The 72,089-nt window shown below is 44.2% G+C and overlaps 1 protein-coding gene across 1 annotated transcript; it reads right to left on the bottom strand.

Moving 5' to 3' along the window:
• Positions 1 to 26,825: 26,825 nt before the first annotated feature.
• Positions 26,826 to 56,303, bottom strand: UBE2QL1 (ubiquitin conjugating enzyme E2 Q family like 1). The gene is made up of 2 exons (XM_019491137.2): positions 55,332 to 56,303; positions 26,826 to 28,175 (listed from the first exon to the last, which is right to left on the bottom strand). Exons 1-2 carry the CDS (start codon positions 56,028 to 56,030, stop codon positions 28,044 to 28,046), a joined length of 831 nt encoding a protein of 276 aa, XP_019346682.2. The 5' UTR covers positions 56,031 to 56,303; the 3' UTR covers positions 26,826 to 28,043.
• Between the last annotated feature and the right edge of the window lie 15,786 nt (positions 56,304 to 72,089).

Here is a 72,089-nt window from a genome sequence, read left to right as displayed (position 1 = left end):
GTCAGCTGCAGAAAGAGGGCTCTATGTGATTGCAACGTGTGGCTTGGTGGTTAAAGCACTGTACTGGGAAGTAGGAATAATATAGACTTAATCCCCATGTAAGTGAGGGAGAGCCTATAGTCTTGTTTTCCCACTGTCCCAACCATTGATACACGGTTACAAGTACCCCAACCACTGATACATAAGCAGCTTTGTTGGGACTTCCATGACCAAAAAATGCCAGGTAGAGGACAAAATCTAGAATCCTAGAGTAAAATGCCACTCCATGCTAAAACATGGAAGGGGGGTCCTCCAGCACTCAGCTGGCAGGGTATTTTGTCAAAGAGCAAAACAGTGTCTCAAGCTGCCTGCAAGTGCCAAAAACTGCAATGATGTGGTTTGTATTTGATATTAGTCTCATAAAAGGAAATAGATTCTGCCTTTAATGTGTATGCAGACATTTGCAAGCAGTATTGAGAACAAAACTATTTGGAGATAAAATGATTTGCATTCTTTGTCCACATTTTTCCTTACTTTGTTTCTGTTGCATGTGTTTTAGTATCAGATTTTATCAGGCCATGTACACATGTCTACATTCAGATCAGAAACATTCCTTTCTTATCTTCTCTACTAGAGACACTTCCTCAATCTTTCTAGTGTGGCAGCAAAACATCTGGGTGTGTCATCTGGATTCTCCAGTGCTTGAGTAACAAGGCAGCAGCAGCAGCTCCATTCCTTTCTAAACACTTCAGAGCCTCTTCAGCAGCACAAAAGTCCCAAAATCTCTGCAGGCAGCAACAAATACCAGTCCCCAATGGCCTGTTCAGTATAGCTATGGAACATGGCTAGTAACTACCACGTCTCCTCTAAATTAATCTGTGTCTTTCTAAACTGTTCTGATCTGTATTCTGAGCCTGTGCAGAGATGTGTTGTTAGCCATGTTAGTCTGAAGTCAAGTAGAAGGCGGGATGGTTCTGCACCTTTGGACTTAGCAAAGTACATATATATAGAGCAAAGTACATATATATAGAGACATGGGGGACTTTATTAAAATCCATCCTTTTTTTGCTACTCTCTTTTTCCTTGGACTTTGAGGGAAACAAAAACAAAGAAAGAAAAAATCAAATGTGCCAAAAAACAGATTAGAGAAGCACTGCTCCACTGAGACACTCCCAAAGGCATAGTTAAACCCCTAATCACCCTCTGCCGGCTCCCAACTGTGGATTGCCAACTATCCGCTGCACAGTTGTTTAGTAGAGCTGGCCTGAGCAGTAGTGCCAGCCTTGAATGTCCTGAGTGGGTCAAACTCCAGACAATTTGGAGGCTGGCTTATGGCCTGTAAGATTTTAGGAATCATAAAATGTGAAGGGCTTTTGCTTGCTTTTTGATTTCAGAATATTTCAAAGTCATATTCTTTTCTCCCAGAAGAACTGACTACAATTCACTTTGTAATGCAACTTATGTCTTATAGCATCGCTCGAAGAGCAGGGCCTTTCAGAAAATGCCACAGGTTGTGCATTTGCAATTAGAAGCACAACAGTTGGCAACACCTTTAAGTGCACTAAGGTAAACTTGTGGGAGGGGAGGCATAATGTGGGGAGGGCAATTGAGGAACCAGCCCCAGGCATTGATTTAGAAGGGGTGCCAAAAGGGCAGCCCCCAGGGATCTCACCACAGCAGCAGCCTGTTTGGGGAGCTTGCACTGAGCATCCCTTGTGTGAGGAAGTAAGGGTTGGCTTCCCCCACAACCTGACACTGCCCAGGGCACCAAAATTTAAAGTTATAATTCTGACAAAAATATCTGAAACCTGTAGGTTCCTGCAGAGGGCTTCTTTCTCTCTTAAAAGTGGTAGCATATTCAATTATTCAAGCAGTGGTAAATCTCAGGCTGTATGTACAATCTTTTTTTTGAGAAATCGTACATGGCTCCTCAAACACCTTTGCTGATAGGTGTGGTAGCAGTGTCGTAGCGTTGTTGCAGCTGTAATGGTCCAGGGATTATGTGAGAAGTAAGCTTTGTTTGGAAATATTTTTTTCATTGGGCCAATACTATAGTGGGGGGAGATGTCAGAGACTGAGCATAAAATGCCCTTCCTAAGGTCAGAAAGGAAGCAGGTGCAGGCTAAACTAAAGACCATGTAGAACAATTACTTCTGTTTAACCAGCAGCATAATGACATAGCATAGATCCTCATACTTTATGAAAGGTCTCTGTTCTCGTTCCTTAGCTTTAGGTTTCTTCCATGACTACTCTTAGGGGAACAAATCTGAATGTTGCTGCTTCTCAGAGATGGTAGGGTAAAAAAGAAAGATAAAGGTGTCGCTCCACAGACAACTCATGGCCACGTACAGCCGCAGTGCGTTTCAGGTAGAGTTGTTCTGTCAGAAAAGTCATGTTGCCAATCTGGCAAGTGCTGTGTAGCCGCCGTATTGGAATCCAAGATGGCTGCCATGAATTCATGGTTTGGTCAATATTTCAGCCTCCTCTAAGGTTAGAAAATTAATTTCAATGATGAAACCAACATTGTATGAATCAAAAAGAACAATCAGAACAGTTGCATCATGGTAGCCATATTGGATTCCAAGATGGCTGCAACCAATTTACAGTTTTGTTCATTATTAGATACCCAAAAGGTTTGCAAAACTGCTACATCAACTCTGTTCTGTTTCAGATTACGTTGCCAGGAAAACCTCCAATGGAGATTCTCATCAAGAGACTTGTCCTTATTGTCCTTAAGCAAATGTTACAATGGAGCCAATAGCATCACTAAGTCTAATGAAGTGCAGGTGGTATGACTTGGAATCCACAAAAGGCATCATATGTCTTGAACAGTCAATGATAAGCCCAAATATACCTGCTGGAACTGCATGAATAAACGAGGCACTGTTCAACATAGGACAGTTGCTGAATTTGACACTTGTTATGGCAGCGTTCTCGACAGACTATCATGCTGTGTTGATCCTGCACTGCAACAGTTCAAAAGCCTCAGTTGGCACCATTCTTGCTGAAGATCTTTTACACACAAAGGACATATTGGGAAACTATTATGAAAGTCACACAAGGTAGAAGATGAAAGGGAAACCCTACCAACAACATCAAGTGAAGCATACACTAGGACATCAAACAGAGGATGTGCATATTCTGCCAGAAACATTCTAATAAGAAGAGATTGAGTCTAGCATTGTCATTTGAATCAGCCAATGCAATACACAAGCTGGCAGAGAAGAATGAAGTGTTGCGTTGCCGAATTAGTGTTGAAGATCTTCTATCTGCTGAAGCATGTTACCATTCTGAATGCAGGTGGGAGGAACAACAGAAGCAACAAGTTTCTGATTCCCATTCTCATGTGAAGATTGCACAAGAAAATATTCTTTTTTCTCCTGAAGCAAGAGCATAGCATCAAGTGTTTGATGAACTAGATGCTGGGTTTGCATGGAAAAGCCTGTATAGTCTGAAAGATGCTCTTGAAAGATACTGCTATTTAGTAGAAGAGGAAGGCAGTGCATGTCCTCTTACCATATTGAGGCAATTGAAGTAAAGGCTTCAGACTTAGTTAGATACTCTGAATGCATGTGACAAAGGAAGAGACATCATGAACACCATTAACCAGAAACGTCTTGCTGCAGATGCTACTGAGAGCTTCTCTGCAACCATATCCAAATCAAAACTGAAACTTTCAAGGATATAAAGTTAACTATAGGACAATGCAGCAAAATCAAACAGATTCAGAATGCAAAGGAGATTCAAAGATTCAGAATTCAGAATGCAAAGGCAACTTGCAGCAGTTGCAGCAGGTAGAAGGTTTGACATTCACTCTCTCCTACAGCATGGACTGTCTGGATACCCTCCATCATTTTTAAACCCTACAAATTTCTCAATATGGCCAACGAAGCAGCTTTGTCCTGGATCTTGATTAGAGATAAAGTGGTAACTGTTCTGCCTCATGCTACTTCTGAGAAATCAGCTATTATTATTGATAGCACAGCTCTTGAACAGAGAACAGGAAAACCAAAAACTGCACAAACATTTGAGGATTTGGCTGATTCCTTTGTGCAACAGGTGTTTGCCAACTATTTCAACATGTGTGATTGGGTCAACATTGTCTTTGATCAATATATATGATCATTCATAAAGGCAGGCACAAGAATATTAAGAATTCAAACTACTAGGATGATCTGTACTATCATTAGCATCAAATCTCTTCTGTTACCTGCATCAAGAAGTAGTTTCATATCCTTACCAGCAAACAAAGAAAACCTAGTTAATTTTCTAAGTGAGGAGCTTCTTAAGGAATCACACTGATGGTTCTGAAGTGCATGGATGCTCAGTGTTGGTAGTTTTGCTGATGAAAAGGCAGAGCACTCCAGCTCATGTGGCATTTCACAACTGCATTTGTAGCAAGAAGAGGTAAACACAAGAATGGTCTTACCTGGCAAACATGCAGTCCGTCAGGGATACTCCTCTCTAGTATTCTTCTGCGACGACATAGACATAATGAACTTTTTTCTATGGCATAATCTTATTGCTAAGGTTTAGATGAAGAGATGCAACCCAGTAAGATTAATTCCAGTTTATGACATTGTGTCAAAACTGCCTGAGCCAGTCCATGCATTTGTAATTGGATTCTACGGTGTCACTGATTGTGACACCACCAGCCAGTTCAGTGGTTATACTAAGAAAACTGCTTGGAAAGTGGTCATTCAACCTCCACATCTATTGGGAGGTCTAGGAAGTAGGCCTGATGTTGATAAGGATTTGCATAGTTGTAGAAAAGTTTCTTGTGTTGCTATATCAGCCATCAACATTTCTGAAAACCCTTCTGGATGTTGGGGTGAAATTATGCCATCAAGGAAAAGCTCTGGATGAACTTCCCCCTACATACGATGCCCTTGTGCACCATGTATGTAGAGCTAGTAAAGCCAGTTATCAGTCTCACTTGGTGAAGTGCACTTGAACCTAATCCACCATTGCCATCACCTGACCAGTGTTGTTGGCAAGCTGAAAATGTTTTTATAGAATCATAGAAAATGGGGGTTGGAAGGGACCTCAAGAGGTCATGTAGACCGACCTCCTGCTCAAAGCAAGACCATCCCCAACTGGATCATCCCAACCAAAGCTTTGTCTAGCCAGGTCTTAAAAACCTCCAAGGATGGAGATTCCACCACCTCTCTGGGTAACTTGTTCCTGTGCTTTACTATTATAAACATGCTTGAACCATTACCAGCAGAATAACTTTAGATAACAAGTGGCAAGTGCAAGATGGAAGGCTGGGACCAGCATGCTCGTGCAAGCAGGTTAACGTGTCATGTACTCCTGGTTGCGAGTGCTACGGGACAGCATGTTACAATCCATATACTGGGATTCAAAATGGATTCAAATGATAAAGAGATCTAAAAAACTACAGTTACCCATTGCATTAATATTATATATACCTGTGTATTACTGTTTCTATTACCATTGGATTAAATTATTACATGTTCCTATTGCCTTGAGCTGAACATGTCTGTGTGTTTCATTGCCATTATGTATTATTAATCTGATTTATCTGCATTCTGAAATAAAAAATTATATAATCTTATTCAATATAACTCGAACAAGTAGGCTAGCCTAAATTATAATGTAGTGATAGAATTTGTGACATTTTAGTAGTAGAGTACTGTTTATTGGGTTTTTAAATTACATTGAGTTGATACATATATGCTGATGTGTCAGTCAACTTGGAATCCAATATTGTTACCATGACAGAAATGTTACAGTTGATCTCCTTGGTTCAAAAATGTTAGTTTTGTGATCGGAATTAATTTTCTAACACTAGTAGGGGCTGAAATATTGACCAAAACATGAATGCATGGCAAACCTCTTGGATCCCAATATGGTGACTACATGCAGTACTTGCCAGATTGGCAACATGGCTTCTCTGACATGGGTAGACAAACTCTACCTGAAACACACTGGGAGCTTGTGCGTGTGATAGGAGTTTAGTCTCCTAAATTGAAATGGTGAGCTTTTAATTGTGATGCTTAAATACCCACCATTTCAATTTAGGGGCTTCCATCACTGTTACGGTGAGAGGCCCGATCCTTTTTTTTTTCCACAGAACCTGCCCATGTTTCCCGTGGCCTGGGGGTGAGCTACCAGCAGATCAAGTGTCCCCTGATCTGCAGCCCCAGTCCTTCCTTCCATGGTGGCGGTGCCCCCTGGGGTTGTCCAGGTGGACTGCTAGCAGGTGGGTGATGCCCCAGCTTGGACTTGGGGAATAGTTGGATCAGGTTGGGTGCTGCCTCCAAGCTGGGACATTGCCCACCCTGGCAGCCCGAGGGGCCACCGCCATTGTGTAGGGAAGGACCAGGACCCCTTGCAGCTCACAGCCCACTGGCAGCTTGCACCCCAGCCATGGGAGAGATGGGCATGCCCTGAGGGGAAAAAAAAAGGATCAGGCCCCTTGCCACTTTATTTTTTGTTTTGTTTTCTGTTTTTTTTTTTGGGGGGGGGGGTTGGCAGCCTGCTTGCAAGAGTTGCTGCCAGGCCATGTGGCCCCTGAGCTGTGGGGGGCCCAGTCCTTCCCTCTGAGCTGTCAGTGTCCCCTCCAGGGATGCCTGGGCAGGGTGATAGCTACACAGGTGCTGCCCCAACTTGCAGGCAGCACCCGCTGGATCCAACTCTTCCCTGAGTGCACCTGGGTCCCTGAGTCCACCCGGGGAGCAGCACCCAGTAGGCTTCCTGCATGTGGGCTCGGGGAAGAGTTGGATCCAGTGGGTGCTGCCTGTGAGCTGGGCACCCACGCAGTTAGCACCCCACCCAGATGGCCGCAGAGGGTGCTGCCACCATGGACAGAAAGACCAGGCCCCTCCACAGCTCAGGGGCTCTGTGGCCCAGTGGCAGCTTGTGCAGGCAGACTATGGCAAAAAACCCCAACCCAAAACCAGTAAGAGGCCTTAACCTTTTTCTTTTTTCTTTCTGAGGAGCCTGCCTGCCTCTGCCATGGCCAGGGAGAGAGCTGCCAGTGGTTGCTGAGCTACAGGGGGCTCTGGTCCTTCCCTCTGCAGTGGTGGTGCCCCCTGGGGCCACCAGGGTGGGCAACTAGCAGGTAGATGCTGCCCCAGCTCAGAGGCACTACCTAGCCCAATCCAGCTCTTCCCCAAGCCCGAGCTAGGGCAGCACCCACCCACTAGCAGCCCACCTGGGTGGCCTCGTGCGGCGCCACTGCTGTGGAAGGGAGGACCATGGCACCCCACAGCTCAGGGGCCACTCGACTTGCTTGCAGCTCACCCCTGGCTGCAGGAGAAGCGGACAGGCTCCGTGGGGAGAAATTTTTTTTTAAAAAAGGATTGGGCCCCTCGCCACTTCTGCCTTCAACTTCTCTCTCCCGTGGCGGCGGGGGGGCTCTGTCAATGTTACAAATAGCTACGTTGCAAACTGAACTACATGCAGATGTAGTTTAGTTTGCAATGTCACAAATGCATTTAAATCGTAGCCATTCCCCACCCCCCCCAATATTGTATACAGCATGATGCAATTAAACTGAAAAAACATCCAATTTTCTTCACATGTACAAGCACCCACTACAGTTGCCACTTGTGGCAATGGGTTCCCTAGGACAGCAAAATCTAGAGACCTTTTTTCATAGATTCATAGATGTTAGGGTCGGAAGGGACCTCAATAGATCATCGAGTCCGACCCCCTTATTGATTAATTTATACCCTACTGAGATGGTTGGTTGTTATTTTAAAAATACCTAACTACAATGACTGTTACATGTGAAGTTTATACAAACATGCAGCTTATGACAAGGAAAACTTATAGCAGGGAAGACAGAGAAGAGAGCACCTCTTGAAATTCCCAGTGGATCGCTGCAAAGCATCAGGGTAAGCCTCTTGAGCTTTATCACCGCAATAAATCTTAGAGAAGCAATCAGAAGCACAAACCATACTGCAGGACTCATTGTGCCACTCCATTATGTTCCTTCAACCTCAGCTGTTTCTGTGACCCTGGGTTTCTTAGTGGGCCCTCCTTTGACCTCAGCTTCTGGTTCACAGAAATAATGAATGTTTCCTTTGAGGTGGATTGAATGTTCCTCTGTATGTGTGCAGAGGAGGTGGTAGGTAAGACTGAAGCCAAGGTTTTCTGTGGTAACACTGGCCATATTTCAGCCTTTACCCTTATTGCTGGATTTTTTTCTTGCATTTGCAGAGTTGAAAGAGGAACGGATGCAAACAAGAGGTCCCCTTTCCCTCCTGTAGCTTTCCACATGGGCAGCCACAGCTCTAGTTGAGTGCAGGGAATACACTAAACTAGTGCCCCTTAGTGTGTGATACAGAGAAGGGAATGTTAGAGGGACAACTGCCTGCTTAGCACTTGCTTTGAAGCAGCAAGCGGAGTTAGCCAACTGCCAAGGGGAACATGATGGTTTCCTCTATGACACAGGGGGCTTAAAGCTCCTTGCCATTCAGGACCCATTATACCACTGTAGTCACACAAAAGAGCCTTATTGTTGGTGAACACTGTCCATAAACTACTCACAAGCTCTCTCTCATAGGAGTTTTGCAAGAAACTGTGGGATTCCAGGAGCACCACAACACAGGGGAGTCATACTGAATGCAGGTGCATTAACACACTTCCATCAGAGGCAGTGAAGAGTTGAATCACTGTAAAGGCTTTCAGGGAATCGGTGTCGGTTCTTGGGTGTCTTTGCAATGCTTTCCTGGCTTAAGTCTTGTCTACATGATGCAGCAGCTGCCATGATTGCTATGCCCTAAAAGCTGTGGAGGCAGAACCCTCTTGTGGGAACCCACTGTACGGTGACAGGAGTTTTTCTGCTACTTTTCTTGCACTATTTTTCCTGAATGAGAGAAGTTCTAAGACAGCTGTGGGGGTAGAAGAGGATTTCTATGTCCACCGGGGGGGCACGTTTTGCTGGAAGATCTACCTTGGGCCAGGTAGCAGAAGGGTCCTGTCTAATTTTTTTTTTTTCACATTCCCTAGTCTTTCCTGCCCAGAGCAGGGTGGCTGGCCCCGATGATCTCACAAGGTCCCTTTTAGCACCAAAACTAAATAGTATAGACCTGACCTCATCAGCAAAGTTAACCGCATTTTATTATGTATCAGCAGGTGCATGACAAATAAAACCAAGGAGGTGATACTTCCCCTCTATGTGGCATCGGTCAGACCACAGTTGGAGTACTGCATCCAGTTATGGGCACTGTTCTTCAAGAAGGATGTTGATAGACTTGGGAGGGTCCAGAGGAGGGCCACTCATATGGGACTTACAGGACAAGCCCTACGAGGAGGGACTGAGGGACCTGGACCTCTTCAGCCTCTGCAAGAGAAGGCTGAGAGGTGATCTTGTGGCTGCCTACAAATTCATTAGGGAAATGCAGCAAGGGATCAGAGATGCTCTGTTCACCAGGGCATCTGTTGGGGTAACAAGGAACAATGGTCACAAACTGACAGAGACCAGATTTAGGCTGGACATGAGGAAAAACTTCTTCATGATAAGGTGGGCTAAAATTTGGAATGGGCTTCCAAGGGAGGCAGTGCTCTCCCCTACCTTGGGGGTCTTTTAGAGAAGGCTGGATAGGCATCTGGCTGGGGTCATCTGATCACAGCACTCTTTGCTGCCCAGGGCAGGGGGTCAGACTCAATAATCTGTTGAGGTCCCTTCTGACCCTAACATCTATGAAACTATGACCTGAAACATCACCTGGCCTAACGAGGCATACGTTCTTAACTGCTATCTGCTTATTTGCAAATCTATAGCTCCTGTGATAAAAAAGACAAGTCTGCACTTTCTCAAAAGAACACCCTGAATTTGCATTGAATGTACATACTGCCTGTAGAGAGAAAATAGCACAGAAAGCACTGCTGAGAAAAAAGGGAAGCAGCAAGGCAAAAAGCAAATCACTTTCACTAAATAGGAAGATTGGAGAGGTTATTGAGGCCAAGCAGAAGTCCTGCAGAATTTGAGAATCTGACCCTAGGGAAGCCATGAAACAGAAGTGCAAATTACATTAGACAACGTGTAAGAGGGAAATGAGAAGATGTCTTACAGAGGTTAGTCAGGACCAGAGAGTACTTTGAAGACCTTCTGAGGGGACTTAACCAAGTTGAGTGAATGGACAACATTGTGGCAAATGAAGTTCAATGTAGAAAAGGCGAAGTAACAGACACTGGAAGGGATAGCATTGAACTATGGGTGCCCCTTCCAGGAAGATGTGGTGGCTATCTTTAAGGTAGCTTGCAATGGCTTTTGAAGTGTGTGTTTAAGCCTTCCTCTGCTAAAGGCTGCCTCACATTTGAGCTAGCCCAAGAATATGCAGTCACTCTGATAACACATTATGAACCCTGAATTAAAAGCATTAGTAAGGCCATATGTTTATAAGACTGATATGAATTGGCCTGTACATGCCTTGGGTGCAGGGGCTGTGCCTTTGTACTGTCTGAATGGCATCTCTCACAAGCACGCCTGACTGAGACTTTGAGCATTACCGCAATAAAAATGATAAATAATAATTAGGCAAGGCTGTCTCACATAATATAAGCCAAGAAAAGAATCCTGTCTTTTGGATCAGTTACTGGCTCTTCATGGTTGATTAAAGAGTCATATTGTGACTTCTGATGAAACCTAGAGGATTGAAATACTTTAAATTTGGGAAATAAAATGCAAGGTGAAATTTTATCTAACATATTTTTCTCTTTCCATTATATTACCCCTTGACAAATCCTGAAATATTACATTGCTCCAAAAAGAACAGTGAGAATTATGAGACACAGCACAGGGCATTATCTTTCTTTCCAAATGGGATTGAATCACACAAGCCATTTTTATGCATCCTTTCACCTCACTGCAAGGAAGTAAAAGTGGAAAACAGTGAGAGACCAGAAGGAGGGTTATAAAAGGCTGTTGCTCTGTCTGCATTGCCAGTGCATTTCACTGCTCAGCCCCTTTGCCAATTCATTCTGCTCACTTGCACCCTGCTGCCAAGTCAGTCTAACATGACGCCTGCGCTTCCCGTTCTGTTTCAATGTCCTCTTCTTCCACCAAACCACTCTATTCTGCCCCACAAGGACTCTACTTCTCCTTGTACCTCTGCAGTTTCTTATACCCCACTGCCTCTTGCTCTGTGCAAGAAGGAAAAAAATCAAAACCAAACAAGGGAGAAGAAGAATGCGATCCCCCTCTAGCAAATAAAATGAATCCTTTTATTTTAGAAAACATTTATTTATTTAATAAATAATGTTTATGAGAAGAGATGATGGCTTGCAAGATGTGTTTATGTACAGTTAATTAAGTCTTTTTGTGCTTTCCTGCCTTATATTCCTTGTTCCTAGTAGGTTGGGATGGGTACTAGCGTGTTTGCCTTTGAACAAGATGACCTGATGAAGAATGCCTTGCATTTTGAAGCTTTTCTAACTTTATCCCAAATATGCAGTTGATCCAATAAAAGGTATCATCCACAAAAATCTTGCCTTTCTTTGAATAGGAGGGTCATTCAAGCCCATCAATATCTGGATAACTACTGCCTCAACTGAACAGTGAAATGGCTACCTTGTGAGGTAAAATAACCTTTTTCTCCCATGTCTGCAGGCAGCTTTTAAGTACAGCACCGCAGAAACTTTTCACCCCTTCCCCCCTGTTTCTGTTCTGGGAAAAATGTAATCTTATTGAAACTGAAAAACAAACTTGTGAAGTTCTGCTGGCTTTGAGGACTGTTTTGGGTAACGTTTTAAAAACCAGAATATTTCCATTTACTTGAAATAAAATTGGGTATTGCGTCTAACTTCGTCACGAGGTTTCCATTTCATTGTGAATTTCACATCAGCGCGTTTTGTTTGGCATTTCCCTGTGGTCCGTTACACGTGTGTCTCCTTAGGTTGGCAAGGTGCCCATCATTTCTGATTGATCTGGTTAGAGCACAGTCTGCCCCCTCACCAGCGCCACCTGGTCATTGGAGTGGCACCAGCTGCCTGGGTCAAGCTAATTGCCTACAGGAGGCTGGGCTTAGTGTATAAACCAAGGCTCTTCATTTGGCCAGTGTTGCTCAGTGCCTCACACCTGCAGCTGCTCTGCTTAGTTCTGGCTTTGCACATTCATGCCTTGTTTCTGGTGTAGTAATACACTCCCCTTCCCCTGCTATGTGTTCTGGACTTCTGGCCTGGCCTAGACTATGATATTGGTATAGATTAGGAACATGACTCAATCCCTGGTTTTGCTCCTTTGTGCAGCCTTGACCCCTGATCTGGATTCTCTCCAGGCTCAGGTACTTGCTTAACCTTGCACTCCTCAAAGCTACTTATGCCACAACCCTTACAGGTTCAGTTTAGCCCCTTACCTGCTCTCCCTCTTGAGGGTGGAGTTGATTGTGTCTGCTCGATATCTGCCTGCAAGAAGAGGGAGCAGACTGCTTCTTGTAGCACCAGGAGATAGCCCCAGCAGAACAGCTGAGATGTGCTTTGCAACACATTTCTGTTTTGTGCTGCACTGCTTGCAGTTCTTCACAGAAAAGCCACAGGCCAGAGACAGTTGGCTCCCTCTGAATCCTTGCTTCGCTATTTCACCTCCAGTGATGACATGGCAGTAGGACATGCAGCAGCCAGGTTTGGGAAAAGGTTGTTGTCTCCATCACTGCTGGACTGGGTTTTGCTGAGGACTCTACAGGCCCGATTCCGATCCACCTTTCAGGAATGTGAGTAGACTTAAGATCCTCAGTGCAATTCTCTTTTGCCCTGCTTGAGCCCCTGAAAACCTGTTAACACAAGAGGTGGGTGGGTTCTCCTCCTAGCCTCTGCTTCCTACAACTTTGTCAGCCAAGGCATCAGCATCACTCACCTGTGAAGCATGTTCAAGAGAGGCAAGAAATAGGAATACACTTTTGTCCCCATGTGGAAGGTGAGGCCTTCAGATGCTTTGTGGTGGCTGTGGGTCTGGCAGTTCATTTTACATCTACCACAGTAAAAGGGTGGGCACTGTGGACCCCCATCTGCTTTTACTTCATGAGAGCTTGTTTGTCCAAAAATGTCCTCAGGGGATTTTAATATATGAGATTCCCCCATGGGCATGGGGTGAGAGTGGGGGAGGTATATGAAGAATTACCTTTTTATCCCCATTTATTTAACCTGGATTCCTCCCCACCCAACAAACTCTCTGAAAACAGCCACCTCTTTCATACCACATTTACTCACTAGGTATTGCTGCTGTATCTACTTTCCTGGGGCTGGTACCATTTCCCTAATGCTTCCCCAACTCCCCAAAAGCACTCAAAAGGAGTGAGGACACTAAGAGGAGGAGTAGATGTTCTTTGTTTGTCTCGCTCTGTACACCTTGTGCTATGTGAAGTAAAGAGATGCTCTCTCAGACTTAGGCACTGAGATCTTTGAGTCATAAACTGTCTTTTCCCCTCTGTTTGTACAGTGCTCAGCGTTGCCGCTTCCTGGTTTTTTGAATAAGTCCCCAAGGTGGTACCACAGTATAAATAAATGAATATGCTGCAATGAATAGAGCAAATAACCTAGCCTCTAACCCTGGATTCATCAAGGTCCATGGTTTACAAAGCTGAGCAGTTGCATGGTCCTATATGTTATCTCTGTCCTTCCTTTGCTCAGCTCAACTGGTTCTCTGTTGGTCTCATTTGGCATGTCCAAACTTAATCTGTCACCCTGCAAACCTACATGCATCCGATTAGTTCTCCTTACTCCACTGGAACCACTTATATGATCAGAGCCAAGCCCAGACAGGAGTGTTTGCAGGCTTGGGCCATAAGTCATAATGCTTTCTAGGCAGGGACCACGTCTAGGCAAGGACCACAAGTAAGCAACAGCAATCCCATTTAGTGGGATACTGCCTGCGGGAGCCAAGAAGAGATCATGTCTGCGGGAGCCCTAACATATGTCATTACTCAGGAAGGGGGTGATAAGGAGCCTGTTCTTCCCCTTCTGTATGAGAACAGAGGAATTAGATAAGCACTTAGCAAAATCTACCCTTGTAACTATTCTAAATGACAATTCCTGTGGTTTATTTGAAGTCTTCTTGCAATTAATTGTATCTTGATGCTGTCACATTTTACCACAGCTCACTTAACTGCAATTATATTAAAAGACAAGTTTCCCCTTTCATATTTTAATCCTTAGATTTCACACTTTTTTTTCCCCTTGAATACTAACAAAGTGACTTGTACAAAATGAAAAGCGGGCTCACACCTCACTGGCATTTCCAATTACATAGCTGGGAAAGATGCATTCACGCAGCTCTGGCTAACAAGACATTCCCAACTTCCCCTGAGGGATTACCCAAGTAATCACTAATCTGTAAGCATTTTATATTGGACAAGATTGTGCCTGTGAGGTGCAGCCTGGAGCACACCCAAACACACATACATGCACACATCAAATTGCCTACATGCTTAGATGACTGCCCTTTGACATAGCTCCTATAACTGGGACATGGGGCAAAATATTCAAAAGTACCCATGTTCAACTGGAAGTTGCTGTAACTTGGGCTTTTAAAGTCCTAAATCAGTAGAAGCTTTAGCTCCTTAATCACAGAGGTGTTTGTTAGGGCTGTGCCAGGCTTCGGACAGAGCTTTGGATCTAGAGAAGCTTCGGATGCTTCAGGGTCCAAAGCAGCACATCTGGGTCGAAGCACTGCCTCGTTCCGCTTCCTGAAGAGGCCTCGGAGATCTGGCCATAGGGTATAATGGGGAACAATAAAATATCTATAATTTTGTTGGTTTTTGTCTGATTTGGATAAAATTTTCAGGGGTGGTAGGCTCTGCAGAGAGAATGAAGCCTACCAAGCTTCAAGGAGATTGATGCAGGGGTTTTGGGGCAACTGTACCCTAAATTCTTGAAAGCAAAACTCCTGTCACATCTATGTGTTACAACATAGCGGGGTGAAAACAGCAGGGTTGGTGGCTTTTACTGAGGCCACACAGCCAGCCACGTTTCAAGAGGATGGGTGCAGGGGTTTGGGGGGAGCTGCCCCTTAAGCTGTGGACAAGCAAAGCTCATGACATGGGTGCTTGTGGGACTGACTGTGTCTGTCTTGGGACGGGGAGGGGAGAGACTGCTGCAGGCCTGGCTGCTAAGCTGCTGTGTTACCAGTTACCAATCAATCATGATTCACTCAGGGACCAGCTCAATACACAGGACCTAGCTACTACATAACGACTTAACGAGCATCAATTAGCACCTACAAAACCAGGCTAAGGAGAGGAAGGACTCAATACAGACAATCAACTGCCCCAAGACAGAGACAGTCTTGGCACAAGTTTTGCCTTTCAGCAGCTAGGGGTGCAGGGCCCCAGACTCTCCCTGCACCGATTTCCTCAACAGCTGGCAGGCATCGTGGCCGCAGCAGGGGCTGCCATCCCTGCAGCTTTCACCCTGCTGCGCCTTAACACACGCTGTTACCCATGGCACGAGTTTTGCCTGTCCACAGCTTGAGGTACAGTTCCCCCCAAACCCCTGCATCTATCTCCTTGAAACTTGGCAGGCTTTGTGGCCTCAGTAAGAGCCACCACCCCTGCAGTCTTGACCCCCCCTGTGTTGTAACACACAGCCATGACATGCATTTAGCTTTCAAGAATTTGGGGTAGAGTTGTCCCCAAACCCCTGCACAAATCTTCCTGGATCTTGGCAGGTTTCACGCTCTCAGCAGAGGCTAACATTCCTGCAAGTTTAATCCAAATAAGACAAAAAACAACAAAGTTATAGATATTTAATTGATTCCCCATTATACCCTATGGCCGGATCTCTGAGGCAGCTTTGGAGCCGCTTCGGCCGGATCGAAGCAGAAACCCGGTCCAGAGCTCTGGATCAGATCGTGGCCATCTGAAGTGGCCGGATCCGAAGCCGGATCGGATCACTGCTGGCTCGCACAGGCCTAGTGTTTGTGAAACCTTTACCCAAGTTCTGTCATCTATTGCCTTGTTCTGGTATCATGGAAGAAGACAGGAATGAGAATCTGGTCTCAGTGAAGCCAGAATCCTTGTCTTTAATGGAGCCAGGATTTCATCCAACAAATGCAAGGACAGAAATTAATAATTTTAAGCTCTGGATGGGATTTTCAAAAGTACACAAACATTGGCCTAACCCGGCCTCCACTGAAAGTTTCTGAACATCCCATGCTCTTTCCTCAAGTTCATTCAATACACATAATAAACATTTTGACTGGGATCTGGCCCCTCTCTGATTTGCTGTAGTGGGTACACAGTTTTCTTAGTCATGGAATTATGATTAGAATTGACTGACAACAAAAAGGTCAATTTTTTAATGAACAAGTTTGAGAAAAAAGAAGCGTCCCATTTTCATTGTACTAACAGAGGGGTCAAAAATACAAATTTAGAAAACTTTTGATGAGGGAAGATATCTGCTCTATGGGAAAAAAAATCGCACACTGTGTGTCCCAGTTTCCAAGCAGCTCTAATTAGAGCTTCACCATAGGGTAAGATGGAGCACATGGTTGCAGTTTTTGGAGGCATGCAACAAAACCTGTTTTTCCTGCCACACTTTCTCTGGGCCATAGACTGGCTAGCTCTGGAATGGAGGGTACATTGATATGGTGCCTTTCTTCATCACTGTCACCTCCTTCCTTCCAACACTTAAACATCTCTGCCCCTGGTGGGACTGGACTCTTGATGGGGGAGGGAGGGGAAGGAAGTAGAGATCTTCTTTCAGGGGAAAGAAGACTGAAGAAAGTCACCCTCCTGGAGGAGGTTGTCATCTGTTTGCCCCTTGTTTACACTGATGTAAATTCAATTACACAGATGTAAATATCCGAAACATGTCTGAGACTTGAAACAAAAGCCAGATCCAGCACTCATGTTAGGAGAATTCCACAGGGACGGCTGTTGGGTGGTCTGCTAGCTGGAAAGGGGCTTTAAGAGGGGACTAAGAAAGACATCTCCTAAAGTCTGATTCCTTCAGTGTGTATGATTTTGCAAGACAGGATTTTGTAGACTTGTAAATAAGCAAAATACCTGACTTTATCCCCAATTTCCCCTCCAAAGGGTAACGACATATAAGTCCCTCAATTCTGACTCTCCACTCAGGCCAAAAAGACCACCTTATAAATGTGGATGCCAGCAGCAGTATCCTTAGGCCCAGTCCCTGCCATAAAAAATGTGCTGGCAATTCCCCACAGTTTGAACAGAGCTGTGCCCCAGGAGGGGGCTTCTGCCAATTTAGCTACTGTCACTCAAGGTGTGCAGCCTGAGTGATCATCTGAGAAGTCCTTCCTGCTGGCATACTCCATGGCTCCACTAGAGGGCACTGAAGAAATAGCTGTTAGGGCTGTGCAAAATTTTGCCACCAGTTTTGTTTTGACCCCGTTTCGACCTGTTTTGAGGTCTAAACAGCAAAATTGAAATGAAGCAGCTATGGTCAAAACAGCCTCGAAATGAAATGAGGCATGTCAAAACGTTTCACTGTTTCAACGCTGTTTCGACGTTTTGCCCATAGGCTACAATGGGGAAGGTCAAAACAGCCTATAGCTTTGTCATTTCTGGCCCGATTTGGATAGAACTTGCAGAAATGGTAGCCCCTTCTGAAAGCATAAAGTGTGCCATGTTTCAAGGAGATAGGTGCAGGGGATTCAGAGAAACTGCACCCCAAAATTGTGAAAGCAAAACGTGTCATATGTATGTGTTAAGACACAAGGGGTTGAAAACTGCAGGGATGGTGGCCCCTATGGAGGCCACAAAGCCTGCCAAGTTTCAAAGAGATAAGTGCAGGGGTTTGGGGGGAACTGCACCTCAAGCTGTGGACAAGCCAAACTCGTGACATGGGTGACACTGTGTGTGTTAAGGCACAGCAGGGTGAAAGCTGCAGGCCTGCTAGGCCCTGCTGCGGCCACAAAGCCTGCCAGCTGTCGAGGAGATGGGTGCAGGGGTTCTGGGTTCTGGGGCTCTGCACCTCTAGCTGCTGACAGGCAAAACTCATGACATGGGTGCCTGTGCAACTGACTGTCTGTTTTAGGGCAGTTGATTATCTGTATTGATTATTTCCTCTCCTTAGTCCTGGTTTTGTAGGTGTTAATCCATGCTCGTTAAGTCATTACATAGTAGCTTAGTATGGAAGGACTGAGTCTTTTCTTCTCCAGACTAAATAACCTTAGTTCCTTCAGCCTTTCCTCATAAATCATGCTTCTCAGGCCTCGAATAATTTTTGTTGCTCTCTGCTGGACACTTTCCAATCTGTCTACATCCTTCTCGATGTGTGGGGACACCATGCTCCAGCTGAAGTCTCACCAGTGCTGAATGGAGTGGTGGAATCACTTCTCTTGTTTTGCAAGTGACAATCCTCTTAATACAACCCAGTATGATGCTGATTTTTGGGTTTCTTTGGTAGAGGGTTACAATTAGAGCACATGTTGATGTTCCAGAGCCATTCCCTCCCCCACTCCCAACCTAGCAGGTAGACTACAAGTCATGACACCCCACCATGGAAGGAGGTTTTCCCTTACTCTGTCACCCTCATGCAAAGATACAGGAGTGATGGCTGTTACCTTGGACCACGTGCATACCCCATACATGTGGCAGGGCACAGTGACCTGGTTCACACTGCATCTGCTTTAGGCAGCTAGTCTGCTGCTGGTCATCACTGTGGAAAGCAGAAGGGCTGTCATGTTCTTTACTGCTGCATTGTCTGCAACATAAACCAGCCTGTACTGGCCCTGCTCCTCATGGCTGCAGTGGTAAATGCCTAGCGCAGCTGCCCTGCCAGTGTTCAAATACATTCTTTCTTCATTTGTTCCCTTCTTACTGTAACTACTTGCGAGGATTGGGTCCTTAATGCCCCATGTCTATTTTTTTACATCACCATCACAATCAATGTGCATGCAGAGGAGGTTTTCCAATGTCAGGACAGTGGGATGCAACACACCACCTTCCCCCTGCTTCTGGGCACCGTGCACTGGGAAGGCAGGGGACCCACTGGGTTAGTCACTGGCTTCGTCCCAATGACTCCTGCTGCTCCAAACAGGACTAGGAGCTCTGTGGAGAATCATGGGTGGGGTGCTCAGAGCTGGGGCCTCTGGATTTATACCAACTGCTTCTGCTTCTGCCAGGCATGGGTGGGGGTGGGAATGGGCAGAGGACAGCCATGGCTCTCACCCCATGCTAAGTGGGATCTGTGGCTTCCCACTGAATGCAGGCAGCAAGCTCAAGCACATGGTGACAAGCTGCCAGGTGATCACCACTGCTAGCCATGAGGCCAAAAGAGTTTTTCTGAAGTAATTGTTTGTAGGACATCTGGAAAGAGCAGGTGGGAATAGCAGGGTGCCGAAAACAAAGGGCAATGGCTGCAGCAGCCAGGCACCGTCTCTCAAGACAGCACTGCAAGGGCATATTAGCCTGAGGGCAGGTCTATCATGCCAGCTGCCAGTGGCTAATTCAGGTGGTGTGTTTTGGTTGCATTGTTGAGAGGTATGAATGCAGTGTAGACATGCTCAACAGATACTTGCAGAGAGGGAAAGAATCTAGCTCTCAGGGGTGTTCTGCTATTTGATGCCATCATTATTGTGTCATCTTGCCCTTCAAAGTTTAAGGACCCTGTTGCCCAGAACACCACCTGGGAGTTCTGCATCACAGTTTCCTTCCCATTCTTCCTGGAAACTGTGCAGTAAAAATTTCCAACTTCATGCTGGGGGGAATGGGACAGCATGGGAAAGCCCATTGAACTCTGCAGAAAAACAAGAGTTACCTCCTTCCCCCTGCCCCCGCCAATCTCATTCCCTTGTCTACTTTAAGGCAATTTGCACTATTGTCACTATCTCGAGGTACCGACACAGGTACCTTAATGCAAAACATTAATGTAGACATGAATTACCAGTGCTGAATGGGGATCCTACCAGTGCCTCTTGGCCTGCAGTTAGATTACTGAGAACTGCACTGGTGAAAGCCCCACTTAAATTGGTGCAGCACACCTCCAGCATGTGTTTGTAGGAAAGAAACCACATTCTTGTATTGATAACAGTTTGGTTCTCCTTAGCATAGGCAGACTGCCAGTGCTGGAGCATGGAGATCACTGACTTCCATATGAAGGAGGAAGAAACCGTAGGCGTTAGTCCATGCTTCTTGGAGCAGCATCAACTCCAAGGTAGATTTTCTGCTGGAGATTCATTGACCACAAAGCAGAGAATACCGCACATATATGGTACTATCCAGTTGCAATCCCTTCCTTTCTCTACAATACCAACTGCACCATAAGCCAAATGAGGGTTTTTGCCACCTCTGGAGAAGGGAATACATGTATTAAAACTGCTCCTTATTTTCCTTGTTCTCTCTCTGTGCCCTACCAGCTTCATCTACCAGTACAAGGGAAGGAAAAATGCTTTTTAATGTCCCTGCATGTAAAGTTTGCATGTATACTTCACTTTTAGACTGAGCTCTGCCTTTGATTAAGGGTGACATTTTAATTTTTCCCCCAAAATAACATCTATTGTACTATGAAAAAGCTGCTTTCATCTGTTTCAATGATTTCATGCAGATGTACAAAAACACAATAGTTTAACATAATGAAGGTAACGTCTTTTAAAGAAGGCAGAGGTTGCATAATTATTATCTACATGAACCAGTTCATTGGAGTTGAATATATAATGACAAACATAATTTTGATAATTAAAGTTGTTATCCCCAGATACTTTTAATTGCAGAAGTGATTTCTCAGAACTGCATGATTCTAACATATATGCAGAAATTGTTTCTACTACTTTTATGTATAACTCAGATTCATTCCCAAAGAAATGTGGGATTGTATTATACCACTCTCCCATTCCTCTTTTACTTGTGAGCACTGAATCCACAGTTTTAGTTGTGTTAAAAAATTTCCAATGGAGAATCTTAGGTAAACAAGTCTACAAATCTTTTTAATGCAAATGGCAGCTGAAGGAAAAGTCTTTTAAATCACATAGACGCGTAATTAGATTTGGTTCAGTTACATTTCATTGATTTTTATAGAGAATACCCATGACATACTTCAAAGACTTCATTTAGCAAACCACGAATCATTTAAAACACCAAAATCATAGAGTTTAAAAAAATGGGAGAATAGTTGACAACAGAAGATAATGAGCATTAAAGTGGACTGGCAAGCTGAGTTGAAATGGAGTAGGACATTTTTTAGAGCGCTGAGACATTCCTGAATTCTCCCTTGGTGAAATATACCTGCTATGAATATGTTCTATCCTATATTAAAATGTACTTGACACCTCTGCTAATTGCATTTCAGGTACCTTTCTGGTTCCCTGGAATTCCTTCAATGACTTCTAGTAACATAAACCAAAGATATCACCATAAATAAATAAACAGATAGATCCCAGCTGCTGGCCATAATAGCACTAGTACTTTTTCATCCTTCTGCTGCTGCTGCTATTATCGTGCTATATTTTTTAAGTGAATCACATCAAAAGATGAAGCAAGCAGAGTTAAAAAACAACAAGCAGCCTCACTAAATGATACCGTTTCTCATTTTGCATTGCTAACTGCGTCATCAGCCAGTTGCCCAAGGCTCCACAGTGTGAGGAAGCACCAATGCTTTCACAGAGTGTGACACATCACTTGAGCACAGTGGGAAGAAAATTCAGGCTTGTAAAAAAAGTGAAAGTAAATGTCAAGCTGCAAAGGTCTTTTAGAAAATTAGCCTACAACTCAGGGGGTCAAGTTCAGAGGAGATCAACATGGAGGCACAATTTATCCGTGGGTATAAGTGCAGATTGGTGCAAACTGGGGCAAGCTGGTGTAATTAGAATGCCAAGGGGATCATGTAGCACCCCCCTGGAAGTGCCCCTGTTGCTGCTTTCAAGCTGCCGGGGACATGCATGAGAATGGCACTGGGGTTTCCCTCAGGGTGGCTTCAGTGCCTCATTTCTAGGATTGGTGCATATGGAGTGGGAGTAGGTGGGGGAGACTATAGTGATACACTCAGGAGTCTCAGCAGCATAGAGAAGCCTTTGGGTTCCACCTATTTGCCCTGAGAGCAGCTTGAAAACCAGTCCAGTTTGCAACATAAGCAGGCTTCCAAACATGTCCCTGAACCTCACAAGGCAGGAACATGTTTAGCGTCCCATCTATGCTGCAAAATGGAACCTGGGTCAGGCACTTTTATTTGTTATCAGAACCACTGGATTCAATGGAGAGCAGATATTTGCAGGCAGAAGATTGACAGACATGAGACAGAATGCACTGGGAAATGCAGAGAGCGTGCAGGAAAGATCTCTATCTTGAGTGCCAGCTCTTTCTATAATATTACATCTCTATGGAGCCAGCTGAACAGAAAGAGATTCCTTTTTTATAATGTATTCCAAGCTTTTATGAAATGAACACACACAGAGCTGTCTACTTGATGTGTACTGATAACCACAGAGTTATTTGGCTACTGCTGGCCTTTGCATGTTTTACTGCCAGTCCAGCATTCTGAAATCAAACCTTTCAGACAGGCACATCATGTGGATTTGTACCCAGAAGTATTCAGGGTCCCACTCCAGCATATCCTTTTTTATGCAAGTAGCCCCACTATAGCTTTGTGCTGATGTATACCTGGGGACTGAGTCAACACTTTAAGAACATGCCCTGACTTTGAATGAGACAATATTTTAATATACCCTTTTTTCCTTATCCAAAGAAAGAAGCTTCACCTCTTCCACTTGCTTGGACTTCTCAGCAGATCTTCTCTGCAAACCTGGAGCTTTGCACCTGGGAACTTTCTGAACAGAAATGTCCTTTCTGGGCTGGAACATAAGACATGCTCTTAGAGCCCTTAAGCCAAGGAGGCATGTATATAGCTAGATTTACAGTGCTCAAGAATAGGATGGCTTCTCTGCATGAATAACAAGCTATTCAACCTGAGGATTCTTCAGTTAGACATACAGGATTAGGCTGGGAGACATCCCTACTTGTTTTATGTAATCCTTGTCCAATGCTCACACCCTCATGTATCTTGAGACATGGTGTCAATCTGAGAGAGAACCCCCTCTTCTTGTTTTCATCTTCCTCAGAAGATGGTTTCTTCTTTAGGGAAAGCTAATGGAAAATATCATTCCTGAACAGGCTGATCTTCCTCCTTACCAGGTAGTTCATTGATTTGGAGCTCTTAGGGTGAAGTAGTGAGGATAAAGGTTTTGAATTCCCCACTGTGTTGGAGAGTTCCTTATCGTATGGATGGCTGGGAGCTCAGACAGAAAGGAGGACAGCCAGTCCTATTTGTGGGCCAGCTCAGGACCTGTGGCTGACACATGCCTCCTTTTATAAAATTGGGTGGATAGCCTGCATCAATTCCAGTTGCATAGATTCAACATTTTTAATACCTGCTCTCTGTCAAGTGCTTTGACTGTCTTATTTGCCAAAATAGTGCAGGACAGATTAGAGTCATGTGTTTCCACAAAAAAAAAAAAAAAGAAAAGAAAATTGATCTTCTAGCTCATTGTTTGTTATCAACCCCTTTCTCTGTAGTACTACTGTGCACTGAACCATATCATAGGTCGCCACCTCTCACAATGATTTCTCTGGCCAGGCCATGCCACAGCTTTTTCTTATTTTTTGTCCATTTTTTTCTCACACATGCACCATTTCCTCTTTTTTTGCTTCCTTCTTGGTTCATTTCTAGTTTTTCCTTATAATATCTTCCCTAGCTTTTACTGTCTAGTTTTGTTCTCGCTTTTTTTCCATAACATCCTTTTCCTGGTTCTTTCTACCTCCATCTTTCTTTACCATGCTCCTCTTCCTGTTTTCTCCTCCCCTTCTGTCATTTGCTGTCCTTGACAACAGTAGGAAAATTAGAAACTGTTCTTCATCGACAGTATGGACACAACAACACATCCTTACAAGTAGTTTAAATGTTAATGCAGGTAGGACCAGATTCTGTTCCACCTACCAAGTGCCTTAAGTCAATGGGTCTCAACCTTTTTGAACTTAAGGCTGTAAGTTTTGCAAATTAAGTGGCACCCAATTTCAAAAACTAATTTATATGTAACAGTGCTTATTCCTTGCAGAGTGGCCAGGCAGCAGGAATCTGGGATTGGCCAGACAAAGACAAGCTTGAGCCTCTGCTTACTTGCTTAATCTCCTTGCATGTCATGACACCCTTCAAATGAGCTTGCAACATCCTGCTCGAGAATCACTGGCCTAAATGAACTTAGGTACCTTTCTTTAAAATCCATGAATGCCTCTACTTTTATGATACACCATCAGCTGACCCCTCAGACTGAGTTACAAAAAAGCAGCAAGGAGGAGGAAAACTCACCTACTTTTTGCTTTAACTAGTTTTCAGGGACTCAAGCAGAATTGTACTTAGATGCCCAAGTCCACTTACATGCCTAATAGGTGAAACAGAATCAGGCCCATAGTGCTCAGGCATGTTATTGTCTTGTCATGATCCTACTATCATTGAGAATGCATTCTAATTTTCCTAGGGTAGGAATACTGTCTTTCTATTTATCTTAATTCTCTTCCATCATCTCCACAGTGATTTTTTTCCTTCCTGTCTTATGTACATCCTTCCTTCTGTGCTCCCCAATTGGCCCACTGGCCATGCCACCCAGTACAATGCTCTCCTGCTGTGTGATGTTTCCTTACTAGGGCTGGAGCGTTTACATCCTTCCCTGGTTTGGAGCTGTCTTTCCCACAGGGGTCCCTGCTAAGGGATGTCATAACCCACCCCTATCCTGGGGCTGCTGCCACACAGCACTGCTCTCTCCAGGCCTCTCACTGATTTAGTATTGTGTGGTATGTATCAGATACTCTCCCTGCTCCACACTTCTGACAGATGTGAAGGAGCTCCCAGAGCTGAAAGGCAACCATACTTTTTTTCAACCACCCTACCCTTGTTTTGCAAGCTGCTAACAATAACATTTCAAACTATATTGTAAGAAAAATACATGACGAACAGGCATGAAGAAAGTAGCAAAAGACAGCAATCCACCCACTATGCTGTTTTCTTTCACAGAGCTCTTTAATTAGGCATTAAAGACACAACTCTCAGGGAGAACAATTGCCATTTATCATATTTAAAATCATCACAGCAGACAGGAGAAAAGGACAGGGAAAGCATCACAGAGAAAATAACATTCCCCAGCGGACTTACCTCAGTCTCACGTTGCTTCTCATGGCATTCTGAAATACAATGTCAATTCAATGCTTTTGAGGAAGGAAGGGAAGCCTTTCAGTCCTTGTAGTGCTCTCTGGTTCTAGGAACCCTTAATAACTGCACCAGACGTGGCAAGTTATCGGATGCCTAAATAAAACAGGTTTGTTCCTTTCTTCATAAATATTAATGATTATATATTAATTAGACTACAATATTAATATTTAAATAAATAATCAAACAGGTGACTGAGTGTTATGGTCAAGCATTGGAACTGACTGCCTAGAGAAGCTGTAGAATCTCCCACCCTGGATTTTTCAGGAGCAGGTTAGACAAACACTTGACTGTCATGGTTTGGTCCTGAATTGGTCCTGCCTTAAGCCAGGGTCTGGACTAGATGACTCTGTGAGTTCCCTTTCAGCCCTACTTTCCTATGATCCTATTGGTTATGAAAGGCAACATTTTGCTGTTGGATTCATGCATGCCATTCATACTGAATTATGGTAGTGCCTTACGGCACAAATCCCAATCAGATATAATTATGATGGGTTCTGCACAGATGCAGCATAAAAGCCAGGCCCTGTTATAATGGCACTCACATTAGGGCAAGACATAGTGAGTATAAGAAATGGGCAGAAGGGACAAAAAATGATTAAAAGGCTAGTTAGATCCTCATATAGGTGGCCTTGAGTTGGTTACTTTAATAAAGTTTACATTATAAAAAAAGATAGATATACAAAACCCCTAGATACTTTCTACTGAAGACATGCAACCATCAGTTCCCCATAAGCACCGGGATAACAGTGGGCCCTGCAGAGAAGTTTGGATAACAGGGTGATGACTCTGTGGAACAGTTCAGGGAGCATGACCCAGGTAGAAGGTGCAGGGCACCAGAAATCATGCAGAGGGTCATAAGACATGTAGACACTGGAGGCCAGCAGCATTCATGTACTGTGGAGAGAGATTGAGAGGGGAAACAAATTCTTTTTTTTAGTTGTTCACTCACTTTTAAGGTTGAATAATTAAGTTTTGTGCCTCCAGTTAATAATGAAAACATGGGCTGTATCAACTCTGGAAGGGGTAGTCAGTCTACTTGCCCTGATAAACCCTCTAGATAAATCCTGGAGATAGTTTACACCAGAAAAAAGTGTGCTTTTGCTGGTACAGTCAATGTTCCAAACAGAACAAGCTAGATGGGCAAAATAACTTTCTTGCTTTTATAAATGCACCAGCAGCTTTAAGTATCTGGCAGCAGAGCTACCTTGGGTAGGAGTGTGATTTTTCACTCTTTAAACCAACATAACTACGTTGGCAACATTTTTAAGCATAGACTAGGCCATCCTCCTGTGGGATGCTGGCATTAAACTGGCCCTAAAACACTCCCCTGTTTCAGTTCATTTAGTTTGCTTGTTCCTCGCTATTCTGGGCAGCTTTACAACAAACTAAAACCCCATGAAGTCCCGTACACAGTTAGAAAATGACATTTTCCCAATGCTGCTGAAAAGCAACCAGGAACTGTTCAGCCATTTTTAAAAGTAACAATAGTCTAATCTTACTTATGTTGGGCACATAAAGGAATGCTTTTTCAAAGACACTATACTTTTTTACTGGATTGCATTTTACAATCAATAATGTTCTACTTTCAATTGTAAATGCTACCACAGTAGGCATAATATACCTATAGGATTTCTAGTATATCACAGTGATGAATCTTACTTGGAATAAAATAAAAATTAAAAAACCAGCCTAAAATGATTGAATTCTTGAGGCAGTGGAATGGTACCGGTGATTTTATTCAGAATGTGTCCAATACGATTTTCCATTTGGATTCCACATTTTTAAACTCCTTCCTTATGATATTATAAACATTATCTCCAGATTTTATGGAGTCTCTTAGAAAGTTTTTAAAATTATTTAACAGAAGAGAAAACTTAGATCTTAATGATTAAATAGCAGGACATTTATATACATCAGTGGGTTTTTTCAGATCCTGGGCTCAAAGTACATACAATGTCTATTTAGTAAAAATAAAAAAAAAATCCAGTCATGCAAATCATCTTACAAACCACTTGTTTCACTTTCTTTGAAAATCTAACTTTTTACCTTGTCACTGGCACATCATTTTCAAATGACTTGGATAACTTTTAAGATTGATTTGTGCATTGTTTTGTGTTTGTTTTGCCACTGAAGAGTTGACAGGCAACATGCTATTGTAGGAGTACTGCATTTTGCTGGGAAGTTAAAAACTATTCTACTATTAACCACTTTGAGACCCGCAAGTGGGTGTATCTGGTATCTGAAGCTTCACCTGACCTTCATCTAATCGCATTGGTTTATCTCAGAACAACAGCACACCACAATATCAGCATAGATAGCACGTTTTGACCAACTGGGTGATTTCATTGAACAGTTTTTCAACACTAGAACCTCTTGTTGTTATAATTCTGTTCTTTTTATGAATCAAAGGTCATATATAGAGCACAAATGAGGTCTAAATTTAGTCACAGCAGACCACAGCTCCACATAAAGACAAATCGTCAAGTTATGTTGACCTGCTAGGAAACAAAGATAAACAGCACAGCAAACATGTACCTGCAATGCACTGCTTCCCTATTAAATATTAACTTTTTTCATTTACATTTAAATGAACTGAGCAGCAATGGATAGAATTCCACTCCTGCTACTTGGTGCTGCTGCTGTCATGGAAAGAAGCTGAAGACAATGTGGCCTGTATGGGGGGCAAATGACACAATCTCAACATCCGCTCTAAAGTGACTTAATGATGACCATTCAGCAGTCCTGGAACATAACCCAACACAGCATGTGTTTTCTCTCCCTCTGTAAACATATCTGTTCATAAATAACTTAAATGTCTCCTTGACATTCATGGTATCTAACAGAAGCTGAAGTAGAAAAGGACGGGCGGTGTATAGCACTGAGGAGATGTCAGAGTACTTGGTTCTGTTTAGCGGCTGAGGTGTGGCTTGCAAATGTCAGCCATCAGAGACAGGAGGAGTGACCCACCCATATTTTTCATGGGTCTTCACCAAACTCTTAAATGTTGCTTCAGCTTCCTTACGGCTGAATGACTTTTTTGATTTGCCAGCTTTTCTGCAGATACGGCCCTGTACCAAACAGAAGAGAAAGCCTTCATTAAACATATGAACACAATGCTTCGTTCCAATGTGAGTGACGAACAAATAAAAACAATGGGGTGGTCCCATGCAGTATATCCTAAGACCCTTCTATCCCTCTAGGATCGCAAATTCAAGTCTGACAAACCACCCAGCAGAAGGAAATGATACTCAATAGTTGGGCCCACATAAGCAGCAGCTTAGTGTATGTGAGCAGGGAGGAAGATGGCTGGTTTTCGAGAAATCTTTTGCTGCTGTATAAAATATGAAAGCACGTTTACAAAGGAGATGGGTGTTCATGGTTTGGAGTCCTTACAGCTTCCTCCCCAACACTGATGCTCATATTGGTATAAGATCACCATCAAGATGACAACGTCAAGGATCTCGGTGGCACAGGATTCTAAGCGTTCATCCCTGTTCCTTTTAAACTGTGACTGTATAGATACAGTTGATCAAACTTCCATTTATTTGCCCACAAATCAAGGGGTAAACATTAATAATGTTATCAAAAGATTACTAATGCCTTCATTTACTTTTCCAAACAGGAAGATGTTATTTTTCATGTATCACTAAATGCTTCTGCCTGTGTAAAACATACTTTTCAATATGAGTGTGCTTTAAAGCACTCCTGGGTGCATCTACATGTACCATTAAGGTGACGTGATAAACTCCAGCATAGTTTGCCTCTGAATTTGTCATGGCACCTTAATGGCACATGTAGATGCACAAACTGCTGTGGTCCAGGGCGCATGTGCAGATGCTGCACCTGCGACTACAGTAGTTTGGGCCAGGGTGAAGCAGCTCCGAGATGGCAGGGGTCCCCAGGGGTCAGTTCTGGGCTCTGAGAATTGACTTTGGACATCACAGGGGCTGGCTGGAGCATGGGAGTTCCCCAGCATGCAAAGCCCTGTGGCTAGGCAGCAGGTAAGTGTCTGACCCCTTGCTGCCTGGGCTGACCCTATGCAATGTACATATAGCTCAGCATTTACCAACATGTTTAGGCGTGATTACTTTTACCACCGTACTGTCCCCTACGGTACTATCTTATGGAGGTGAATATTTAGTTTGCTGCAATCTAATAGCATTGCATGTGTAGACTGTGACACTTTACACTTCAGCAAATTAGTCTACTGCGTAGTTAAGCGCATGTGTAGATGTACCCCGTGTTGTATTCAAACAATACCAAGCCTAAATACTTTTTTGCTGTCTTCTGATATTTTTTTAATTAGACAATTTCCATATATATTCAATTTCAAAGTAAACCTGCAACTTTACTCACCAAGCCTGTATTTTGCAATGTTATAGGTTGTTGCCATGTACTGTAAAATAATTAGAACATACCAACACTATTCTGCATCATGGGAGCCTGGGAGAGACTGGAGCCCAACTGCACAGGCTTGAGAAATATTCTTAGTGCCTATAAGCCCAAAAGCAGATGTTCCAACACATATCCCCTTGAAGTCAATGGGACTCTTCAATGGGCTTTGGATTAGGCCCTAAATTTAAAAATAATCTCTAGAGATCATATTTAAAATGCAGCTTACTACGTCTCTTGCTTTGGTCAGACTCTCTTTCCTATCTGCTGTCTCTCTTTTCTGGGGATCCTTATTAGGCAGGAGTCTAAGCAGACAGGGTTAGAGCAGAAGATGGTAGAAAGCATATTTCTGGTCTTGGGTGTCTGGTGCCTCTTCAGTCAGGGGGGCATGTGCCCCTCCTGACATGAGTCAACGACCAGGGTGGGCGAGTCCCCTGGAGGCTGATCCTGCTGGATGGGATGGGACGGGGAGGGGGGGGTTCCCTGGCAGCCAATCCCACTGGCCATGGGGGCGCCAAGCTCACTCATTGCTAAAGTGGCCCGACCACTTCCGGAGCTCCACAGCAGCTTTTGCTGGCAGTCCTGCTCCCTGGCTGGTGCTCACAGGGGGCGGGGGGCACTGGTGCTCCTGCCTTCCCGCTACGCAGGGAGCACAGCTTGACAGTGGGTGCACTGGCCATCTCAGGGGATGCACATGTACCCCCATGCACCCCCTACACGTTGCCCCTGTTTCTGGTGAAGGAAATCAGAGCTGTCACTTGAAGACATTTGTATTCCTAAACCAGCTGGTTCAGTGTCTTTACAGAACAGAAAAACAGAATTGAACATTTGCAAATACCTAAAAAAGTATAGCAGGAAAAGCTAATGTAGGCAGTCCTCGACTTACAACGTTTCACACTTACAATGTTTATAAACTGACACCCTGTTTCAACTTTATGACAGCAGTTTTGACTTTACAATGCTTGACCCAATGCGACGCCACGCCAGTGAACAAGTTCGCTGAGTCACTCATCTCCCTGGAGAACATCTATCTAAATTTCCTTGGACACTTTCTTTAAGAAAGCAGACAAGTCTCCTGAGAAGACTCCAGCCAAGAACCCTTCAAAAAGTCCAGCAAAGTCACCTCAGAGAAGTCTTTCCAAATCAATATGATTGCTATTTACAATACAAATACATTAATGTAGCTATATTACACATCTATAATTGATTGAGTACAAAATTCTGGGTATTTTTGGTGAGAATAGGGTATCGGGCCTTGGTTCAGGAACCAATCCCCATTTATAACATTGTTTTTTATGAGAAAACTGGTTCCGAGTTACAATGTTTCGACTTAAGCTGCAGTTTTCAGGAACCAATTGTGTCCTAAATCCGAGGACTGCCTGTACTTCAAGATTTTAAAAGACGTAAGAACAAAGCTCTTTCTTCTTCCTTCTTAAGTTAATATATTTTGAAACCAGAAACATTATGTTCATGAATCTGATCTAAAACAGACTTAAATTATGACTATAAAGTCTATGACTATAAAGTCTTTTCCAATGGTCATATATTATTGCATCTACTCCACACTACTTCCGCATCCTCATCCTTTTGAATGTAGGTACACTTTTTTTTCACACACTTCTTTTGACTCCTGGCCTGATACTCAAAGACATGGAAGAACCAGTTTCTGTTAACTTCAGCTCAGTACATTCAAAAATCACTTTTTGCATCTTCTGCTCTGCTAGTCACCTAAATCACTTCTCTTTCATCAACAGTAAAATGACATAAATTTGCTTTTCTGCTTCATTACTGTGATCACTATGTAACTTACTTTAGTGATCAAGTAAAATCTATCTGGTACAGAAATAATTAAATCAGCTGTTTCCATTGATCAGTGCACAAAACCACAGGCCATGTAGAAATTTCAGCCTTAGCTTATTATAGTATCATTGGTAACCAGTCTTTTGGAATGTAGAAGTTTCTTATGGCATGAATGTTCAGTATCCATGAACAAGCCAAAGATGTCTCAAATTAGACAATGAAAATGGAAACATCAAAAGCAACTTTTGGAAATGTCAAACTAAACCTTCTAGAAGACATTTTGATTCCAAGTGTCTGACAAATGCACATTTCTTTTTCTAGGACATTACTGTTATTTTACACTTATTGGTATCTATTATACAGAATAGTTAATTATACATTCTAGTCAGTCAACCTCACCCCAACAAAAATTCCAGCCATGCCAAGAAACAAAAAATTAATAACACCATAGAAAATAGCCAAGGCAAGGCTGTCAAAAGAAACCTCAAAAGGACTAGAAGAGACAAAAGATGTCAACAGTTCACATGGCAGGAGTAAAAGCTGGGAAATTAGTCTGTCAGAAGCAGAGGAAAGCAGCAGGCATGCACCTTTTTTCCCCCTGCCTATCATTATCTCTTATGTCTAAGAGCAAGATAAACACAAACTTGTTTGGGTTGGTGGAAGAAAATCAAAGGTTAAAAAAAGATGAAAACTCTAATAAGCCACAGCCATCACATTTGCCTGTAACATCAAATCTGTGGGCCTAACTATTCCTGGCAACACATGTACAGTCCTAACACTACACAAATTCTGATTTCTTAAATGAAGTTGTTCTGGATTGTCACCTGTGTGTAGGACAGCAGAACTACGCGTTACATATTTACAAATCAAACATTTACTACTTGACACTCAGTGGAACTCAACATATAAATGGACTATTCATAATTTTTTGTCATCACAATGTTATGATGGTAATAGCAAGGGATTGATTCTTGCTAGAGAGAGAGAGAGAGAGAGAGAGAGAGAGAGAGAGAGAGAGAAAGAATTAACATTTACGAAGTATGGAGCTGGACTATTGTGCATCAGAAAAATCAGTGTTTAGGAGTAAGCAATCCCATCTTGGAGTTTAAAAAAGGCAGATATGCAAACAGTGATATGGTTAAGGAAGAATGTGGACTATTGTCAAACAGGGTTTCAGATATCTGGTCATGTAGCCTTATTTCAAGAAGTCTTAAAAGAAGACAATACATTATTGGTATTTTTTCTAGATTTCAAGGTCTCATGAATATTTTAATTTGTTTGTGGGATAGGGTTTAGGGAAGACAAGCAGAAAAGTGGCTGAGTGGGAGGAATAAGAATAACTGCCAAAGGGTAAAAAAATCACAAATAATAGTTTGGAACAAAAATTTTTTAGGGTTCAATGGGTTAATCTGCACACACAGAAAATGACATTATCCAGGAAGATTTTAATCGTGGCTGACTGATAGGATGAGTCCAGTATGTCCTACTCTCCACTGCTCAATAAACTGTGATTATGTCAGATCATTTGACTGTTTACTAATGGGTTCAAACATGAGGATATTTGGAAACCCAACCCTAGAAGCAGGTAAGGGAAAGAAAAGCCTGGGTGGGGCTTCCCACTGCCATGAGGATTTCCAATTGTGATACTGGCCAGTGGGCATAGTTACTCTCTAAAACAACTTCTCAGGCTGCTGCAAGTCATGTTGAGGCACCTGCTTAGGACTGGGGTAAGGGAAACATGGCTTAAACCCATGTTTGAGCACCATTCCCACCTCAGTTGTGTTCTGCTTGCCTCAGCAACAAGGGCCACTATATTCTCCAAACCAAGGACCATCTCTTTTTAAAAGCAGCAAAAATGAGTGGCATAGAATCCTGTGCATCATCAGAAAACTTATACGTTGTCTTTTAGCAAGGGCCTGAATCAGTCAGTCCTCCATTGCTAAGTCATGACTAAATACACAGTCTTTAAAGGAAACTCTTACGTCAGTAAACTGTCCTATTGATAAGTTACGATAACAACCAGCATCACAAACAGAGCACTTCCCCTGCTGTTTCCCTATGTTTTTTGGCTCTTAAATTGAACTGTGAAAAAAATACAGTAACATCCAGGCTTAACCTTTCATAAAGGTAAGAAAAGCCATAGTGTATCACTTTCAGTTGGGTTACAAAGACCAACCTGACCATTTCTGCTTTTCTGACAAACGGAGATCATGATTTTATCATAAATAAAAATACAGACATTTAAAATTAGGTCAGAATTAAACAGGGGTATCAAATGCTTTATAGAACCAATTTCAGGTCCATGTTTGGTAAGATATGTTGACTAGGAGTTTATATTACACATTAATTATGGAAGAATCCTGATAGTATTAAAGTGATATTGTGGCCATGGTGGTCCAGGGATTACGTGCAAGAGGTAAGGATTTCTTTCTTTAGAGGGATAATCTTGTACATTTGGTTTGTGTCCAAGTTAAAATATTTGTTAAATCTACAGGTAGCACAAACATCAGACAAAAATGTAGCTGCAGATTTATTCTACTATCTGCTAAGAATACTCTTAAAATAATAATTAGCACTGGATATGCACTTGATACAAAGTAGAGATCTATTTAGATTATTAAACTAAAAATTTATCTTGTTTGACATACTGCCGTTGAAACATTTTGTTAGTATTAGAAAGACCTGATCAGAAGTTATTTTGCAACACTGTTACAATTATAAATAGCCAAGAAATGTGCCCTATTTTGTTTCATAGTTTCATAGTAGCTAGGGTCAAGAGGGACCTAAACAGATCATCTAGCCTGACCCCCTGCCACAGGCAGGAATGAATGCTGGGTTCACAAGACCCCAGACAGGTGATCATCCAACCTCCTCTTGAATTTGCCCAAGGTAAGGGGCAAGGACCACTTCCCTGGGAAGTTGGTTCCAGATTTTGGCCACCCTAACTGTAAAATATTGCCTTCTGATCTCTAACCTAAACCTATTCTCCATCAGCTTATTACCATTGTTCCTCGTCACCCCAGGTGGTGCTGGGGAGAAAAGGGCTCTACCTATTTGCTGTTGATCTCCCCTGATGAGTTTGTTGGCAGCCACCAGGTCCCCCCTCAGCCTCCTCTTGCTGAGGCTGAACAGGTTCAGGTCCCTCAGTCTCTCTTCATAGGGCCTGTCCTGCTGCCCTCTCACCAAGCGGGTGGCCCTTCCCTGAACCCTCTCCAGGCTGGCCACATCCCTTTTCAAGTGCGGCGCCCAGGACTGGATGCAGTACTCCAACTGCGGCCTGACCAAAGTTGTGTAGAGGAGGAGTATCACCTCTCTGGACTGGCTTGAGATGCATCTTTGGATGCATGACAAGGTATGGTTGGCCTTGCTGGCTATGGTCTGGCATTGGCAGCTCATGTTCATCTTGGAGTCAATAATGACTCCAAGATCCCTTTCCGCCTCTGTGTTTTCAAGAGGGGAACTCCCCAGCCTGTATGTATCCTATGGATTCCTTTTCCCAAGGTGCAGCACCCTGCATTTGTCTACATTGAACCCCATCCTATTCTCATCTGCCCACTTTTGTAGTCTGTCTAAATCTATTTGCAGCCTCTCTCTCCCTTCAAGTGTGCCCACCTCGCCCCACATCTTAGTGTCATCAGCAAACTTAGACAGCATGCTTTCCACCCCCTCGTCCAAGTCGCTGATGAAGATGTTAAACAGTGCGGGCCCGAGGACCAAGCCCTGGGGTACCCCACTGCTCACATCTCGCCAGGTTGAGTACAAACCGTCCACCACTACTCTCTGGGTGCGCCCCATCAGTCAATTTTTTACCCATCCAACTGTGCAGGCATCAATGCCACAGTCGCTTAATTTATTGATGAGGATGGGGTGAGAGACAGTGTCAAAGGCCTTCTTAAAGTCTAGAAAGACTATGTCCACAGCGACACCATCATCCAAGGATTTAGTTACTTGGTCATAAAAGACAATCAGGTTGGTCTGGCAGCACCTGCCTTTGGTGAACCCATGCTGATTGCCCCTGAGCATGATCTCCCCTGTAGGCCCCCCACAGATTTGCTCCTTGATGATTCTCTCCAAGATCTTCCCGAGCACCGAGGTGAGGCTTACAGGCCTATAGTTACTTGGGTCCTCCTTCCTCCCTTTCTTGAAAATTGGGATCACATTAGCCAGTTTCCAATCCCCCGGCACCTGGCCAAATGACCACGAATGCTCATACAGCCGGGCCAAGGGCTCCGTGATGACCCCTGCCAGCTCCCTCAACACCCTTGGGTGGAGGGCATCTGGACCTGTGGATTTAAAAATGTCTAGCCCTTCCAGAAGAACCCTAACTACATCTGCGCTGACTGAAGCCCTGACAGAGTTATCCACAAGATTGTCCCTACCTCTGGTAGGTGGGATATCCCAGTCTCTGTTCAAGAAAACAGAGGCAAAGAAACTGTTAAAAATATCAGCTTTCTTGTCTGGCGTGGCCACCAGATTACTGTTTGTGTCTTGCAGGGGGTCTACATTGCCTGGTGCCCTCTTCTTGCTCCCAATGTACTTGAAAAAGGACTTTTTGTTGTCCTTAATCCTGGATGCTAGCCTGAGTTCCATCTCTGCCTTGGCCTTCCTAATGGCCCTTCTACACTCCCGGGCCGAGGAGGAGTACTCCTCCTTGGTGATAGCTCCTCCCTTCCACTGGTTGTACACCCCCCTTTTAGTCCTCAGGCCTTCCTGAATGCCTTTGCTGAGCCAAGGGGGTTTTTGAGCACTCTTACCTGCCTTGCTTCTCTCAGGGATTGTTAACCTTTGGGCCTGGAGGATCGCCCCTTAAGGTACGACCATCCCTCATGGACTCCCATCTCCTCTACCTTCTGGGCCCTCAGTGCCTCCACCACTAGGCTTCTAAGCTCATTGAAGTTGGCCCTTCTGAAGTCAAGGGCTTTAGCCTTGGTGCGAGCCCTTGATGCCCTGCATTGGATAAAGAAATCCAGCAGGTGATGATCGCTATTGCCCGGGTGGTCAAGGACCTGCAGTCCCCTCACTAGGTCATCCCCCGTGGCCAGGACCAGGTCCAGCAAGGTGTTACCCCTAGTGGGGCTGTGCACCTCCTGGATAAGGTGAAGATCCTGTAATACAGCCAGGAATCTACGCGAGCGGTCAGACCTGGCTGTCTGCTCCTCCCAGCAAATGTCTGGGTAGTTTAGGTCACCCATGACAATAATATCCCTTGACCTAACTGCCTCCATAAGCTGACTGGAGAAGTCCTGGTCCAGCTCTTCCCCCTGGTCGGGTGGTCTGTAGTAGACACCCACCGTAAGGTCCCTTTCACCACGCCCCCCTTGGAGTTTGACCCATAGTGCCTCTGCCTGACCCTCCTTTAACCAGAAGCTAATCCTTGATGATGTGAGGTGCTCTTTGACATAGAGCACAACCCCCGCACCTTTCCTCTCTGTCCTGTCTCTTCTGTATAGGATGTATCCCCAAATGCCCACTGCCCAGTCATAGGTAGGGTCTTACCAGGTTTCTGTGAACCCTACTAAGTCTGGGCTCTTACTCACAATCAGGAGGCACAGTTCCTCCTGTTTGTTCCCCATACTATGAGCATTAGTGTAGAAGCACCTGAGGCCTCCTGTTATATTATTTCCTGAAATCTCAGATATAGTTTCTTTTGTTTCGTTTTTCCATTTTCTCTATTTCGCTCCCCATCTGTCAACCCTATGATATTCACTTTCACTTGACTGACAGAACATGAAAATTGTTAGTGAAGAAATAATTTTTAGTGGGGGAGAAAAAGATTGAAGTGTTGTGTATCATAACATCTAATGTTTATTGGTAATCTGCACTTCTTGCTGCCTTTCCCAATTACTAGTAATTTAAATTGAGAATTGACAGCCCCATTTAAATGCAACTGATAACTATGAACAAGTACTTGCCTTCAGAGGGAGAAAAAAAACAAGTGCATAAAAGTAGAAAATTCACAAACAATCCCTCTCCCCCCAGGTCAACATCTCAAAAAAGGCTAAACTAATTTTAATAGCCACAGACCAGCAGTTTTCAAATTATGATTGCTGACCACTGGGGGAAAAAAGACCATAATATTTTCTTAGTAATAATTTTAACTTAAATCTTTGCTTTAGATCCAGGGGTGCCTAGGAGAGCAAACAGGGAGTTGATCTTGTATTAAAATGTGATCCATATTAGGAATATATTCAGGAATGTATAACGTAGAAAAATACACAAATCAGGGAATAAGAAGTGGGCTTGAACCTGCTTCCACTGAAATCAGCAGGAGAGTGTCTATTTGAACAGGAACTGAATTGAATCTGACTTCCTATTTTATGATTATTATCTATTATTTGCACTGAGCTAGCACCTAGGAACCGCAGGGCTCCATTGTACTAGGAATTATATGAAAATTAACTGAAAACTCATTTTAAATGTGGTTGCCTGCCCATGTAAGTTTATTTTATTAATGTACTTCAGTCTTTAAAAAACTGTTGGATAATCTATTCTTCTCTGAGCTGTGATGCTTTGTCTGAAGTCTTTAAATTACTTGAGACTAATTTTTGGCACTTAATTTCTAATGTTCTATGTACAAATGATGCATATAGTTGACAAATTCAGGAGTGTACTGTTCAAGTTTCATCTCATGCAGTTTCATTACGGTATCTGAAATATTAAAGCAACGTGACCAGAGCAGAAACAAATGCAATCATCAGGATTACAGACTGAAAATATGAGGCTAGGATGGAGAGTTATTTGAAGAGTCAGGTCAGGCCAACCCTTTCTTGAAAGGGTTTGCAATAAAATTCAGGGAGGTTTCTGATACAGCTTTGCTATTAAAAATTACATTAAATTAATTAAATAAAACCAGGAAAGGCTCTTTTTAGATGATCATTCACACTTCCTTATCAATGCATGTTTTTCTCTTACATACCATTGTTTCCAAAGCTTAGTCTGGTGTATGTTATGCATTTCAAGTGATGGAGCTTTTGTTACAGCTGACATGGCAAAACTGAGAATTGCAAAGTTTATATTGTAAAATTGTATTATTAACCAAAAATCTGCATGGGTGTATTTTCCAAGCATATGTTAGTTTTCAATTTGAGAAAAGGTAGTATTTAAGCATTTGGTGATGACAGGGCAACTTGATAAGCCTCTTGGAGGGAAATCAACATATTATACAGAGTATCTGGTAAACTGAAAGCATTGCTTTATGTGCATTTTTCCAAATGCTCACAAATAAAAGGCATCAAAAGCAGGAGTATGGAGGATAGGATGGATTGTTTTTTAATGCTAATGTATTTGGGGTGGGGGCAGTGTTTTCTTACACTGCCGCCTTTGGATATTTTATTTTGTTTTTTTCTTTTATTGTAAGCCAGCCATTTTTTTAGAAAGGTGGCATGTAAATCTAATAAATACATTTAAATTAATAAGTAAATTCTAATTGGTTGATTAGGCAGAGGTAACATTCAGGTAGCTGTTTTTATAAATAATTTTTTCCTCATTCTTTTCCCTGCAATTGGAGCCCATCTAGGAAAAGTGCTTGATTTAGACAAACTAAGGAAGCTAGGAAAATCCAGAGTCTAGAAGAAAATGAGTCCAACAGCTTTCACTCTTCTCCCATAGGAACTGATCTAATTTGACATCACTCTGCTCTACAAATCTTACCAATTGAGTGTTTTTTTAAGGAAACATACCTCAATAAGTCTGCTCCACTTCTTAACTTCCAGAAATGCCCCTAGGAATTAGATTCCCCTGTCAATTGTCTTATATTTAGATGGTAAGCAATATGGGGCAAAGACTTTTTTTCCTGTTTTTGTGCAGCACCTAGTACAAATGGGGTCCTAGTTCATGATTAGAGCACCTGATCACCACGGTAACACAAATATTAATCAATAATAATAAAAGATGCCTAGAAATGGTTATTTTATAGTTGGAAAATATGCCAGCTTTATCCTTCAGCAACTATTTGCTGCTGTGAAATGATGAGAAGAACAATGTATTATTTGGTACTGATTACTGAAGAACCCTCTAAAATGATGTTGGCAGTTGTAGTTAGCATTGTTTAGATTCCAGTGCATATATTACCCTACAAGACAAACTGCTATGAAATTAGGTAGGAAAACACATGGATATCCTTATATTTTGAAAATGTGCCAACAGAATAGATAGATAAACATATTCTTAAAATGCCTTCTGTCAGCTATGCTGGACTTCTGCAGGCTACATTATGCCCTACAGAGTACATTCATATAAAAAAGAAAAAAATCATCATCAGGGACCTACTGAAATCCTTTCTGCTAATTTGCTGCCATTGTCTCAAAAAGATTTATATAACAGCGACAAGGGTGCTGACAAACTGCCTACTATTAAGGTTGCCCAGCTGCATGTAACTTTGCAACCTTCAGCCAGTGATACTTTCCATGTTGGGTGTGCTGCAGGTTTAATATTCTTTGCAAAATCCCAGCTAAAAGAGTTCAAATATTTCTGAGAATGAAATGAGAAGAAAAAACACACATACAGTTTTGCCCACTTTTTGAGGCTTTTCCTTTGAAATTTTCTACCACTCTCACACTTTGGAACAGGGGCTTAGAATTTGGAAGAACAGTAGTCTTTGTGTCAGGGGCATTTACCATCCCTGTGAAAATCTGCCTGAATTTCTGTTTTTGAATATTCAAACTCGTATCTTTGAAAAATGGCAGTATGCACATGCTCATAAAGAGAAGAGTCAGGTATCCTGAATACCAGCCCCATCGCTTTCTTGGAGCTACTAAAACAAAACATTGTAACAACTGAAAGAACTTTTTGGCAATAGCACATTGTAAATGGAGAGCACAGGCTATGTCTCTGATGCACACACCTATGATATGTCTATACTAGAGCGCTGTCCTTTAAACCTCAAATTATGTGAGTAATTACAACCCTCATGTGTAAGGATTGAGGACTACTGGCACAACTAAAGTTCTGATGCATTATGTCCTAATGAAAGATGCTGACTTTGTATTAAATGCAATCAGAATATTCTATGAAAGTTAAAAGCACAAAAAACAAGGAAGCTTTTTATAAAGTCATTTAAAGCAACTTTAGCTTCTAGAAATTACATCAGCTGCTTGCCTGTAATATTAAAATATGAATGCATTCCTTTCAGGCATTCATGAAGTTCATAAACATCTAATTGACAAGCTAATTAAAATAAAGAAACACATAGAAGAACAAGCATTCCATTTTTTTTATCATCTTTTATTTCTCTAACCAGAAGTTTGAGTGATTAACTGTCCCTCTGGGAGACACTTAATTTACTATATGTAAATTTACCAGCCTGGGTCCTACTGCAATCTCTTAGATGTCTAAAAGCATCTTAGAAGCATCCAAGACTCTAAGGCCAGATTCTATTTTACCTTTATGCACCCAAGTGGTACTTGCATAGCGGTGTAGGTGCTATATTTGGCACTTATTCACAGTTTAGATTCTAGTTGGCCTTGAGCAGCAGCACTTTTCCTGCCCTTGCCTTCTGAAAATGCTCAGAAGGCGGCATCATGGCCATAGCACTGCGGCAGAACAGTATCCTCTGGGCACATGTTTAAATCTGTATAAAACTCCAAAAGTTTAATGAGAGTAAAAGTACAGGAGGAGTAGGACCCATGGGTATAGGCATCTTTAGTCAAGCACTTGCTCAGGTAGCAGGAAACCCTTCTGGGCTCCCTTCACCCAGATGGGGTTTGAACCCAACACTTCTGTATTCATCAAAGTGCTCTAACCACCAGCGAGATAGTAGCAGGGGCCAGAACCAGAATCTCCTTTCATGCACGTAATAAAAATGCTTTCAGTACACCAGATACTCTGTATAATATGATGATTTCCCACCAAGGGGCTTATCAACTTGCCCAGCAGCCACCCTGTTGCAAAACACAGTAAGAGTAACAAATAAAGAAGCCTCAGCTCACATTACAGAATTCACCGCAACTGTGCAACCAAATCCTGTCATCAAAAACTGTCATCGTAGGTAACCAAAGTCAATGCGGCAGTTTGTTCAGCTCCTCTGTCAAACATCTGCTGTAAACTTTTTAAAAAATAGGCATGAAATTTTATCTTCGCAGCCGGATTTCAACATGGCTTGGGAGACGCTTTCATTCTGATCTTAATGTTAAGGTGTTGTAGCATGTAATAGGCTTTGATACCAGCAGCTCAATCCCGCATTCCTTGTACTGAAGTGAATAAGAGTTTTGGACATGGAAGGAATCCAGCACTGAGCTTCCAAAGCCAAATACTGAAAACCTTAAACTTTAGCCCTAACATAAGTAGGACCAATGGCATCATACTCCCATCTCAGAGCATCAGGGAGATCAGCTGGGACATTCAGGTCACCATTTCCATCCCGTGCTTCTCCCTGGGCAGTACAAAAATATATAACCCCTTACTCTGGGCTAGACTACAAGCACAGAACAAGCTACATGAGTCCTGATAGCAGATCTGCACCTCCAGCATTATATACCATATACTATATACCTTTGCACAAATGACCTTAGATAGCCAGGCTTTTCTAGATAATATGGTGAAACAAATGAAGAAGTAAAATGCTTATGGACTTGAAAGAGATGTTCCATGTGGTCTCCATGGTATGGAACATTAAAGCATGTGCTTGGATTCACAGTCCCATGGCATTGGCCCAGTAGCTGACTTTTGTCAGCTATACCACAATTTTAAAAGCTTAATACGCAAATATTTTTCCTGCCTAAATGCAGGTTTTATAATTAACTACCTGCTTATGAGGTGTTATAAACTTTCCATGTATGCATATGTACCAGGAGGCTTGGTGCTCCTGTTACTTTAAGAGCAGGCTGGCTGCAGATGAAGCAGGCAGGGGGTATGGCAGTGGGACAATCAGGAGCTACACGACCCAGAAGGCTTGCAATATATAAGCCCAGTCCTGAGCTGGGCAGGTAGTCTGGCCATGGAAGCTGCTGAGAGAACATCTTCTAGGTAGGATGTCTGCAGCTTCTTAAGAAGATCTAGGAGATTACAGCTTGTGGTAACATCCGGAGGTTTGGGAGGGACTAAGCAGGGGAGGAGGTCCCAACAGGCCCAGGAGCAGGGCCAGAGCCTGGGTGAAAGGGGGAGAAAGGACCAGTATGGGTCCATGTACTTGAGAGTAGAACAGAGCTGGGACCAAAGAAGGTTCAGTGCCTGGGTGGGACCGGAGGGGTCTGGTGCCCAGGAGGGACTACATGCACAGAATGAGAATGGAGACAGGACCAGAACAGGTTGGATGCCTGCGGGGGATCAGGAGGGTCCAGTGCCCTGGAGGGACTATGTACCTGGGAATAATGTGGAGGTGGGAGCCAGAGCTCAAGGCCTGAACCAAAACAAACTTAGACCCAGGAATAGGACAGGAGCGGATGAGAACTTGCTTGGGAATCCCTGGGGCAGCTTCCCTTTCCTTAAAGGTGTAAGTACATCAAGGTGTGGCAAGTGGACAGAAGGGGAGGATCAGGGTAAAGCAAAGGCTAAGTAGCCAACAGAGGATGTCATGGCCATCCCTGGGAGGCCTTTGTTATAGTATATATACAATAAAGTAAAAGAACAAGTATGTTTTCTTTGGCACAGGCACCGATGGATTCTGAACAATACAAGAAGTGGTTATTTGCAGCTCTATAATTCCTACAGTAAGTTTTCCATGGATCCTATATCTTCCTACCTGGAAATAGCCCAGGGAAGCAAGTGAAACTCAGTAAGTTCATCTTGTGAAATACAATTTGAATTGGTCTACAGAGGGGAGAAATGTCAGGCACAGTTGTTTTCCCCCTAGTGAATGACCAAAGTAGAGCTCAAGAATAGCTGAATTAACCATACAAAGGTAGGGGTGATTCTGCTACCCCCTCTGGGTGCATACATGCCCTCATGATAGGAAAATGATCACTTTCCAGAAATGCGCAGATGTCTTCCTATTCCTATAAAGGGAGGGGGGTGGGGGAGGGGGGCGCAATTTCACACCCAGAGGGGGCAACAGATTCATTCCTACACAACAGTTAGGTAACAGAGTTTATCACAAGCTGCACTTTATCCACTAGGCCAAATAGGATTCTGCCTTCAGTTTCAATAGGACAGTTGTTAATGGTCAGCTGTTTATATGCAGTAGCCTTTGTCAACACAAATACCCAGGAATACCTGCTCAACCATAAGTCAAAAGCAGCTGAATGTGGTTCTGGAGACCCTGATTTCTCTTAATCCTTCTGATGGCTACACAGCAATGCACTGGTTTCTATCCTACTCCCTTCCTCCATCATAAGTGTTGAGCCAATGGCATTGCCAAGACTGATTTTAGTACAGCTGAAGACATTCAGGGTAACTCCTGAGCTGGCCATCTTATGGAAGTCCCTCTTATGGTCTTTAGCGTGAGATCAGTTTTGCCCCAACAGAGAAACAAGCACATCTGACCACTTAGGCTGTCCTGGAGAAGTGCCCCCAAATCCTCTGGATCCCCAGTAAAACAAAGGTACAGTTTCTGAATTGCTGGTTCTTCTGTTTGTGAAGCTGGATGGCCATGTAATTTAGTCAGGTGGAGGTTTTACAGCAAAAAGCAGCATCTGAGGCAGAACTTCAAAAGTTATACACAAATATTTAAACATTCTTTTGAACATCTCATTTCTCCTAGGCTGCCCAGCCTTTTTTAAAAAATGAAGCCTTTGAAAAATAGGGAGCTTCTAATTTGTAACTGTGCAGAGAAACTAGAAGTGCAACCAACCAAAAGACAGTAACTTTAATGACTGTGGATTTGGGTGGTGAATATCAGGGATCACTGACCCATGGAAGGCTCCATGAGCCTGGTGGGGAGGTGTGGGGTGAGATCCTTTATGCACATGCTGCATCTTCTCTAGGTCTGTGACTCAAAAAGGTAAACTATAAAAAGCAAAGTGCCTTTGGGAATAACCGGTTGAACTGGGACCCAGTCATTCCTGAAAGCTAGTCCTCCTGGCTGCAATCCTATTGATTTCTACAATACTTCCTGCATGATCTGTTTTAAGGCATCAAGGTGTACAACAGACTCTTCTCTCCTTTGGGGAATCAAGAATTCCCATACCACTCCTCCTTTTTACAGGAAACAAGGTCTCAATAGTCTCATATACCACCAGCAAGTGGAAAAATCACTTTGTAAAATCATTCACTGGATATTATATTATTAGTCATGTGGCTTTACTGAACACATCACATTTATTCAGGTATCTAAGAAAAATAATTTCTTTCATGTCTGTTCATCATTAATTAATTATTCCATTATGGAAAATGTTTACTCCACACTTCATCATTTGAATTTTTTTATGAGCATTGAAAATAGGGAAGGAGAGGTCCTCAGAGAGACCAGCAGTAATGCTTCATTGGTACAAGCTGGAACTGAGGAGTCAGGGCAGGGTTAACTGTTGAAAAGTGTTCATATCACCTACATAGCCTATGTTTTGCTAAACCCTATTAGTCCTTCACTTAAAAAAATACTTAAGTAGCATGACTATAAACTTTAAAAATATAATGTAATTATAATAAAATGGGACCAGTATCCTCTCATTCAAAATGTTAACTATAGACTCATGTATGTGCCCTCATGGTATTTTTTTATTATTATTCTGCACTGGCTGCTAGTATCAGGTCAGCAAAATGAAACAGAAAATATCTTCTGCCCGAAGACTGAAGATACAATTAAGCATAAATATGTTGCAACAGATTAATCCTTTTATCAATTCTCTTTGCCTATTACATTTATTTCTTGTCAGTGATTTACAGCCTGTGGGATTAAGACTTTGGACTTGTTCCTGCAGTCCTAATACAAGAAAATCTCCCACTAATGTCAGTGATAGATTTGCTTGCAGACGGATGGCCAGATCAGGTCCACAGACTGGCTGCTTTTTTTTTTTCTTTCTTTTACCTCTTTGCCATTTTCACAAATTTGTGTCCATCTAGTCAGAGATTCACTTTGAAAATAAACACTTTTATGCAATCACTCTTTGCAATTTCTTGTATAGCCTTCATTTCTGTAGTAACACAGCACTAAGCAAATATTGATGAATTTGTCCTCCAATCCTCTAAGGAAGGAAATACGATCCTTACTTTAGAGGTGAGAAGTGGGGACACTGAAAGATTACATGACTTGAAAGTTTGTGGTAGACCTGGAAACTAAACCTAGCTCTCATGACCTCAGGTTAGCACTAGATCCAAAACAACACCCTTGGTACCATTCTAATAATTAATTACATCTGCTGTCATTTTTCTAAAAATGCTCAAAGTGGGTGCTTAAATATCATTATCTAGCTGGATATCATTATCTTCTTCTCCACAATTATTCAAATCTTTATTTTTATGACCACAAATAAGGGTGACAATGCTTCATTCTTGAATACAATTAAGGTTTGCTGTAAATACACCAAGCACTATAAACTCTGGTCCTATGCCACACCTAACCTCATGAAGACTGACAGTGGAAAGGCTGCAGGCTCTAAGGAGTCTGGTGAATTAGGGCAGATGCTTGCTCATTCTCCCTGTTGTGTATTTTCACCTATACCCAGAATTAGCTTTTGGACTTAGCTTACCAATTTCCTATTCCATCAGCAAGTGGTTGCATGAGTGCCAGGGACACTGGAAAACTCATGAAGAATAGGATTCCTTGTTTGAGGCTTGACACCATAATAAAGCCCACAACATTCTTAATGCAGTCAGAAGGAAGGCACAGATAGTGTAAAGGTTTCTGAGGGCAGAAATGTATCTGTGTACTCACTGCTTGTCTGTATGTGCTGTTCCTTGCTGCCTGGCTGTCAAATGGATGGCTGTATGCTGAGCACAGGCCTCAGCCCTACTTTGGAACAATCATAACTGTGACATCGAAAATATGGGTGCTGCTCATTTGTTTGTGCAGACAGTGTGTAGTGCACATTTATTTCCACCAAGATATGCCCTTCTTTCCTTCTAACACAAGTCTTTTTCCATGCTATTGTCGTGGTAACAAGACAGAAAAGTAGATTCCTGGCAAGCTGACCTGAACAGGGTGCAGATTTTACCTGCTTGTTCAGTCAGGCCAGTTTACCTTCGCAGCATGAGAGGGGTTGATCCTGCAAGGTGTTGAGTGCCCTCAGCTTCCACAAAAGTCAGTGGGGCATCCTGTTAGGATGTGCACAATTCATGGAGGACAATGATCTATCCCATTTTACAGCTGAGTTGGACTGGCCCCAAGATGACAGACTGCACGATATCACAAGGCCATTCACCAACAAGCTGGCATTTCAAATTAGGATAGTTTGATCCTTTGTACGCTTTATGAGTTATATGTTTGGGGCCATGCTATTAGGCCCTGCTCAATTTCCACTCAGCTTTTACCTGGATAAACCACTTACTGCAATCAACAGTAGCTTTGCCAGAGTGAAGACAGAAGTGCAACTCTATGTCTGTGACCCTCTGTACTTGGTCGCTCCTTTCCATAAGGAAAGGGGACTCGGCTGCCTAATGGCAGTGTTCCCACTTTCAACAGCCCCAACACAAGATGCTCTGTGACTGGTATGGAAGAGGAGGTAGGGTGGGGGAGGACTGAGTGGGTCTGGCGGGTGGGTGGTATCATCTCCCTCTTAGCACAGAAAAGGTGAGATTGTATGGCCAATTAAACTGATTGAGAACCTCTCCTGAATATGTGACAAAGAAGCTAAGTTTCTCTATGTCTCACTCAAGTAGATAGCCCCACTGAAGTGAGTGGCAGGAAGGATTGAGCTCATATTGACTCCAGTGAATGTTATTACCCAAATCAGATGTTTCTAGAAAATAAATAATCTATTCAGGAGATCAACCAAGTGCCACAAGAAAATATTGCCTCTACTTGCCAGAAAAATATGTTTTAAAAGTAGTAATTTCTCCCCTCCAATTTTAGTGATTTTACTAATTTGATAATTGTTTTTAACAATATGGTGCTACCGGAGACTGTTTCATAATTTTTAAGAACATTTTGTCTTTTGTGTGCTTTGAAGGGCTAAAGCAAAGGAAATTATTTTCTTCCTGCTGTTTAAAAGAATTAAAACATCCTCCTAGCTCAGTGAGTTGGAATCCCTGTGTCTTCACTCCCCTTTCTAAAATACATTTGCATAATAATACCTTCTATATTCAGGACAACACCATATTGGAGTGCACATGAACAATGTTGTTTTTTCAGACTATACATCATTTCCCAACAACTCAATGGTGCAAATAAAGCCCACATAACATTCAGGTTTAAAATGGGAGTATCAAATTGTGGGGGGGAAAAATACAGCTCAGATGGCTAACAGATTTTCTTCAGGTAGCTAAATTCGATTATTTAATACCCTGACTGCATAGAGATCACATCCTTTCATGTGACGTGAGCACACTGCCTTTGTCACTTTTGATTGTCTTGTAAACTACTCCATGGAGCTACCAGCCACAAATAAGCGTTCCTGTCCAATACGTGGATTCATTCACTTAGGGCACCCCAGGATATAAAGACAATTGATAAAAAGCAAACACAAACTAGATTGAATTGAGAAAACCCACTATGACTTGACCCTGGAGTTGGTAAACGTTGCCATGCTCCCCATGCACCACTGAGGCAGTTGGCCGATGGGTCCATGCCAACCTCTTGGAGGTTGGTGAAGTCCCACAGATTAGAAATTCACTTCTGCTGTTCAGAACAGCAAGAGCTGGAGTCTGTCAACCTTTGGGACCCAGCATAAAGCCCATCTGTTCCCTCAAGTTTTTTTCTTGTGGGGGTGAAGTTAGGAGATATTTTGGGTATGTGTAATAAAATTCATGCCCAGATGTATTTAATTTTAATAAGACAAAATTCATTAATGTGTTAAGTATGCATACACAGTCAGGTGTGATGGGTACTATTTTTAAAATAGAAACAGTTAGTAATGATTTTCTATCAACCTGTATTAGAAATCTATACGTTGTTGAAATCAACTATATTTTGATGGTTACATCATGATCTTAATTGTAAATATTAACCATTTATATCTTAAGCCTGAATTTAAGACACGACCCTAAAGGAAATGAAGTTTCAAGTAGGGAAAAACAACCAAAAACACACATCCTGGTTTTATCAGATTAAATCAACTGAGTGTTAATAGAGATTTACAAACATGAGAACACTGTCAGCTAAGTTTTCTTCCTATTTTTAGGATATCGAGTACCAACAGCAAACTCATGCTTGTCCTACTTGATATAAGAACAAGTCCAGATTGTTTCCCAGCATGGGTAGACTTAAAGATGCTAAGCTTGCAGAGTCATCAGTTAGATGGTTATTATACTTAACAGTTTTGTCCTCAATACTCAGGAAGAGAACACAGTGACTTGCAAAAAGGCAGGACAAAGCACGAGTATTGCTCATCTAGTCTAGGAAACCTGGAGCAACCAGATACAACGACTTCAGCAATTCTTCCAAAAGATGGCCAGTTCCTGATTTATTATTTCCATAGTCACATGCATACTCTTGCCTTCTTTCACCCTTCTACCAAAAGAAAGTAAAGTACTTCCTCTATATTGTGAAATAACATGGGTTCATTTCACCTTTTATGGAGAACCGTTTTTGTATTTGTAGCATATAGAAAAAAAGGGGGAAAGGGAGGGGAAACAACTTTTCAACTCTCTGTTAGTTCCCTACAAAAAGCTATGCTCATTTTCTTCTAAATATAAAATATAGGTGTTTAGTTCAGTAGATTTAAGGGTTTAAAATCCTCTTGCTGAGCCTTAGGGATATTCTTTATTTTATCTGATTATCCACTAGGGAATTCACGGTGCTTCCAAAATGGCAAATTCAGTAGACTACTGACTTTTACAGTAATAAGCACTGTTTCTAGATACATTTTGAAGAATAATTATTTTTAGATGATTGTTTTCAAGTTCTAAGAAAGGCATATCCTCTCAAACGTTGATGCTGATCTCAGTCATGGCTTGTATTATGAACTAAATGTGAGCTATAGTAGATCTACTCTTTCCTTACTAACTGGTACTGTTCAAATTTCATTTATTCAGTGAATACTGGAAATTAATATTGTGAAGACAACAGTTATTATTCTAGAATAATTTTTAATTTGTATTTTAAAAGTCAGACTATTGGGAAGCATTTTAAAGAGTCTTCCATTCACCTACTAATATGTACTAATACTCCATGTTCAACTTCTAGAAGTGAGACCCTGAGGTGTAGACAGAAACACTTCTGTTTGTTCAAGGAAGACCACTGCCATCAAGAAAACAAACAAATGTTCTGTTCAGGACTAGGAGTGCCATACCAACAGATGCACCAAGAACCAAGGGTACTGTCACTGTTGTCATCTGAAGACCCATGCTGAAGTTTCATTAAGGACTTCATAATCTTTTAGAAGTGAGAATCAGGGTTAAGACAGAGAGTATAGCCCCAACCCTGAGTGGTGCCAAGATTTTTTTGTGAGGTGCTGGGTAGAAATGAGTAAATAGTTGGTGTTATAGTTTTGTGGGCAAATACCCCCCAAAAGATCCACTTAATTTGAAACACAACATTTGTTTTCATTCTTAGGCTATTATTAGTAGTATTTACTACTACTACTACTATTACTATTATTATACAAAGAAAAGCAAAGGAAATGTAGAGAGAAAAGACCAGATTCACCAGGGGACTTTGGGCATGTCAGCACTGTAACAGGATCATGTTCCATCTGGGATGTCTGCAAGCACATGGAATCACTTGCTCCCATTCATAGGCTCAGTCTCTCGTATGCTTCAGATCAGCCATTGAGAATGACCCCAGAGCAATCATAGGCATGCTATTGGGATTAATGCCATTTACAACACTAGGGGAAGGTAGGGGATGCATGTCTCAGTCTTTCCTGTTCCACTTTGTTAAAAATCATTAAACAGTCCCTGGGCTAGCATGAAAGTGAGTCAGTAACTCACAGGTCAGGACAGACATTTGGTACTAGCCCCTGCTCCGACAGATATGGAGAAAGACCCACCCTAACATACCCTACTACTATTCCTGAGAGGTGGAAGACCCATGCACAATTCCCTGCTTTGATCCAGGCAGAGAAGGGATTCAAACTAGGTCTTCTCCACTGCTAAGGTGAGTGCTTTAAACACTGAGTTACAGGGTTCAAGCACAGGGCACAGGGGAAGGCTCCTCCTTCTCCTCAGGGATCTGAATGGCACCTGTGTCCCCTTGAGAACCCAGCTCCAAAATCAAAATGCTTCTTTTCTGAAATACCAAGATGAAGTGTTTTGACATTCTTTTTTTAAATTCATGGATACTTTGGGTTACCACAAAACTACATTTTCAATGAGTAAAATATTTGCCATCCCTTCCCGTCACTACCAATAATGTCGAGCTCTAGCAATGAGTGCATTTTCCTCCATATGGGTCAGTGGCAACTAACTCCTCACAACAATGTGTTTAGCAAAGGGTTCAAGTTGACTCCTATTCCAGTTAATGGAATTTGGCCATCAGCATCCCTAGAAGAAAGACTGAGCCCTATATTTTACATATCATATATACTGTTATCACGGAACAAAAATTCCTGGAGTTAGGAAAAGGTGAGAGTCAATAGATCTGAATTTCTTTTCCTGTGGAATTTATAACTTTAATGGGAAGGGTCTGGTCAATCTCCAACAAATGTTTTACACAAACATCCCTCTCTTTTTAACAATTTTTTAAATGAAAGACCTCATTGTAAATGTATGAGATTCTTTGATAGTCTTTGGATAATAACATGATTCATTTTAATAACCCCTCTCATGTCAATATTAATGTGTATGCTAAAAAGGCCATCATTGTATAATCTCAATACTATGCTGTACATGTGGAGTAAGAGCCCAATATGACTGCTCCTGCAGCATGTCTTAAATATGCATGCCTCAACTACTAAAATCCTTTTGAATGCAGCACAGTAATTGCTGTTAAATCTTTCTCACAGCAATGTTTTAATATTTGGTGAAAAAAATAAATGGTAATTTGGTTGAGGCAGTAAAATATAAATTCTTTGAGTTGCAGGATCACACCTGATCTCAAAATCTGTTCACTGCATTTTCCTACCTGGTCCAGTAAAAATATATATTTATTAGCTTGGAAAATCTTGCATGCTTTTTTCTGAAACAAAGCAAAATGATAACCAAAAGTTGTCTTAAAGTTTAAGCTTCCAGTCCTTCAATGGGTTTACTTCTATGCTTAAATAAAGGGAAGATCAGGGCCAATGAGGCAAAGGCCTGTTCTTAAATCCATCAATCATTGGCAAAGCTCCCACTGGCTTCACTGCAGTAGCTGAGCCTATGGATGCTTAACATTAGGCAGTACTAAGAGTGGCTGAAACGATTTACACAAATATAGTAAAAACAAACAAAAATGGGCTTCTTAGCTCAGATACCGTATGTTAAATTCTAATCCGGGGCAACTTTTCACAGTACATTATATAAACTCTTGGACCCTGACAGTGGTACTAGGACTCTGTCATGTATGATGGGTTTAGCTCAACATTTAGGGCTCTTTGGTTTAGTTGCTGCCTTGACAAAACCTAATGTAAGAAATATATTAATATATTTTAAAATTCAACAAAAGCATGTTAAGGGAGTCCCTGGTGCTTTAGAGGAAGGAACATAGAGCAACATTAGAACAGCAGATAAGCATCAGAAAGTGGGATTTACTAGGAAGAGGGGATGAAGCAAGCAATTCAGGTGTAGAGTTCAAATTAGTGAAAGTGAAAAAAGTAAGATAACATCAGAAAAAGATGAAATGTTCTTTAAGGGCTTAATCCTGCCCCCACACAGTTGAGTAGCTTTAAAGCCAGAAGCAGCCATTGTAAAAATGTGCATCTGCATAAGTATTTGTGAGATCAAACTATGCCTGTTTCTTCTAAACAATAAATGAGTGTAAATTGGAATCAATAACAACTTTTTAAATATATATATCTGTATCTTAAAAAGTTTCATTTAACACAACACTGTTGTGACAACACTGACAACACTGCTTAAGAATCTGAGTCTGTAGACACTGTGTAGGCCAGATCCAACTCTTAAAGGTCAAAAGAAAGGTTCCCACTCAATACACTGCAGTTCCTCTGAAGGCAAGAATAAGGCCTAACATGAGCTAATGCACGAGCAAAGAGTCACTCCAACGCTAATGAATCCTGATGAAGAATTCTGATGCTATCATACTGTGACATGGATGATGGCAGTTTTGTAATCCCTCAATGGAACTATAGACTAGAAGCTGCCATTTCAACATACACTGTCATTTCTAGTCCAGAGAAAGGGTCCCAAGCTTCAAACCCTTACTTCTTAACAATTACATTTAGCATTTAAACATTGTAGGGACATCAACTGATTAATCGGACACCAGTCATTTGGACATATAGTCACACTGAAGTCAATGAGACTAATGGCAACCTAAGAAGAATTACCCCTGTTTAGGTTTGCAAGATCAGTGGTTAGTTTTACAGTGTGCCTTACTGTTACATAATCTGCTATTAAGATAACGGCCAAGAGAAGATAACACTTAATATATAAACATTGGAATACAGTTCTAAAATTGGTATTGCACTTTCAGCTGTCATGCAGCCTGCCTTTTGCAATAGAATTAAAATTATATAATACATGTCTAAATACAAAAAATGTGACTCATTACACAGTGTCTGGGTACAATTACAAAACAGTAATCCGTCACAGATTACAAAACTATACTTGACAAATATATATTATTGTTAACATTTTCTATTTGTAATGCATATTAAATGACTTTCAAATGTCAGCGTTACAACTGCTTTCCTATTGTATTGGTAATCATTCAATACAGCATTTATTTTATCCCAGAAATATTTCCAATTTTACTCAAATGATTTTTTCATATTAAATATTTGAATTCAAATTGCTGGCAGAACTCCTAAGAAACTCTTACAGCTCAAATAAATTTATTTGTGACAGAAATGAAAGGAATTCACTTTGAAGAGATCATATTTCCTTTACAAACAGAAAAAACCCAAAATTTTACATAGAGATCTTCTAAGGGAGAAGATAATGGGAGATTTAGAGCGTGTTCAAGATTAATGTTTAACTGATTATTAATCTATGCATTTTATTTAAAATGTTATATGAGGTGTTGTATTCATACCCTTAAAACTATACCCTTAAATCTTCTTTTCTTTCCCTTTCATTTGAAAGAAGGAACATATCATAAGAAAATGTTACAATATATTTCTTGATCCTTATTCAAACACAATGAGAAACGTGATCATTGTAAAAATGAACAGAACAAAAAAAGACAGACATAACAAGGCAAAAGCTACTTAAATTTAATATACTCTGAATCTATTATACATTAAGCCTCTCCTTCTGTTCATAGGCACCTATTTAAAGCCCAGGGTGACCTACAGAACTTGACCTCAAGTGAAATAAAGACTACAGTACTAGCTGATTAAAGTAAAGGAGTCTCCAACCCAGAGTCAAAGAGTGTCAGAGAAGGTGAGGTCTGTGGAAATGTCATTCCCAAAAGGGTCAGGCAGGGGTCAAATAAAATGATCTGAATAAGCATCTCCTTTCAGCAGCAGATTATGAAGCCCTTACTCCTCCCCCTGCAAGCAGTCCCACTGCTTTGAATGTTGAGTGCTGCTGTAGCAATAATGTAATAATTAAACTTAAGACCCTCCCTCCCCTCTAAAACGTACCCAGTCTATTTATTTCCCTCTGATCTAGTGACAGGATGGTTTGCATCCTTTACTGTTATAAGACATAGACCTGTGTGAGTGTGTGCGCCACCTGAGAAAGAAGATAATGTTTCAAGGACACGCTTAGCATACGATCAGAAAAATCACCTTCCCTGGCCAATGGGCAAAGTGTCCACGGTAAGGAATGCAGAGGAGGCCTGGCCACGGACATCTCACCAGCATTACTTTTGCAGTTATTTATTAGGACTCGTATGAAGCACCTCACTACCAAGGATGCTCAGGGCGGGGGGAGACGCACATTAAGCAAGGCTGCTGCTTCTTGCCTAAAAGTAAGTAGGATGCCATTGTGCCAGCTCATACATCCTCCAGCTCCTCCTCACTACCACCCAACTGCAGAATTAAAAAAACAAAAACAAAAAAAAGCAGCGATTCCTTACTAGTCTGGAGCAGGAGGTCTGAGAGAGCTGTTCAGCACTCAGGCCATGGGCAGGTACTGCAGGTTGACTGGACAAGGCACTGGAGCTCTCCAAGCCCAGGTGCTACAAGGATCCCTCACCAATGCCCCAGCTGGTGGCTGCTGGATGGCTGGGTATGTGTGGCTGTGGAGGGGGCAGGCCTATTGGACACAGATGGGTAATGCGGGCCTTCTGCCCACAGAGCAATGGTCATCCCCCACTGGTAACAGAGGGGTCTATTGGGTATGTGCCAGCTGAATTTGTGGGGCAAATAAGAAAGGAAACTCAGGGAAAGGAACGAGGGTCAGAGGTTCAAAACAAGTGCATGGGGGCAACACAGAACAGAGTACGCCTCAGGAGGCCTTTTGCTATGCCATTCTGTACTGTGGGCCAAAGCCCACCGAGCAGAGCTGTAAGGGGGCAGATGGCATCCGCACGCCGAGCGACAAGACCAGACGGTGGCTCACAGATTTGGATGTTGATATCTGTTGGCGACGGGGACCACACTGAGGGCACATCACCGAGGGCTTGGGACAATGTGGAGACAAAACAGGGCCAGGAGTGAGGGGCATAGGTTTCAAAGGGGGGAGATGAGGGCAGAGCCAGGCAAAGGGGCAGGGACTGAGCCAGGAAGGGGGCACAGGGGTAGGGAATGAGCCCGGGAGAGGGCACAGGGGCAGGCACTGGAGCCTGGGGGGGAATAAAGGGGCAGGTACTGGAGCCCGGGTGGGGATAAAGGGGCAGGCACTGAGCCCGGGACAGGATACAGGGTCAGGCACTGAGCCCGGGCAGTGCGTGTGTGTGGCAGTGTGCTTGGGTGGGGGGGTGCCTGGCTGCCAGGTGGAGCTCCCTGCCCCCTGGCACTGCCTGCCTGCCTGCCCGCCCGCCCCAAGGTCACCCCACCCGCTTGCCTGCCACCCCCGCTTACCTGCCCCTTGACCAGGCTGGCGGCGAACTGCCTCATGACGGCCTCCACCGTGTAGGCGCTGGACCAGCCGCGGGGGGTGAGCAGCTCCATGCAGATGGCCCCGCCGTCCAGCACGTAGCCGTTCTCCAGGCGGGGGCTGAGCACCCTCATGAAGGGCGGCGAGAAGGGGAAGTTGTCGGGGAAGGTGAGGTTGAGCAGGATGAACTCCGTGTTGGTCTCCTTCATGTCCTGCCACAGCACCGAGTCCTTGTCCACCTGGTGCAGCTTCACGTTCCAGTCGAAGAGGCTCTCGTCCACCAGCTCCACGGAGATGAAGCGGTCGCTCAGGCGCGCGATGTCCTGCAGCTCCTTCATAAGGCGCCGCGTGCGGACCTGCGTGCAGTGCTGCGGCCGGCCGGGCCCCGCGCCCGCGCCCGCCCGCGCGGTGCTGCCCGCCGGCTCCGGCCCCGGCCCCGGCCCTGGCCCCTTCCTGCCCGGCCCCCCGCCGCCCTCCTCCCGGCTCGGGCTGCCGCCGCTGCCCCCTCCGCCCGGCGCCGCCTGCGGCTGCGGCTTGCCGCCGTGCTTGGCGCCGCTGCCCTTGGCGCGCAGCGACGAGCCCTGGTGCAGGTGGTGGTGGTGGTGGTGGTGGTGGTGCTTGGGGTCCTCCGTGTCCCGGTTGTGCAGCCGGATGAGGCCGATCTTGCGCAGCAGCGTGGCCATGGCGCGGCGGCCGGCCGGCCGGGAGGGAGGGAGGCAGGGACGGCGGCAGGCAGGGAGCCCGCGAGGCGCTGCTCAGGGCTGGCGGCCGCTCGGCATCCCCCCGCCGCGCCCGGATGCGGCTCCCCCGGCCCGGAGACGCGGCGGAGCGGGCAGTGCGGAGGCGCCCGCGCTGCTGTTGCTGCTGCCGCTGCTGTCGGGGGAGGGGGCGGCGCCGGCGGGAGGGGACGGGAGCGCAGCGGAGGGGAGGGGAGGGCGGCGCGGGGGCAGCAGGCGGCAGCCGCGGGGCCCTGCTGCTGCTGCTGTTGCTGCTGCGGGGGGAGGGATCCCCGAGCCGCCGCCCAGGGGACGGGGCTCGTCGGCGCCCGGGGAGCGGGGTGCGGGCAGGGCGGGGGCACTGCGGTGTGTCCGTGTCTGTGTGTCTGTGTGAGGGCGCTGCAGCGGGTGTGTGTCAGCACTGGGGGTGGGTGAGCACACTACAGTGTGTGTCAGCACGGGGGGGTGAGTGCGCTTCAGTGTCAGTGTGTGTCAGTACTGGAGTGCGTGCGTGTGCGTCAGCACTGGGGGCTGTGGGTGTGTGTGAGTGCACTGCAGCATGTGTGTGTCAGCACGGGGGGGGGTGAGCGCACTACAGTGTGAGTGTGCGAGTGTGAGTGCGCTTCAGTGTGTGTCAGCACTGGGGTGCCTGTGTGTGCGCTCATGTCAGCACTGGGTGGGTTTGTGCATCACCACTCGATGTGTGTGAGTGTGAGCACTGGGGAGGGGATGAGTGCACTGCACTGTGTTGGTGCATATGTGTGTGTGTATCAGCATGGGGGCTGTGTGTATGTGTGAACACTGGGGGTGTGAATGCATGTGTATGTGTGTATGTTTGTGTATGTCAGCACTGGGGTGTGCATGCATGTGTGTATATGTGTGTGTCAGCACTGGGGTGTGCATGCACATGTGTGTGGCACACTACACTGCTTATGTACACACACACAACTACAGTGCACATGCACATGCACCAGTGCTGGTAGGTGGTGGCCCTGCTGTGCCCATGGTAGGCAGCTGTTCAAAAGCAGGGGGTTGGAGGACATTTGTCTACTCCTGCAAGCAGGCTGATTCCTTCATCAGGTAATGCCTTGAGAGGAATTTTGTGTGTGTGTGTGTGTGTGTGTGTGTGCCAGCACTGTAGAATGTGTATGTGTGTGAGCACTGCAGTGTATGTGTGCATGTGAGCACTGTAGTGCATGTTTGTATGTGTGCATTGTAGTGTGTGTTTGTGTGTCAGCGTCACAGTCCATACAACCCCTCTCAAGGCATTACTTGATGAAGGAATCAGCCTGCTTGCAGGCATAGACAGACCTCCTCCAGCCCCCCCCCTTGCTTTTGAACAGGTGCCTACCATGGGGCAGGGAAGGGAAGACTAGACTCTTGCAAGTGTTTCAGGGGCTCTAAGCTAAGCAGCTTCCTTAAATGCTAGGCGCCGTGTATCAGTGACTGCCTGCGGGTAACTGCCTCTGGCCACAGCTCCCTGGAGTTCTGGAGGCACCCTGTTTCTTTAGTCCCTGTTTCCTTTTTTCTCCTCCTACTCACTGAAATCACTGGGTTTTTCCAGGGGATGCTGCTTGTACCCATCCAGCAGGCTACAATCAGGTGACCTAACCATCCCCACACCTCAAGCTGCATAGTGTAAGATACAGATTTTTTTTCTGGGTAGCAATAACAGAAGAACCATGCTCATGCAATCCATTCTGATTTACTGGACATTTTAAGGGCCTGCCTTTTCCATTTCAACCCTAAACGGAATTCACCAGCATCATATATATATATATATTCACCAGCATATACACGTGTGCTTATATATATACAAAATGAAGTTTATTTGCTACCTATGGAGACTTTTACCATCTTTAATTTTCCCTCAGCCTGAAGAAGGGTGCATGTGCCCGAAAGCTTGCAAAGAAAGATAATTGTTTTGCAATTTCTTATTTGGTCTAATAAAAGGTCTCATCTCTGAACCAAGAGTTCTAGAGTTTTGCATTTCTATACTCACACACACACACACACACACATATATGCATATATATGTGTGTGTGTATTCACCAGCATATATGTATATGTGTGTGTGTGTGTGTGTGTGTGTGTGTGTATGTCTCAATCACTGTATTATTAAAGGCCTGGCCCTGCCCCAGTAAAGTCAGTGGGAGATTTTACCTTTAGAGGAAGGAGGATCATAGGATCATAAGAAAGTAGGGCTGGAAGGGACCTCACAAGGTCACCTAGTCCAGCTCCCTGCGCAAGGCAAGTAGGTGGTGGAGCCATCCAGAGGCTCTGGTTAACTTGAAAATCATTTAGAATCAAAGCAAGGAAACAAAAAACCTGACCAAAGTTCCTTTCCTGTGTTACAAACAACACCTTGATGATCAAACTATAAGATCTATACCTATAGATCTATACTTAAGATCTATAAAAATATATGCTTATAAAGATCTATATTCAAGCTATAAGATCTATACTTATAGATCTATGCCTATAGACCTTATATCTATATTTATCAAATGATAAGATCTATACTGTATCTTATAGGAAACTATAAGATGATCAAACCTCCCGTTCGCTTTTGCAGTATGCCTGCTGTTTGTTTATGCTCTCTGCATGTCTTGAAGCAGGAGCAAGAGGAATCCGTTTCACATTTTAAAATTATTTTCACTTGTAGGCTCTCAGGCAGTAGTACAATACTGCAATGTTTGGCATGCAGACCCAACGAGGGAATGTTTGTTTAATTTTTTTTAAGTTGTTTCTACTGGAATTTGAATAAAAAGTATTCAGTTTATAGAAACGATTTTAACAGCTAGCTTGAGTATAGCAATGTGCACTGAACAGATTTATGATATCAGATTTAGAGAAAAAGCTTATACTGAGGAGGTCAGATCCTGCCATGAGAGATCCGGACTCTGTGTGTCACTGTCCATCTAGGGCCTGATCCTGTGAGCCTTTCTTCAGGCAAAATGCCCAGGAAGACACTGGGTGTTTTGTTGTCTGAATAAGAACTGAGCTCTGACAGCATGTCTGAACTTGAACCTCAGTGCAGGTTTTCTGTATCTGTTTTGAGTGACCAACAACTCTAATGCCAGCTGCAAACCACACCATATAGCTATTCTGTGATCAGGGTAGTCTTGCCCCGTATCATTGTGGCCCCACAGCACACCAAAGTTTCAAAAGAAGTGTCCTACCTTGCACCCCAGTGCCCCATGGTGCAGTGTTCTGTCACGCTGCTGTTAATATACTCAGATTTTTCACACTGCGCACAGCGGGACACCTACCAGAAGGTAGGGGAGTTCCAGTGCTTGGGGTCAGACCAAGTAATCCCGGATTCCTCTCATTTCATCTTATCATCCATCTGTTCCTATGATGCTGTCGCTCTGTTTACCAGCCAACCACTGGCATTTTCAAAGTGCTGTCAGGCATCACAGAGGAAACCCTGGCAAGTAGTGTCATCCTCCTGGCAACAATCCTAAATGGGCTGCAAGTGTATCTCACATGCCATGCCATGACTTCAGAATGAGCATCTGAGAAAGACAAATAGGCTGACATCCAGCAGACCCTTCTCTGACATCTTTTCTTGTAACAGATTCACTCATGGGAGCACTGTTCTTCGGCACTGTCAGCTAGCACTATATTCTGACAGGGCTGGACACTTAGAAATCAACCCTGCACCAAACTTGCTGTGGAGCTGGTGTGGCATACCAGCTCTTTAGGAGGTCCTCTGAACATGGAGAAGCATGTGGCCATCACTATCTGGAAACTCGCTGTCCCTGGTTGCCACTAGGCAGTTGTTCACCAATTCTGCACTGGTAGATCCTAGCTATTGTAACTGAGGTATACAGTGCTGTACTCTCAAGAAAGCGCTGTTGCCCTGGGTCATAAGACCGAGCAGTGTACTTCTAGTTATTAATTGGGTTTTCATGATTGCATCATTAAGTTTCTCTAATTGCATTAGACAGGGCAGCTAATAGGACCAGACTATGGATCACTGATCATCAAGAGAAAAAGTATTTCTCCATGAGGCTATAAGGCCTGGTTGATCACTATAGAAAGATCTTCAGCACTTAACAGAGTTTAGTTTGGAAAAGCCCAGGAGGTCAGGATGTTCAGAAGGTCTGCAATGACAAATAGAGCTCTTGTACCCCTGGTCTCTCTGGATACGGATCATATTGCTGTTCCTCTGCTCAGCCTGCTTCAGCAGGTTACTGTAACAGATGCTTGTCTGGCTGCTCAGTCCCTGCTTCACTCTTACTCCTCAGGCTTGCTTCTCTTCATCTCACCTACCACACCTTGTTGTTCTTAGCTCTCTAGAAAGGGAGGCTGCCCCAGGAACCCCAGATCTCATGTGGGCATTCAGATGTCTCTACTTTGCATTAAGGGCATATAACACGGTTCCGGCCGCCCTTTACTCCAAGCCCATGCCTTGCAGATGGTGTCAGTCATATTGATCATCAGCCCTGTTGGGCCATGGCCTCAGCCCCTATGACTGGGTCTCTCTGCCCAGACACTTTGCCTAGCTTGGCTACTCTCAAGTGTAGCTTCCAGGCTTGGCCTCTTGTGGGCACTTCACCTCTTACAGCTGTGCAGCACCCTGCCTGTACTCCCCACCCAGGTACTTTGCCATTGTGGACTATTCCCCGGCACTGGGTTCTGCCCTATCAGGCTCCTCCTTTTGCCTTCTCTTGGGCTTTGAGCCCCTGGCCCTGACTTCTGGGCTTCTTTGCTCTACCTATGCCCCTCTCCAGGCTTTGGGCCCCTGGCCCAAATCTCTGCCCCTACTCCAGGGCCTCTGACCTTCTCTGCTCTGTTCCTGGGCCCTGGCTTTGCTCCCAGGCATCTGGCCCTACTCCTGGGCCTGTTGGGACCTCCTCCACTCCTCAGTCTCATCCACAAATCTCCAGTGCTGCTTACCCTAGCTCAGCTGTTGCCTGGGAGCCCTGCTGCAGCCTTGCTGCCCAGGAGCTCCTTTCTCTGTGGCTCTCAGAGCTACACTACCCGACTACCTCAGGTTCTGGGTTTAGATTCTGACAACACAGCCCCTTACTGGTCAGATGGCTCCCCCTGATTGCCACCTGAGCCTCACTGCAGTTCACCTCCTGGAGGGCTGCAATGTCTAGGTTAGAAGCTGATGAGGAACTTCTTCCTGTGATAATAGCATCTCCCTTTGTTTTTCATAAGCCCAAGAAAAAGCCTTTTATGCATGGCTATGAAAAGGAGGTGGGCACACTGTGCATATTTTAAACAGCCTGAGCAAAAGCCTGTGCAGAATGATGAACCCTGGTGATTGGCACAGAGTGAAGGGATGTGTTGTGCTCCTACACTGAATCCAGGGGCAATTTATTAACAGCTTCTGTGCTCTGAGGGTAGGCTTTTCCAAAAATGTCTTCTTGGGTGTATGTACTAGTGCTAGGATTTAATCCTACTGGATGTGTGCAAGTTATTGCATTTTGTGCAATTTACTTTTGTGGACTTTATAATACAGGGGACACCAACCTGTGATACCCATGCCACAAATGGTACTGGCAGCTTCTGTAGCAAACGGCTGGTTTTGATGTTATAATTGTGCCTATGTGGTACTGAGAGCAATACTGCACAATATGAAAGACTTTCTAAGACTCAGAACTCATGAATACAAAGACATTTGAAAATCCTTCTCAATCAATAGATAGGAGTACATTGAGATAGACTCCAGGAATATTAAACTATTTTGCTGACCATTTCAGTGTTGTGCAGGCTTGGAAGGGCAAATGGCCACATGCTTCAAAAATATTGTTTGTCTCTCCCTTCTTCCCAGTGGTTGTGGCTGTGACAGGGTGTGGCAGGGCACTGTTGGTGCCTGCCACTTTAGGGGCACAGACAAGCAGCCAGCAGGTGCTTGATTGCAGCAGCCATTTTAGATCCCTGGCTGCCTATATATAAGCAGGGCAGTTTGCAGTTGGCAGGCCAGGCAATAACATTGCCTGGTGGCTAGGCTGAATACAACATGTTGGAGGTAAGGGCAGGAGCTGTAGGGGATGGTTTGGAGGCTCCTGATCCTGGGCATGACCTAAAGCTGCACCCTACCGGGGGTACTGGGGCTCTCAATGGCCTCCAGGAAATGTCAGGCCAGTTACCACCCCTGTGAAAGGTGAGTAGGGGCACCTAAACCCCTGCCCTCGCCTTTGGGTGGGTCATTTGCCATCGGAGCAGGGTAGGCCAGGTAAGCTTCAGGAAGCACCTGAGTCTACTGAGGGAGTGACTCTGCAGGGCCAGGCACACTTCCAGAAGCACCTGATCTGGGAATGGGGGACCCCAATCCCTAAGTGCAGGCAGGAGGCATAAACCCAACTGAGGGACTCAACTGGGCAGTGCTGGAGCCAGGACTGGAAGGGTCAAAAGGGCCAGGGGCCGACCACGAGGGATGCCCATGATAAGCAAAGAAGCTCAGGGTCCCGACTGGCCTGAGATGGGGCCAGGGCTTATATGGAAGCTGAGGGTCCCATGAATGGGGCTATAGCTAATGGATGAAGAGGACAGTTGAGCCAACTGCCTGAGATACCATCTGCAAGGTTTGGGCCATGGTGTATGAGTGGAATGGAGCCGCGGATAGCCCCCCCAATATTGCGGTGTACAATGGGCAGCCTCCTGCCTAATTAACACTCAATTATATTCCATCAAGGCATGGCAGACGAGACAGGTGGGCAACGTGCCCAGAGGCAGGTGGGGAAACTGGCCCTGTGGCTAGTCAGGGACCCCGCTTTGCCACACAGGGTCACTATCCCCTAGCTATTTGTGTAATAGGACTTGGTTCTCTCCGCAGTTTGGCTGTCCACTTTTTCCACGTGATCCTTTGTCTGTGACTGGGGGTGATCCAGGGTTTTTACAGCTGTGTCTGGCTTAGGAATTACTGGGCTTACTGGGTCAAGAAGAGGCTAGATTTGTAGATCAGAAAGGGAGTTCAGAACATGCGGTGGTGGAGATACAGAACATCTTTCCAAGATACAGTCCAGGTCCTCATGGGGAATAGCAGACTATGCCAGCGTTCCCTGAGGTTGTATTTTGCTTAGTGTCTTAGCGTTCTACAAGCCCAGCCAAATCTCCTTTGCTTTGCTGGAGCATCTTAGAGTGCCCCAGTTATGCCTTTTACCTTGTTTGCTGTGATCCCCCTTGTATGTTTGTTTTAAGTTACTGCTGCACTGACAAGGCTTATAAATCTCCTCTCTTCAGAGGGCAATGAAATACTTGATCTCAGTACAGGATCCGAATACAGACCAAGGCATGACTGGAGAATAATCAGGAGTGTGACAAAAATGTGTGACACACCCATCCCTCCCCCTAAATGATAATAACAAGAACAACAATAGGGTGCGTATCCACATTTAAATAGTGACATCCACTCAGGCTGATGCTGGAGCAGTACAGAGCACACAGGTAAACTGCCAGAGGAGCCAGGCACCCAGCAAAGCAGATGACCCAGGTAGAGATCCTGATATATAACTGTTTTGGTGGAGAGAGAGTTATTTATCCATTCATTCTCTTTATTGTTGCAGGTGAGCTGATTTCTTATGCACCATACTTGCTTCCAAAGTGGATTTAAAAATATATATTAAAATGCCACATAATTCAAATATGTGTGTTTATGTATGCAGGAAATTTTTCTGTGTGACAATGGAAGTTAACTCACAACCAATTCCAAATGTAGTCAGGTCTCTACGGTAAATCTCCAGTCTTATTAGGACTTGTGCATAGGTGTTCTTGGCATGCTAAAAGAAATTGCACTTAATACTGCGAGGATGAGATATAGATTTTCCTTAAAAACATTGCTACTTTGGTGATAGTAAGTTACAAAACCCTTATCAGGATTAACTGAAAATCTGCAGTTTCTTCTAAGAGGAGTACATTTTATCATCTTAGGCTAGGTACAGACATTGAAAAAGCCCAAGGCAGAATGGATCTAAATTATACAGTTTTTTTTTGTAAGAGACATAGTTTAGATTGGTAAAGTTCAAGTAATGTATATGCTAAATGTATCCAAATACCATATCTGAGACTTAAATTCTTTCTGTAAAATATAATATTTGGTTTCATTTTGCAAACTAACTTTAAAAACAGCATATATGTCATATATACACATACACATTAAGTTTCAGCAAATCTTCCAAGTCAAAGCAGAGATTGTAACCTTTTTTTTAATTCCTTATTCAGATACTTTGTAATTTTCCCTTTCTATTGTAATTATTGCATTCATTATAATGAATTCTATAGTTAAGGTTATGTATATGAAGTTCTATTTTTGTTCCCTGTTTTCACTAACTTATAATGTTTCCTTTGAGAATGAAATGTTCTATGCTTGGTCATAGCTAGCTAGTATTTTTAAGGCAAATCTTTTGTCTGTTTGCCTATGTTGTACTTATTTTTGCACTGTAGAGTGACTATCCCAATGTCACTTAAATGTTAAAAACAATGCAAGGAATCATATTAAACTTTCCACAAGGCCTCCCTACTCTTTAGCACTGCTGTTTTCAGCTGTGTTATTAATCTAGGTGGTTTTTTGCCCATGTGAAGCACTGCCTACTGTAATTTTCTATGAAGACTGTGGAAAGAGTTATAGATATAAAAAAAGATAATTTTGAAATTATGTCCTAGATGGTTGTAAAGAATTTTGATTTGTGCTTTATGCAACACTTGATTGTAAAAGGTTTGTCATGACAGAACCCTTCTCTCCATTTCCAGTAACTTCATTCTTGGGTTGGTCAACCTGCAACACCCCTATTGAGTGCAGGTGTCTCAGAAGACTAGACAAAGAGGCAGTCCCCAAAACCTTGTCTATATGAGGAAACTTTCTGCCAAATTCTTTGCCATTATCAGTGCTAGCTCAACTCCCTGCCTTTAGCAATGTCGGGAGTCCTCAGGCACATTCTCAGTTGCACCCACCTCCAGCCAGAAGCAGTGAAGAGGCAGGCCAGCAGGGAGCTCCTTATGGGTCCTGCAACCATGCTGCCCTGACTGTATGGGAGTTCTGCTGAGAAGTCATTCTAGCTTGGACCACTGATGTAAGCTTCCCCAGGACTTTTTATGGTACTGGAGGATCATGCAAGTCAGATATCTGCTTCTTCCCACCCCTCACTTCTAACATGGCTTCTCCTTCCATAGACCTGAAAGGAAAGGGGATATATATGGTAGAGAGTTCCCTTGTGGGGAATTCTGAGGAGAGGGTAAGTTATGTAGGGGTAGCTACCAAGGAGGAGTATACCTCCTTGGCTTGCACTGGCAGGGAAGTAGTTAGGAAAGCCAAAGCAGGATTAGCATTTAGGCTGGCAACAAAAATTAAGGACAACAAAGAGTCCTTCAAGTATTTAGGGAGCAAAAGGAAGGTGCAGGTTAGCCTAGGACCCCTACAGGACAAACTAGGGCAATTGATGACAGAGATGGGGGACAAAGCTGAGCTGTGGTGGTGAGATGCCCCCACAGGCTCCCGATGGGGAGAGGGTAGTCCCTGTGGGCCCTAAACCCCACAAACAGCACCCCCACGGGGGAAACTTACCTCCCAGGCTGCAGCCGGAGCTGGAGTAGGAACTGCGGCCACATGAGCCAGTGTTACGCTGGCTGTTTAATCAGCTGTTCCCGGGCAGGGAACAAGTTAAGCCAAGATCGATCGAGCACGGCTGAACCACCATTGCTGGCGCCCATCTGGTTGGCGAGTGGATGGGGTGTAGGGGAGGTGGAGCCCCATGGAACATCGCACCCGAACTGTGAGTATTGCTGTCCCCAGGGGACCCGCCAGGAAGATCTCCACTGAACCCCCTCATTATATAATAACACCAAGTTGTGGCAGGTGAGTTGAGGGGAGGGGCCCCACGTCAGATGGATAGCTCATCACTCATGGAACCCCCACTTAAGGCACCTCTCATCACATGAGCTCTTCAATGAGTTCTTTGCATCTGTATTCCTAGACACGGACCAAAACAAATCTACCATTTGGATCATAGACAGACACAGGCAGGACACCAGCCCACCAACTGTTAGTGCAGACCTAGTGAAGGGGCACTTGGAGGAGGGGCTGGATGTGTTCAAATCAGCAGGCCTGGATGAACTTCATCCAAGGGGGCTGAAGGAATTGGCCAGTGTCATAGCAGAGCCACTGGCACGGCTGTTCAAGCACTTATGGTGCTGCGGTCAGGTCCCAGAGGACTGGAAAAGGGCCAATTAGGTCCCTATTTTCAAGAAAGGGAGGAGGAAGGAACTGGGAAACTATAGGCCCGTTAGTCTCGCCTCTATCCTTGGGAAAACTCTAGAAAAAATCATTAAGGACCACATCTGTGGAAGCCCAGCAGGGGAAATAATGATGAAAGGAAATCAGCACGGATTCATTGCAGGTAGATCCTGCTTGACTGACCTTGTTTCTTTTTATGATCAGGTCACAAAATGACTAGATGCAGGAGTTGAAGTAGATGCCATATACCTAGATTTTAAGAAGGCCTTTGATACGAGAACAGAATGAGATACCATAAATAAACTGACAGGCTGTGATGTAGGTGATTACATGGTTGGGTGGGGAGCAAATTGGCTGAGGGATCACACCCAGAGAGTGGTGGTGGACAGGTTGATATCATTCTGGAAAGATGTGGGCAGTGGAGTCCCGCAAGGCTCGGTCCTTGGACCGGTGTTATTCAATGTCTTCATCAGTGACTTGGACAAGGGCGTGGAGAGCACCCTGTCCAAGTTCACAGATGATACCAAATTATGGGGCAAAGTTATCACACCAGAGGGTAGGGAATGGATTCAGGTGGATTTGGACCAGTTGGAAAAGTGGGCAGATCAAAATAGGATGCAGTTCAACGAAGACAAGTGCAAAGTGCTGCACCTGGGCAAAAAGAACCACCAACACACTTACAGGCTGGGGGAACGACCTTCTCTGCAGCATAGCAGTGGAAAGGGATGGATCTTCAAGTCATAGTTGACTCCAAGATGAACGTGAGTCATCGATGTGATGAAGTGATCAACATGGCTAACCGTACTTTATCACGCATTAGCAGATGCATGACAAACAGGTCCAGGGAGGTGATGCTTCCTCTCTATGTGGCCCTGATCAGGCTACAGTTGGAGTACTGAATCCAGTTTTGGGTTCAAAGGAGAGCCCCTAGTATGGTCAGAGGCCTGCAGGCAAGGCCCTATGAGGAGAGACTGAGGCACCCAGATCTCTTCAGCCTTCGCAAGAGAAGGCTGAGAGGTGATCTTGTGGTTGCCTATAAATTCATCAGGGAAGGGCAGCAGGGAATAGGAGGTGCTCAGTTTACTAGGGCACCCCCTGGAGTAACTAGGAACAATGGCCACAAATTGATGGAGAGCAGATTTAGGTTGGACATTAGAAAGAAGTTCTTCACAGTAAGGGTTGCCAGAATCTGGAATGGGCTTCCAAGGGAGGTGGTGCTCTCCCCTACCCTGGGGGTCTTCAAGACAAGACTGGACAAGCACCTCGCTGGGGTCATCTGACCCCAGCACTCTTTCCTGCCCAGGGCCGGGGGTCAGACTCAATGACCTACTGACTCCCTTCCAACCCTGACATCTATGAATCTATGTGGGGGAGGGAGGGCGGGGAGGGTGCACAGGACTTCTGTTGGCCATTTTAAGTCACTTCCAGCTCACTTCCATTTCCAAAGGAAGGTCAGGGAAAGTGTGGGTCCCTTGCTGAATGGGGGAGGCAACCTAGTGACAGATGATGAGGAAAAGGCTGAAGTACTCAATGCCTTTTTTACCATGGTCTTTGCAGGCAAGGTCAGCTCCCAGGCTACTGCACCAGGCAGCACAATTTCAGGAGAAGGTGAGCAGCCCTCAGTGGTGAAAGAACAGGTTAGGGACTAGTTAGGAAAGCTGGACATGTTCAAGTCCATGGGGCCAGATGCATCTGAGGGTGCTAGGGAGTTGGCTAATGTGATTGCAGAGCCGCTGGTCATTATCTTTGGAAACTTATGGCAATTGGGAGAGGTCCTGGATGACTGGAAAAGGGCAAATATAGTGCCCATCTTTAAGGAACAGAAGGAGGATCTAGGGAACTACAGACCTGTCAGCCTCACCTCAGTCCCTGGAAAAATCATAGGGCAGGTCCTCAAGGAATCCACTTCTAAGCACTTGGAGGAGGAAAAGAAGCTAATCAGAAACAGTTGGCATGGATTCACTGAGGGCAAGTCATGCCTGACTAACCTGATTGCCTTCTATGATGAGATGACTGGATCTATGGATGCAAGGAAAGCAGTGGACGTGATATACCTTGACTTTAACAAGGCTTTTGATACAATCTCCCACAGCATTCTTACAAGTAAGTTAAGGAAGTACCTGTATGGGTTGGAAGAACGGACTGTAAGTGGATAGAAAGCTGCCTGCATTGTCAGGCTCAATGGTTAGTGATCAATGGCTTGATGTCTAGTTGGCTATAAAGCTGGTATCAAATGGAGTGCCCCAGGGGTTGGTTCTGGGGTCAGTTTTGTTCAGCATCTTTATCAATGACCTGAAAGATGGGATGGAGTGAACCCTCAGCAAGTTTATGGATGACACCAAGCTGGGGGGAATAGTAGATATGCTGGAGGGTAGGGTTAGGATTCAGAGTGACCTAGACAATTTGGAGGATTGGGCCCAAAGAAACCTCATGAGGTTCAACAAGGACAAGTGCAAAGTCCTGCACTTAGGACAGAACAATCCCATGCACTGGTACAGGGTGGGGACTGACTGGCTAGGCAGCAGCTCTGCAGAAAAGGACCGGGGGATTACAGTGGATAACAAGCTGGATGAGTCAACAGTGTGCCCTTGCTGCCAAGAAGGCTAACAGCATACTGGGCTGCATTAGTACTTGGTATAGCTGACACTGGATTTAGAGACTGGGTAGAACTTTAAGAAAAATCAATATAGTGCAAGCCAAGCAGCTGAAGACAGCCATGGCCCAGCCCAGTAAGAGCTTCACATATGATAATCAAGATCTTGAAGTGAGTCCAGAATTGAATAGGGGAGCGATGGAGTCCACAAGACACTCTATAATATAAACGCCAACACAGTGCACTCCAAATCCTGCCAACACATTTGCCTACCTTGACTCCTGTCAATTCCCACATCTTTCTTCTTACAGACAGCTAACTATTCTTTCTGCCCCTGCCTCTGGCACAGCCATGAGAAAAGTCAATTGCAAGACCCAGTGCAATCTTTTTCAGCTTCTGTAAGATCTTCTATCACCACCCTAAAAGATGATGTAGCTCAAGCTTACATTATTGGGCATGATTCTGGGTCAGTTTCTATGGCAAGTTTATGCAGGAGTTCAAACAAAGTTATTGCAATGATCCTTTTAAATCTAAAAATCTATAACTTTTTGAAACAAGGTCATACTTTTGAACCTGCAGCTCCTTCACAGTTTCTTCTAAGACAAGTATCTTTGGGCAGGAGATATCACAAGAGATCATCAGCTCAGTATCAGAAATAGATATCGAGGGGCTCAGTGAGAATAGCTTCAGCATGCACTGGACATTTCAGAACAGCTCAACACTTCCAGGTTTCACAGGGAACATTGCCCATGGTTGGCACAAAATAAGCAGAAATCTGAGAAGCCCCAGTTCCAGTGTGGTTCTTAGAGCACCTAATGCAATGCCCTCTGAAATTTCTAAAGGAGACTATGGCAATGGTGGGCATCCCCACTAGCTGCAGCTAGCCCCCCCCACCTGACCTCTGGGCATGCTGCCCGCCTGTCTCGCCCACCACAACTTGTTGGAATAATAATATGCTGTTAAATAAGGTGGGAGGCTGCCCACTACCGCGCCCCCATATTTGGGGAGTGTCTGCAGCTCCGTACCTTCCCTACACCATGGCCCAAGCCTCGCAGATGGCATCCAGATGTTCCAGTGCCCCCAGCTTACAGCCAGAGCATGCTTAGGCCACACCGTCAGGCCTTAGTCACACACACAGTCATACCGCCTGCCTCTCACTCGGGCCTCACTCACTCTACCCTCTCTCACAGGGTCTTTTTCTTGCATCAACAACGTATGCTGCCTTGCTCCCGCTTGGAGTGGGCACCCTTTGGCCATAGGCTTAGCTAGTCCATTCTTTGGGTGACAGATGTACCGTCTGTTGGGCCTCTCCCATGACCCTCACCACGGTAGTGGCCAGCCAATTACCTGACTGGGTCTAAGCACACTCGGGCCCCTTTCAGGGTAACACTCAGGGTCTGTATGTGTACTGGGGCCTCAGCCCTCTAGGTCTTCTCCCTCTCTACTCAGGGCTCCACAGTGCCCCCTCTACTTGGGGTCTCAGGGCTTCCCTTCTCAGGTGGGCTCAGGTGGCCGTAGCTGTGCCTGGCCCCCCTCTACCTCCATTGTCACCTGACCCACCCAAAGTTGGGAGCTGGGGTTAAGGCTCCCTGACCTGCCTTTCACTGGGGTGATAACTGGCCTGGCATTTCCTGGGGGTTCCCGTGCCACTGAGAGCCTCACCAGACCACCCACTCCCAGCAGTTTTAGGTCGTGCCCAGGACCAGGAGCCTCCTAAACCATCCCCTACAGTTCCTGCCCTTACCTCCAGATGATACCAGCAGCCCTGCAGCCAGGCAGTATTGTTGCCTGGCCTTCCCGCAGCAAAATGCCCTGTTTATATGGGCAGCCCTGAATCCAAAATGGCTGCCCTCACCAGGCACCTGCCGGCTGCTGTCTTCAGGCCCTTAAAGTGGCAGGCACAGACAGTGCCCTGCCACAGAGACCTGAGAAATATCTAGAATAGCTGGTTAGATTTAGTTATCCTGACACTTATACAGCGAATGACTCATACCACAAGCTGGTCTGTACCAGGACAATTAGGCTGCTGCCCTGCTCAGCAGCAAGATCAACAAGTAGTATACCTATATGATTAAGAATTAACATCTGGATTTCCACAGGTATGTAGGTGCCCAATGGGATCAATGACACCTATGTGGAAGTTAGATACCCTTGGGGATCCGTACCCTAGCCTGATGCATCTTCTTAATTGAAGAGAACTTCAATACATGGCATCCACCATGTGGAAACTTGGTCACATAGTTGGTTAAATTGGGTTATACATTTGGAACCTAAATGAACACCATATGTTTTGCATTCTTATTTTTTCATGCATTTACATCAGCAGCAAGCACTCCATGAATATAGCCTTTTGCCTTTAAGATACAATTTTTTTTCTTAAGTCCCTTTACCACATGCTAGAAATGAAACCTAATACATTTTAAAACTGAAATGAGAAAATAACCTTTCAAACCAAATGAGAAAAGTTACAACATGAAACTCAAAGGGGCAAGAGAATGTGGGTCATCTCAGCTACATGAACCTACCAAGAACTGATGCAGAGCCATTTCACGTATCATGGATCAACTTGCTTAAAGGTGAGCTTTCCACATGAGATATTTAAGATGGTATTGGGGCCGGTTGGTAGGTAGGAATTTTCTCTGCCCCATGCATAGATTTCCAAAGCTTGGAACTTGAACAAGTTTACGATAATACCTTATGGCCGTGTGTAGACAAAACGAGGGGGGTGTGTGCACAACACTTTAAAGTGAGCTAAATGCTTTTGCACCACTTTAATGGTGTCGGTGTTTGCACGCCTCATGGGCATACTGCACATTAATTCCAACCACTGTAGGAAATTTGGTGGTGTAATGCACCTTAAATGAATTGAGGCGCAGCAAACTAAAACTCCTTTGAAGAGTTTTAGTTTGCTGCTCCTACAGCTGTGGAGTGAAGCATCGGGCTCTGTGCAGCTCTGCGGTTCTGCAGGAAGCTTTGCAGGCAGCCTGGCAGCAGCCTGGGAAAGCAGCTCTGCCCAAGAAAAGCGGTGAGCCTGATTCCGCCCCCTGCCGAGCCTGCCTGCATGTCTGAGCTGCGCAGGGACCCAGTGCTTCTCTCCACAGCTGCGGGCAGTTTCCACCTAGGGGGCCCACTGCTGCCACGGAGGGAAGCATCAGCTCCTCCTTGAGCCCGGGGCTGCTCTGCCCATTGGCAGCTCACCCTTCCCTCTGCCCCAGAGAGGCAGGTAGGTTAGCAGGTTGTGTACATG

Source organism: Alligator mississippiensis, chromosome 3, assembly GCF_030867095.1.
Source record: "Alligator mississippiensis isolate rAllMis1 chromosome 3, rAllMis1, whole genome shotgun sequence".
Taxonomy (NCBI): domain Eukaryota; kingdom Metazoa; phylum Chordata; order Crocodylia; family Alligatoridae; genus Alligator; species Alligator mississippiensis.
Note: the sequence above shows the minus strand (reverse complement) of the source record. Positions and strands in the feature narration are given on the sequence as shown.

Excerpts from the sequence above, each read along its gene's own strand:
- UBE2QL1 (XM_019491137.2), bottom strand. The coding sequence starts at position 56,030 with ATGGCCACGCTGCTGCGCAAGATCGGCCTCATCCGGCTGCACAACCGG. Across the intron at positions 28,176-55,331 it reads CCAGCCTGGTCAAGGGGCAG|GGCCGTATCTGCAGAAAAGC; the intron begins GTAAGCGGGGGT and ends TGTTTGGTACAG.